This window comes from Saccostrea echinata, unplaced genomic scaffold, assembly GCF_033153115.1.
Source record: "Saccostrea echinata isolate AGI-Se365-2 ecotype Australia unplaced genomic scaffold, CSIRO_AGI_Sech_v1 ptg000072l, whole genome shotgun sequence".
NCBI classification, from domain to species: Eukaryota; Metazoa; Mollusca; class Bivalvia; order Ostreida; family Ostreidae; genus Saccostrea; species Saccostrea echinata.
Genome location: NW_026889821.1, coordinates 138,730 through 199,677, shown reverse-complemented (window position 1 = coordinate 199,677; position 60,948 = coordinate 138,730). Strand labels below are relative to the sequence as shown.

At 31.5% G+C, this 60,948-nt stretch overlaps 1 protein-coding gene and 1 long non-coding RNA gene across 2 annotated transcripts; both read right to left on the bottom strand.

The window, feature by feature from the left end:
- Positions 1–4,084: 4,084 nt before the first annotated feature.
- LOC133176225 (RNA-binding protein RO60-like) lies at positions 4,085–6,504 on the bottom strand. Its single transcript, XM_061311385.1, has 2 exons — positions 6,248–6,504; positions 4,085–5,615 (listed from the first exon to the last, which is right to left on the bottom strand). The coding sequence occupies exons 1-2, from the start codon at positions 6,502–6,504 to the stop codon at positions 4,085–4,087; spliced, it is 1,788 nt and encodes a 595-aa protein (XP_061167369.1).
- A 25,314-nt stretch (positions 6,505–31,818) lies between these two features.
- On the bottom strand, positions 31,819–32,550 carry LOC133176208 (uncharacterized). The gene is made up of 3 exons (XR_009719404.1): positions 32,479–32,550; positions 32,097–32,261; positions 31,819–31,962 (listed from the first exon to the last, which is right to left on the bottom strand). It is a non-coding gene; the product is annotated as an uncharacterized LOC133176208 (long non-coding RNA).
- Positions 32,551–60,948: the final 28,398 nt, after the last annotated feature.

The following is a 60,948-nucleotide window of genomic DNA, read 5'->3' as shown; positions in this document are numbered from 1 at the left end:
CATTGAATGTCCTTCCTATGTGTGTAGTTGCATACATTACTGGACCCCTTGAGTAAGCAGAAAACATGTATTAACCTGTTTGGAGCCATTACTTCTCTTTGCAATAATAGGGCGACAGCTTTCTCTCTGATACCACATTTTATTATTGATCTTCGTTTGGAATATAAAAAGTGCACCTACGTTTCGTTATTTTTTCGTATATGTCTATTACCTCTTCTTTTGATCTATATATATATTTTTTTATTTATAACAGGCTATTTGCACATTGAATACTCAATGCTTTTTTCTCTTAGGCATCTGTTTGGAAATAAGGCTCCCATTAAAGATAAAAAGTTTTAGATTCTTTTTCCGTGTTGGAAAACTCTTCAAATTGTGTGACTATGAAATGTTTAGCGTCTTAGCAATGCCTTCACTTAAATCTGGAGTTTTCAGATATCTTGTTGTTCACCACATAGGCATTTTTGGTGTCCCAACAGATGTGATCCACCAGTTAAACTGTAATTTTTAACTCTTTTTTAATTACTTTTGATATTCTTTTACCATTTGAAAACTGTATAGCCTGAAAGACTAGTCTCTCCACATATCAAAACCATATCTCTCGTATTGGTTCTTCAGCAATTATTGCATTGAAGCGCAGTTTCAATCACGCACTCATTTTCATCTTCTTGGCAGAGTAAATTTATAACAGTTTTCAGCACAGTGTAGTGACCATGGTTACCTTTAAAGAGCATTTCTTTGTAAAGATAGGAAGAAAAGTACGCATTTTTTTGGTGTTCAGGAGTTTTTAAATAGAACATAAAATGCTTCCACTTGTATTGATAAACCGTATGTTGCATTATTTATTGAAGGGCCCTCGTACATGAATCAAATCAGTTGGGAGATGAAAAAACCATATGCAGGTAATATTGAGATATATACACATAAAGAAATTTGACAATAGAAAATCTGAAGTCATCTCGTTTGTCATACAATTTTGATGTTAATATACCTTTAATTTGTCGTCTATAGTTAGTAAAACATTTAAATATGAAACAGATCTAGATCTGGTAGACTCTGTTGAGTCTTTTATTTCAACTTTTACTTCAACTTCACTGGATTATATCTAGTTGACATGAGAACGGAAGTAACTATTGTTTAATGATAATAAGATATATCTTAATATCGAGATGAGGGCCACAGCAAGTTTTTTTTCCCCTCATGTAGAAGACCTCTTCATAGGAATATAAAAAACAGGTCGGTTTATAAAGGAGCACAATTAGTGTCCAACGAAAAACCTGGTCTTCAAAGATTACATAAATGTTATCGATGAAGAATTCCAGCATCCTTTTAGTGTCAACTTTAGAGTATTAATGTGTAGAATTAGAGTGATTTTTAACAAAGTAATTTTGTAGATGATAAGAAAATTTTCGAATGCAATTTTTATTGCATTGCAATTGTCTATAAATAATATCAAAAAAGCATAGTTTTTAATTAATTGTAAGGAATATTTCTTTGAAGTGTAGAAAAAATCATACATCTTGATGAAACTGACTTCTGAAAAAAAAAATTGTAAAAGTTTTTTGGAGTTTTTGAGAATCAACGTCTGATTTACACCACTTCTAGAACATGCTTTAGCAAAATTTGTCTGAAGTTTATCTTTTATAGCAGTTAATATTTTCGTTAGGAGTAAAGAAAAGGGCTTGACAAAGCATTTCCTTGACCTGACAATGCATCTCTGTCTGTAAGGATTTTTATGAAGCTTAGGAATCCAGTATAGGTAAAGGTAGATCAAACTCACCTTGAAATGTAATAAAGTATTAAACACTGAAATGTGATTTTAAAGAATTCATCTTTAGAATGTGAAATGTGAGGAAACGTTGAATTTCCAGACGTTGAATCGAAATTAAAACCAAGTTCTTCTAAAATACAGTAATAATAAAGAACCTTACATACAATGACGATATAGTTACAAACCTTTTCGGCTGGAAACATTACATATTGTTCATGTAGTCTTTTTAATCCTTTCATCACCTCCGATTTAGTGAAAACGGAAAGATAGATAACTTGCGCATTGCCTTTTAAATTTCTTTTACGATGTTCTAATATATTTCTAAAACTCTCATTTCATTCTTACAAAATGTTCCGATCTTCTTTTTTTCATATTTAGTTAACCGTCTTGCATAATCTTCAACAAATTTATAATAGAAATAAAGGTCTGTTGCAAAGTGAAAGATTGGAGCTCCCTGTATTTAGGACCTTTTAAGATGATTGCTTCGAAATTCAGGAACCGTTCACGGTAGCTCAGTCGGTAGAGCGTTCGCTCCGAGATCGGGAGGTCGTGAGTTCGAATCTCGGCAGCGACTGACCTAAGTCGATAAAAAATGGGTAGCAACTGTTCCTTTGCCATGCGCTAGGCACTTTGAAGTGAAAGTTGCGGGTCCTTCGGATGAGACCTTAAAAACAGAGGCCCCGTGTCACGGCAGGCGTTGGCACGATAAAGAACCCTCACTGTTCAATGGCCCTAAGTGCCGAGTAAAGGTCAACATCTGTAGCCCTTCACCGGTATATGGTGACGTCTCTGTATGAGTGAAAAATTCTCGAATGAGACGTTTAACAACGTACAAGCAATCAATCAATCGAAAATCAGGTTTTCATTTTCAACTTCAGAAACATAACCAGTAATTACATATCCAGCTGGACTGTAGTTGAAAGAAGAAGGGGATTAAGAACACTTCTAACGCGGCTAGGATAAGGCGGTCCGTAAAATATCAAATGTTCTAACTGTAGTTACTTCTCTAAACTACCTAAATATGACGTCATAATAGCACATGACGTCAAGTCACTGCATACTTGAGCTGACATGACGGGGAGAGTGTCAAAACCTTTTCATTCCTTTCACATGACATGTCGAATTTTTCTTGCGTTGTTGTTTAATTCAAGTGTCTGAATTGCTTTTTTAAGCGTTGGAATTTATGAAATTTATGTTTATTTAACTGTATAATGTATATTTAACTGGCACAAGTGATTAATAAGGATAAATTGAAGATATTCTGTGTGAATATACTAGAGATGTATGCCCTTTAACTGAATTTTGGTGGGGGATTGTGAGTAATTTATCCAATTTTGTATAAATTGCGATAAATAGTGGAAAATATCCCTTTGTATTTAGCTAAGTTGAATTTATCGTAAAATATTTTCTTAATGAATAAAATTTAGACTTGCACTTTATATGTACCAAAGATCAAGATGATTTGACTTATATAACAAACAATAATTTTGTTTTGCACTTGTGATTTGTGTGCAATATTTAGGAATTCATGTGTCCGTCACGTGATCAACAAAGTCATGTAACATCACAAAAATTCTCTATTATAATACCTAATTAAACTCTCATCACAAGTTGACTACAAATGCATACATATATTACATATTGAAAGAAAATCTAGCTCAAAATAATAAAGTCTTCACATAGCTGCGAAGAGGATTTTGTTTTAGATGTTCAAAATCTAGGCACTGCAAGGTTTGCTTATGATCGATAAGTATGAGAGCAATTATAGTTTTGGAATATCTGTAGGAAATTCAAAGTGTAGAATTCAACTTGTAATAGTATATGTGAAACAGAAGCATCAGAACAATATAAAGGTCTTCCGCTGAGAACAAAAAACCCTAATTACCTTAAAAATTATCTTTAGATACTCTTTGGATAAAGACATTGGAGCCCAAGGATATAAATTCAACCACTCAATTAAAATTTGTTTTTAATCATACTATCATTGAATGAATGCTATAAAATAAGTGTATTTGTTAAATAATTCATAGTCGAAATGGGATGGGAGGGGGTAGAAAAATTTTTTAGGTTTATAGATTCCAGATTGATTGCTGATAGTGAAAATGGTACGTGCTAAATGCTTCTTTTATCTTGGTGACTGTTTTATGCATAAAAGGTTTTTAAAATTTATTTAATAATTTCAAAAAACAAAGTTTACAATTTTTCAAGAAATAAATGCATAACAGAGTGTGCCAATGTAAATTAATCGTCATTTATGTAAAATTAAATACATCCATTTCCTATTTATGTAGATATCTCTAGATATGTATCAATATTTTATCCTATAATTCCTTGGGCAAAGTCATTTATTAATTTTGGTACATTGGAATCAAATCCTGACACTGTCAATGTATAGCGATCTTCGATATCCCCAACAGAGTGTTTAGATGATCCCATTTCGCAAACAATAAGCCGTGCATCTTTCTTTCCTGAAGACTCTCTGTAGAATTGTACTGCTTGAGCTGGATGGACACTACCCAGGGATTTATCAGAGTTTGTGAAAATAACAAATACATCAGCAAGCCTTCGTCTTTCTATAGCATATTTGAAAGGAAGAGAAACATCAGATGTTGAGGATTTATAACCGCTTATTTTTTTACAAACATTTTGCTTTAGATCATGAAACGTGTCATTTGAATTGACAGATATTGGCAAATATTTATCATCTGAGAAGAGGATAGTCTCAGAAAAAGACTCGGTTCTTGTAGTCAGCACAATCATGAAAATGGCAGCATCAAGTGCCGATAGACTGTGTGTGTCAACTTCACACTTTTTGGCAGTCAAATGCATATCACTTGTTACATCAAGAGCCAATAGAAAGTGCTTTTTCGTCGGCGTAACGTTAATAAAAGAAATGTAGAATCCTTCTTCGAGAGCATCAGCAATATGAGGACAAACAGGCCAACTCAAGTTTACATTCATTGCCAATCCTTGGTTGTACTTACTAAGTGCCACAAAATAGGCATATGGATGAATTCTCGCTTTGCAAATAAGTTCTCTGTTTTTCAGTTTGTCAGTTATTATTTGCTCTTCAAATGATATTTCATTTACACTGTCCCGTTTCGTTCGAAAGAGGTTTAAGCTGGACATCTTCCCCAGGTTTCTCATCATTGCCGTCATTGGCATATGCTTAATAAGGGCTTTCCAGACTTCTTTCTCATTTAGAAAACATGTTGGAATATGTTCCCTTACTAATTTGAACCTCAAGATTAACTCTACAATAGTGTTAACGTCTTTTGATTTTTTAGCATTTTCGACTTTGTCAAAGTACTTAATTATTTCTGCCAGAAAAGAAGTGACAAAATCAGGTTTCTTTCTTTCATTCTTCATAAAATCGCTTGAGTCGGCAAAACGTTTACCTTTCACTGCAACCATTATAAGGTATTTTAAAGCGGGGTTTGTCTCGCTTACTTTGGGATGTGCTAGCCGAATAATGTCTCTATGAGTCCACCCATATCTCTTTTTGTATTTTGACAAATACTGAGCTAAAAGTATCAATTTGGATTCCTCCATTCCGAAATTGATATACCAGTTGCTGACAGCCTTGCGATGTTGTCTCCCCCATCCTTTTGAAGAGTGATTTTCTTCGCTGATTTCCTTGCAATAATCAATGAAGAGAAATAGATGAGATGGAATCCGACACACGGATTGTAATGCATTGTACCCAGCACGTTTTGTTTCAAGGTCATTAGATTTGCAGCAAACTGCTAATGCAAACAACAAAGATTCTTGTCTGTAGGCACGGCCTTCTTCCGAGAAATGTTTGATAAATTCAACAACTTTTTTACCAAAGCCATCATGGATTAATCTAGAAGAAATCAAACAAATAATTAGACTTTTTTTTTCATTTTTTACAATCCATTTTAATTGAACAGGTATTCAGCAACTATGAGTTTGTTTTTAAAACATTTGCCATCACGTTCGTTTTCATCAGCTAATTTTTCTATATACTTCTAAATTGACTATCTTCTTAGATCACCATGTATAAATATTGCTAATTATATCTCAGGTCCGGAACAGTATATAATATAGCTCAAGGTATTCTATAATAATCAAAAAACAATTATCTTCAGTATATCTATAAGATCTTCAATATAATAATAAGAAAAACTGAACCCGTTTTATACATGGAACTATAAATATAGTATATTGACGTATTGCTGAGAGAAACGAAATAAAATTAAATTTGGCAATAAAATAAAATGTTTTGAAATAAGAAAATTCTATATAATTACTTTAAGACTAACATTATGTCTCGGAATCCATAATGTGTATTTGAAACGTAGATAAATCTCATATAAACATGTGTAGGTCTGCGATACACATGTATCTACATGTACATATGAAAACTTTTGCAACAGACAAACCTTTATTAATTCATGAATAGTTTTATTTTCCTAAATCATGTTTAGCTTTTATAATTTCGTACAGTTAACTTACATTGAAATACAGGTGAAATCTTGTGAAGTAAAGTCCATACTTTCAGTTTGATAAAACAACTTTGAAGACCCTAGTAATAGAAACCTAGCCAATTGCGTCTTTAGATCCGTTTCATAAACATAACCTCCTGCTTTGTTCTTTATTTGATAAGGTGAAATACGGATATCCTGACCCTGACATTCCTTTGGATTTACTTGTAGTCCTAAAAATTCAGTCTCTATAGCGTCGATATCGCAATCTTCTTTCGCGGTCGCCATATTCATTTTACCCTGTGTACTTTCGTTTTGATTAAGTCGTGACCTTGCATGTATATATTGTATAGACTTTTAAAGATATTTATGCATTCGTATACATTTTCCTTAATTTATGAAAATGAATTTCCAAGGTATTACGAATCTTTTATCAACTGAAATCAAACTTTGTGTGTGCACTTAAACCTATGCTAGGCCGTATGAAAAATGCATGTCAAATGTAGCAAATAATACAACATTGATCTTACATCGGTCATTACTTATTTATCCTTCTATATATAAAATTGACTTTGTACTTTAAAAAATACTATACTTTATTATGCAATAAAAATAAACATGCAACTTTTGGTTAAAGCAATCATCAAATCATGTACCTTACTTTGGTATAAATTGGCAAAAGAATACATGATTTTTTGCGAGAAATGTTTAAATGTGTTTCGATAAAGCCACAAAAGCAATTTTAATTCTAAAAACCTATTTTACCAGTTCAAGAAATCGGATATTTAAAAATGCTTGAAACTGATTTCACAGATACATGTGTACGAAGCACAAGAGGATCCGGTGTTCCGGGTTGATGGTATTTTTTTGTTCATATCACGTCAAAAAACTCCCGGGGCAAAAATCAGATGACAATTTATAAAAAAAAAAAAAAAAAGAATTATAATCCTTTTGTATATGTTTAGATAAGGCTCAAATAGTTGCAAAAATTCTATGCTCTTCTAAATTTTTTTTTAATCTGGATTGTTTCTTATTTTTCTGACAAGATTGCAAAAAAAAAAAAAAAAAAAAAAAAAAAAAAAAAACACTTTTACAATCATAGAAAGAGCTGCAGAGAACCCCAACTCCTCTCCTACTCTTTCCAAGACACATGCATGTAACTTGTATATTGAACACATTATATGAATGAACGCGATTCTACATTCTATTAAATAATTTCTGCTAACAATTTTTCCCATAAATTTTCTTGGATAAAGAAGTATTTTAAAGATCATTCCGAGGATTATATTTATTCAAAAGTGCAACAAGGAAAAAGGTAAAGATGACGACCGGTTATAGATTTGTGAAAAATCGATAAACAATACAGATATGTGAAAGGGCATAAAACACAGAGTCCTGGATATTCCAGGTGGGATCATGTACCTAAGAAGAGTAAGCACTTCCTGTTGACCTGGAAAACCCGCCGTACCTTCTGTGTATAATTCAGGTAAACGGAACATTCTTTAGTCAAATTCGGTATATATAAAAGGCCAAACAATTGGTATGAAACAAGTCGGCATAAATACGACACTATGATAAGTTATATTTGATTACAAGGTCAATATAATGAATACGTAATTAATTTTAAGTATTACAAATTATGGACTAGATTTTGTATCATATCTTTTAAAGTATAATTATTTTGTTAAAACATACTAAACAAAATTTGTGCAGAATGACAAGATCTTTAGCATTATATCAAGAAAAAAGGGCTGACTCATCATATTAGGGGCCAAGAGGGGCCAAAACTATTTAATCGATAACTCCTTAACAATCAATATTTTGGTATACATTACTGAAGCAAAAATGTTCATCTTAACAATCTACAACTACATATTATAATATTAATGTCATATATTGCATAATTAGGGGCCATAAGGGGCCAGAATGCAAAATCTTTCACGCTTTATATCTCAAAAGTTGGAAATATTTTGATAAGCAATACTGAACAAAAGATGTTCAAAATAATGTTCTTAACAATATGCAACCTTTTATTTTTTGCTAAACGTCCCCTTTAAGGAGTTGAAGGGCCAGCCCCTAAATATTTCAAATGCAAATATCTCAAAAACGAAAAAGAATTTGTAAATAGTTGTTGAACGAAAAAATGTTTAAAATCATGAGAGCTTTGAAGTGGTATGAAGAAAAAGGGACTGGCCCCTTAAAATAGGGGTTGAGAGGGGCCAAAAGTCTTTAATCAATAACCCTTTAACGATTAATATTTTGTAATGCAGTACTGAAGCAAAAATGTTTATTTCAACAATTTACAACTATATATTATGATATTCACATCATATGTTACATAATTAGGGGCCATAAGGGGCCAGAATGCAAAATCTTTCACACTTTATATCTCAAAAGTGGGGAATATTTTGATAAGCAGTACTGAACAAAAGATATTCAAAATAATGTTCTGAACAATATGCAACCTTTTATTGTTTGCTAAACATCCCCATTAGGGATTTGAAGGACCAGCCCCTAAATATTTCTTATACAAATTTCTCGGAAACGAAAAAGAATTTCTGAATAGCTGTTGAACAAAAAGTGTTTAAAATCATGAGAGCTTTCAAGTTGTTTGAAGAAAAAAGGGCTGGCGCCTCAAAATAGGGGTTGAGAGGGGCCAAAAGTCATTAATCAATAACCTTTTAACGATTAATATTTTGTAATGCATTACTGAAGCAAAAATGTTTATCTCATCAATTTACAACTATATATTATGATATTTACATCATATGTTCCATTATTAGAGACCATAAGGGGTCAGAGTGCAAAATCTTTGACGCTTTATATCTCAAAAGGGGGAAATATTTTGAGAAGCAATATTGAATAAAAGATGTTCAAAATAATGTTCTGAACAATATGTGAACTTTCAATTTTTGCTAAATATCCCCATTTAGGTGTTGAAGGGCCAGCCCCTAAATGTTTCTTTTGAATATAAACGAAGAAGTCTTTTTCAATAGTTGTTGAACAAAAAGTTTTTAAAATCACGAGAGGTTCAAGCTTAAATAAAATAGGGGTAAAAAAAAAAAAAAAAAAAAAAAAAAAAAAAGAATCTCTGTCAAATTATTATCTCATCTGATCAAAAATCGGACGGAAGACCCACTCGCATCTAGTTTTAAATACATTTGTTTTCAATTACGGAAACAGAATCAAATTTTTATGTGAAGGCAATTTCACATCTTTTGAACGTTAAACTACAAAATCAGTTTGTTCGACATAGTCCCTGATCAACGATGGCGATTGTTTTATTATTCATTTTAGCAATCCTCGGAGTAAGCTGTCAAATGGGACCATGCACAGATAAATCGTATGTGTTTTTCTATCCAGATTTTAAAAATTAAAACTCTTAAAACAAAAATAACAAAAATCTAAATCAATCGGTTGAATATTTTTACATTTTTATATACGCTGATTAAATTGTTTCAATTATTTATATATCATTAACTTTGGAAATGTGCTTTGAAAGGGTTTTTAAAGATTTTTTTTTACGCCAATGCTCATTGACTCATTTACGGAAAGCGTAACCATCACTTGAATAAATGACTATCACTATTTCAAACAACTGCCAACTTAGGCAATTTCTGTTTGCTGAAATTGTTTGCATTTTAATAATAGGGGAATAAGTCTGAATTCCTTTTGAAAATCAATTGTGTGAAAATTATATTTTACATGAATGATAAAAAAAAAAAAAACTAGGAACCTTAACAATTTATTGTCTGTAATCATAATTGACATTATCTATATTTTGTTTATCTAACTTTTGTAATTAATTTTAGATATTATGAGATGAATGCTTTATTTTGATTCATACCATTGGTTTCTGACATTTAAACCCCCATGAAATGTTTCCTCTTTTTTATCTTTTCAGCAGTACTTTTAACGTGCAGAGTTTCAAACAAATTAAATGTATGCCGGAAGATTATAAATACTTTTTGCTAAGAGTTTTGATGTTTGATATATAATATGCTTATTATAATTTCCAGTTATTTGTTGTGCAATGATTTTTGCATTCAATTCATTTAGAATAACTTGAAACTTTCGTTCTCTTTTTTCTACAGGGAATATGGATGTTGCGCCGGTACAATTTGGAATGAATCCCTAGGAAGATGCGCTGGTAATAAGTCTTAAGGGAAATTGCCACAATTTTTCTTCTTTTTTTTCACATACAAATCTTAAATCATATCTGCCTGTACACAAAGGGTATCTATCTTCCAAAAATATACATGCTAGTTATTTTCAAAAGAGATTTTTTTTTCATTCTGATGTTAACCAAGTAGGTGTATTCAAATGTTTTGTCTGCCTTAGTTGTAGGAAAACTAAAAATATCTAAATGATTTCTTGTACTTTTAATGCTACAGAGTGCCAAGATGGATATGTTGGACTTTTCTGTGACATTCCCTGTAAACATCCATTTTATGGAAGACTTTGCATAGAAAAATGCTCGTGTTCTATTTCTCAATGCGATTTTAGATTTGGATGTGGCAGCGTTTCCTTTAAGAATGGTGAGATATTAATCCAATTTAATTACTGAGTCTTCATGATTTTCTTAAACATTAAAAAACAAATATGTTCATTTTTTTTTTATATAATTACAGCTAAAAGTACACATGTGACAATAAGAGAAACCACAGAAATGGGATTTTCAGGTAGGGTAAATCATTAACAAAATTTTTATACCAATCAATACTGACACTTAAAGACGCCCTATTCCATAAAAAGTTTATTCATTATCAATTTCAATTTCAGTGTCATGGTACAGGAATGCAACATTTTCATCATCCACTTATACTGTAAATTCGTATCTGTCAAAAAATGCATGGTTTCGTATTTCGGTACACGGAATGGTAATCCTAGTTATCAGCATAGTAAGTTTAATCTTGTTATCAGCATTCATTTCTTTTGCCATAACAAGAAATTATTATTCGAAAAAACAATCGGAAAATATAATCAACGATTATCAAGAAATACAGAGAATGGAAACTTCCGAGAGATCATATGAAAGAGTAGACATTCCAAATATTTTCACAGGGATTTCAAATGTTCATATAATTTATGAACGTTCCAAAAAGATGTACAAGATCAACTTGAGTCAAGATATGTCTGAAGCGGAAGACGATAATCCTCCAGCAAGCTCGGAGTACGACAATTTAGAGAATACTGGGGCATGAGAAATATCACACAGCCACGGATTAACGGATTTTTGTACATTTTGGTTTACAATGTAACGATGTTACCAAGTATCCATAATTTGTTTTCGAAATTTGTCCTATGCTTTCCTTCGTTCAATAAAAAGAGAAATAATAGATACTCTTGTGAAAAAGTATATAAGTATCATTCATTTAAAGATGGTATATGTATGAATAAAGACAATCATCGTGTATTCAATGAAGATTTGCTACATGTAGTATATATGTATGAAGAAGAAAAAAAATGTATCAATGTCAGGAAAAAAGATATCAATCCGGAATAAGTTTAAACTATTTTCTGCAATCAATCCATTCTTGAGTATCCATGCAGTTCGGATAAATTGCAGATTTTTCATTTTGTTTTCTTTTTTTGTATATATTGATTTTGGTTTCTAAGCACTGTAAGAAATGTCTGCTTGCTGAATCACTAAATATGCAGACGTACTAAGTCCTTACAATTCGACAGTTGATGAATTGTATCCTATGTTTTCAAGGAAAAAGGAAATTTATCTATTTCCCATACAAAATAAAAGGAAACAAAATATCATTGATGAATTTATGTGCTGGTATTAATTGTGTTACTGTACATGATGCAGCATAAGTCAGTATTTATCACATACATATTGACTTTTTGTATATCTAATTTTCTTTGTTCATGTACGACGAAAATTCCAAGATGTGGCATGTATGCATTTGAGCTTTACAAATATTTATTTGAATCCATGTTAGGTAATTATCATTATCATTAAATGCCAACTTATAACTCAAGTTAAAACAGAGTGTTTCATTTAAAATACTGTTTCCAGGAACTTCAAAGGATGTTGTTCGAATTACTGGTGGAATATAGAAACACAGCTATGCGAAAGTAAGTCCAAAGAATATTGTGGATAAAATCAGCTTTGTATTTTTTAAAACGATAGTACAAGAATGTCAAACTAGTACATAAGTGTACAGGATACAAGTTGTTTTTATTCAATGCTATGATGTTGGCATCAATGAAATCCGGATTTCAGAATGATGCATAATGTATCTCACATACTAAACTATTTTCGATGATTTGACGACAGATAGAACATCTCTCTGCTTATAATGAGCATATGTTTTTTTTGCATTCTCCAAGTATAATATTTTTTTGAAAATTCATAATTATTCATGATTAGCAGCCTTTGGAACAATATGAATAACATTATATAGTCTGTTTAATTTTTTGCCACCAATTACATCACTAATCGTCGTTTAAATTTACGTGTGTGGATCGCTTATTGTAAATCGCTTCTCTCCCTTGACGCGTGACGTCATAAGAGACAACGAAAAATAGAAAGTACAAACTTTATATTGCCGGTGTACCAGTGAAAACTGTCGCTAGTGCTCAGAGTCGCTCTAAAAATAGAAATCCCAAGCGGTAGCCTTGCAATTCGCCACTCGTATAATTATACCCAAAGATAGTTATAACCACGTAATATAGATGTTATTGGTGTTTAAAATGAAACATTTTGAAGCAAAAAAAGTTATAACACTCTTGAACAATTCTGTTTTATTCAATATTTACTTCAAAAATCCTGAAAATAAGTGTATGGTCATTTCTTAATTGACATCGCGATCGGCATGTGGGCTTCGTTTATCTTCATCTCTTACGTGAGAAGTTGGACAATTTGATTTGACTAATTAAATTAAATATTTAGACAGTTTATAACCTCTTATTGAAAAAAGGCAACAACAGAATCGTACGAGGAATTATATTTTGAATCGTCGAGATCGGCATCCAACTTTTATTAGGCAATAGGCAACCGCATACGAATCGGCATGTATTATGATTTGTAAAGTCGATTTATTGTAAGTAAGACAGTGTTTTAAAAGATAAAATAAGAATAATTATCTTATTTTATTAGCGATAAGTTCATTGTAAGCACGAATAAATTTAAATCTTGATCACACAAGTCTAATGCTAATTCGAAACAAAGTTGTGACGCGAATTTCCTCTATTGTGTTTATAACACTAAAAAGCACTGACTTTTTTCCATATAATTTAGGACTACTGGTGATTTTTTCTAAATAGGTGCTTAAGTGTTTATTAAATTAAAATTGTCTGCAATTAATTATGAATTTAAAGCAGTTTTTCACCATATTTTGTGGTTATAGAAGGATTCCCTTCGACTAATTTTCATTAATATATCCCAATATATCTACATGTATGATAACTGATGATGAATCATTAGATGACCACTTTGTACAAGTATAATAATAATAACTATCCATCAAAGTTATGTATGTAAGTTGATAATATGTGTTTTGACTGAATTCATTTTACATTTCTAAGTATGGTCATCATGTCTATAGATATCTGGCTTTGTTCAGTTATGATATAGGCATTGGAGACATTCATTAAACTAAATAAGTAGATACAATGTCAGTGAATTATTGTTAGGGTGGGGATGGGGAGTTTAACCTTCTTTACAGTCAATTATTAAACTTCAGTCTGAAGTTTATGAACCTCAGGGTCCACACTGAATATATAAGCTAAGGAAATATATAACCAGATAATATGTTGTAAAATCAGCTTGCACGTGCACTACAATGCTGGACAAGTCACCCCTAAGACAGCTCTCCTGTAGAACAATTCACATTGACAATCACCTTTGATTCAAAGAACTTGGCCACTGTTTGGACAATTTTCCACCTTCTCAGACAACTCGAGCGCTTTGTAGCTATTTTATGCTACACTTAAAGCAAAATAGATTACATCATTTTATTGTGATTCATGGATGACCTCCTTTTCATTCTGAAGTTATATGTCAAGACTACATACTATGGATAATGGATTTGATGAACATTTGATATCCAGACCAATATTGTTTATTTAAAACAGCTTAATTTAACAAAGCGACATTTTGATTGTAAAATTTCTGTTAGAAACATGGTGCTTAAGATGATAATTTATTACAACCAATGTCTTAAAAGTAGAAATCAAAAACAGGGAAAAAAAGTAAAAGAAAGGGCACAAAAAGAATACAGATACAATAAATAAATTTTCCCTGAAAATGTAAAATGTTAATAATTAAATGGTTCGATGCAGTCTCTTCTCTCATAAATTGTTAAATCTGATGCACTTAATCAAACTGATGATGGGAGTCATTATCCAGTAGTTTAACTGTAGTGTTATTCCTAATTTAATAATTAAATTACTTTTTTTTCACTACAACATTTGTTTGTATTCTTAGTACCTGTATTTAAGATTACAGGGGTATATTGATTAAAATGAGATTATCTTTATGAGGTAGTAACATTTTTGAAAATTCTCTCCTCATATCAATCCCTACTTTAGATGAATGCAAGAGTATTTTATATCAGATTGATATTTAAAGATAGAGAATTTTGTCCAATTAGGAATTGAACGCCTTAATTAATTAAAGCTTCTTATGTCTTATTTGTCTCAGTTCACCCAGCTGAAAATGAGTACCGGTATACTGAAAGTTGGAAGTAATAGACCTCTGATGATCTATGTCCCTTCCATAGGGAGTCTCTAACTCTATGATCTTCATCTGCGGGTTTGGAACATTATTGTTGGCGAGATGTTGCCGTGTACGCTTTTAACTGTAACAATAAATTGGGACAAGACATGAGTATATATTTATTTTCTAAGGACCAGAAATTGAGGAAAATATGGACATTAAATTTAAAAAGAGATGGTGTTGAACCCAATCAACATGCGACGCTATCTGAGCGACATTTTACATGACCAGTTTACACTTAGTTTTATTAAACATAAAACGACTCACGAATTTCGTGGTTTTATTTCAAATTTATATTGTATATTTGATTTGGTTTTTAGGATTTTCGTTACAGTTGAGAAGTAGACAAGATCACAGGCACTTGACGTATGTTTGTGTACATCCCCCCCCCCTTCCTACTGAGAATTTAACTTAGCAATTATACATGTATTCCTTGTCTGTCATTTATTCAGTAATGTTTTTGCATTAAAGATAAAACATTTTTATTATTTTGGGAGCGATATACTTCATTCTTTTATTTTATCTCATAACACAAACTTTACTTTTAGCTATAATTGCCTAGAATTTCAACTTTTATCGCTGGAAATTAACCTTCGTAACGATTTTTACCGAAATTTTAACTTGATATCGGATTAATGCCAGACTACAAGAATCATGCTTCAGCGTTCTATACTTGAACAAAATTGGTCAAATTCAGCTTTATGTAAAAAAAAATAATAAGACTTGTTCAAGCATTAATTTCCGTAACATTACCTAAAAATCAATGGTAAAATGAAATTGATGTAAAAAGTTAACTAAACCACAATTTTTTTTCTTCAATTTTACTGATATGTCCTTTAGAGAATTACGACGTTCAATTTGCTATTTGAAACAATATTTTTTTTTTCATGTTTTACACCTTGAATTGGTCCTTTTATCGTAGAATGACTGATATACCGTTAAGGAACAATCTCTACAACTTGACAAAAACGGAAAATGATATCAAATATCGAAGTATTGGTATGATAGACAAGGAGTTTATGTATATTTCCAAAGTTATGTGTCTAAAAAAAATCAGATGGGGGTATATACACTAACAATTCGTCATAAGCCTGCGCACAAGAATTCATCTGTCTTTCCCGAGGCACTGATATACCCATCCGACAAATCTGCGGGATGTATGATTCAGGAAATATCATTTGCATGTTGTTGTTTTTTTTCGTTGTGTACATAAATGTTATTCTTTCAAAGAAAAAAAAAGAAAAAAAATCCAAACTAAAAAAAAAAAACCTTAAAAGGGGTGAGGAGGGGATATGCTTTTTCTGAATAAAAAATTGGATATACTGAGGTGTGGGAAACTGACCTTACTGTAACAAAACTGGGAGGGGTTTGCTACCATCCTTTCATGAAAATTTAAAAGTAATAAATTACTTCTAGAAAAAAGTAAGGGTTTAAAGCAAGAAATTAATTCTAGGAAAAAGTCAGGGGAGCACCACCTCCAACGATACTTCCTGTCTATACGTAAAGCATTTTCCTCGGATATTATACAAAGTGATTGCTCCTCAATTTTACTGTACAAAATATTTGTTTTTCTGCAGCATTTATTTTCTCTTGCTGTCGGCATCGTAACACAGTTACCACATAATTACCACATGAAATCAGAATAGATAGCTGAATATGAATTTTTTCTTTAATCTAAAAACTAATTTAGGTTGAGGTAATTGATTTTGAAATATTTATTAATGAAAGCGTCTTATGGCGTACATGTAGCCAGAATGGAAGTGAAGTGTACGCAGAGAGCGGCAGGGGGTGGGGAGGTGAGGGTGTTAGGCTCCAGCTTTCAAAAATCTAAATTTAATTATAATACATTACCAAATTACCATGATTTAACTACACTACAACTAATGTTGGGGGGGTGGGGGTAATCACCCTTTCAAATAACATTTTCAATACTAAAAGGCAAGGTTTGGAAATGAGTGGGGGAGGTGGGGTGCCCCCCCCCCCACCTCCCCCGGTGAAGGCACAGAAGGTTCTGCCTTTTAACAGTTATTTCATTCATTTTCTGGCAAAATAAAAATTATGCCATGTAGTTTTTGTTTACAAAATAAAAAACGTAGTAATATTTATTATCTTAACGCAAAGTTAAATACTTTCATGGAAACTTATTGGACTTGTAGTATCAAAAGCACGTATATATACTAAATGTTAACTTTTAAATCGTATACTAATAGATCATATTATTCAACGATGCGCTTGAATTTTGATTTTTCGAAGATCTTTTTTAAAAAAAAAATCAATGTATTAAAGAACAATTACAAATCAATGAATGACTTGGCAATGGTTTAATAAAGGGTTTCAAATTTTATTATAGAGTCATGATAATTTAAAATTCAAATCAAAACAGTATGACACAAAATAATTCGAAACACGAATATTTGTTGGATGGGAATTATTCTTTTTTTCGGATCTCTCTCCCTCTCTCCTTACTTATTTGTTTGTTTCTTTTTTTTTTTTTGGGGGGGGGGGGGTGATGTGTGCGCACTTGCGTATTTGCATATCTTAGGCAGCTACGCACCTGCAACCTTCGGACGAAACAGAATCGGTCGAAGTAGAATAATCATTTTCATGTACTTTCCTTGATTGGCTCAAATATGTAGAGCCTATTCTTAAATGAAAGATCTAAATCTGGTATATCAACATCTCCATTCCCTAAAATTTCCTTTTTTTTAAGATAATCGAGAGCACTGTGTACATACACTACTTATACTTTATTATTATTACTACTATCAGTTTCTGATGTTGATTGTCTCTTATGACGTCACAAAAGGGGAAGTAACTCTATTGATAAACGTTATTTTTAGCGATTTTAAACAGGTAAATTAAGAAAACAACGAGGTTTAAAATTTTACGAATATTGTGATTCCCTCTTTTTAACTATTATTTACGACATATATCATTTACAAGTGTTTCTATTTCCTATGAATTTGACCTTTAAAGAAATTATTCCTTAAATTGTTTAATCTCATACTATGTATATTAACCAAGCGTTAGCAATAAGAAATCATCAGCAAAGGAAGAAAAGTTTTTTTTTTTTTTTAAAGTCATAATTTCCGTACCCTCAATCTTCCCATCAACATTTTTTTCAGTTACATGTAGTATAAATTGAAGTTTAACTCAGACTTGTAAAGGGACCACAGCGATGTAGAAATTTTAAATTGTTATTTATGTCCGTAAATTAAAAAAAAAATGTGTATTTTCATCATTAATTCACTCAATATAAATTACAGAATGTCTACCTGGATACAGTGGATATAACTGTAGTCAATCATGTCCGTATCCTTTTTATGGAGACGGGTGTCAAGGAAAATGTGATTGTGAAAACAATATGTGTGATGTTTCCACTGGTTGTAGAATTGTTACCAATGGTAAGGCTATCCAAACTGTATTCATTGTATAACACAACAGTGATTTGTAACAATCAAAACCTGACAACTTATTTTATTTTTTTTTTTTGTAACAATCAAAACCCGACACCTTATTAATCTCTTCATATGTTTCGAGCAAGGTAATTTGTTAGACACTAGTATGTAGCTAGGTATTTGACTTTTATATTATTTCATGACAGCACTGAGTTTAGGGAGAGTCTGTTAATGACACACATCTAATCAGTCCAACCAAAATTAATTATGATATATACTTAGGCTTATTGGTATTGCTCTTCAAATGTACCAGATAATAATAAGCAGGGATGTACGCGGCCAATTGAGGACATGAACAGAAATAAATGCATTATAAATCTTTTAGAAATAAATGAATAAATGTTTTAAAAAATATATACGGAATATATCATTTATAAACAATGGTCATAAAAAAAATAGCGATGGGGACTGCATATTTCCAAAACAAGACCCTTTCCATTACGTATTTTCCCATTGAATTATAAATCAATTGAAGTTCCTAATTCCTAAGTCTAGGAAGTTCCTAAGTCTAATTTGGATAGATGAATGTTTTGTTTTCTTTCAAATTTCACTCTTAAGATATAGATTCTCTTCTGATTAAGTGTTCGACTGCAAAGTTTGTTTTAAATATTTAAGAACAATGCAAATGTACGTTGAATAAAACACATGATCAACATACTGAGGACCTCAATAATTAAAATATGGATATGTTTTTGAGGCTATTGCTCTGGGTACAGTTATGATTCAAAATAAGTAGATATACCATTTAAAGTTCATGTCTACCCGTAATTCTATGATCATGATTAGAACTGACGAGGGCCCTGAAATCAAACATGGACCAAAATAAAAAAAATCAACAATTCCTTTTTGAAATAATCTCTCACTGCTGTTTCTTTAATTTCTTTTTTCATTTTCTTCGACATTTATATATTCAGTAATATAAAATAATATTTTCCTGTGACGTCTTTGGAAGACTGTATACGGAACGGAAGTGTTCTATGCAATCCCTTCCCCTTGTGACTAGTTGACTATGGTAGGAAATGCATGAAGTGTACATTTCAATTCATGTCGATAGTGTATATACTTTTCAGCGCAATGGAGATATCACACGGGTGTTCTAAAGCAGACTTTAAATTCCTATGAAAAATATTCATTTTGGTTAATAGAATTGAATTTAATATTTTAAAGGGGCTTGGACACATATTTCTAAACTTTTCAGTATTGTATCATGACTTATATGTTGTTAGAGCATTTCACGTCGAAATATAATATAAGCGTGTTGAGAAACGTCTTTTACATGGAAATTAATAAAAATACGAATTTCGGGACGCATTTGATTGGCATATATCCGTAAAGAATATCGCTGTGATTGATTTCTAAGATTATTCATTAATAAACATAGAAATAATATAAACAATGCAACTTTGTCCAGGCCCCTTTAATATATTTTCAATAAATAAATAAATAAAATGCGTTTTTAAATTTCTGTTTAGGCCCTACAGATGATTGTACATGTATGAATAATACAATAAGATTTGTAAAAATGATGTCAAAAACAACTTTTACACATGTTATTTCATACCTCATAGGGTAAATGATTATTTGCATTTTGTTAAATATTTTTTGCACATGTATACAAAGTATTCGATATTATTAGAAAAAATGCTTTATACTCATGATCAATGTACAGATAAAAAGAAGAAAATTCAAAGAAAAATTGAAAGCAGCCTCAATGCAGCAAGCTTGATAGGTTCTCGGTCAGCACGAATTGTGACTTTTGAATTTTATAAACAAATATTTTATTTTATATTAGATGTATTTGTTTCACAAATCTTATTTGACACGCATTTAAAGGAATGTTTTCATAAAAGAGCTTTGATACCTTAAGTTTTCGTTCTTTTTTGTCAGATAAAATATTTTTTAAAAATCTCGATATTGATATCTTTGTCTTGTATTTAACGATATTTTTCAAAATGAAATGTTGCATACCCAAACATAAGAAATGTGCTTGAATGAAATTCTTAAAATTCCGAACTCTACGACCTTGCTGTTTACTATGTTTAAATGCTGTCGATTGATAAAATGTTGACCTACTTGGTTTTTCAATCGGGGGATAACTGCACATATCTAATATGTAACCTGCAGGGTTGACAGAAATAGAACCCTTTAATCGAGCTGAATGAATGTGGATTGTCAAGTTAATTTGGTTAAAAAAAATACAATATATATCTTTCTTTTTTTTTTTTTACTTGATTCTTTCATACTACATTAGATTAAGAAACATTTATGTGCAATGCAGCAAATGTATGAAAAAAAAAAAATCGTAAAACATCAAGATTCACTCCTGGAATGAAACAAAATTGTGATATATATGCATGTTTTTCTTCTTGTTCACATATGATGACCTGCATTACTGGCTACAGTATTTAAAAAAAAAAAAAAACAGGAACAAAGAACAAAACCAAACCAAAAAAAAAAAAATAATAATATGATTATAAATGGGCAAACAGAAACACATTTTGCAAATTAACAAACAAACTGAACAAAACGAAAAATTAAGTAGAAACAAGACCGAACAGGAAAAGAAGGGACAAAATGTGAAGAAAATTCTTTATCCAAAGTACATGTAGTAAGCCTTCCTCTTGTATCCTTTTGTTCCTCTGATTAATGATAAATGTGACTGAATTTTGTATGCATATAATACATATTTATGTAAAGGAAAATCTGGCAACATTGAAGGCATATATGGTCGGAAAATTTTGACGACAAAAGTCTGCTATATTTGAAATTGTGAAATGGAGCTGATTAATACTACATGTCTTAGAATAAAAAGGATCAAGCATCCAGAATTTTGGACAATGTAAATGAAAAATGCTGATCGTATGGTCTTTCATTTTTTGCACTTTATAATACATAACGATTATAATGTTTCAGTTTGACTTGTAAAAAAGATTTTACATTGAAAAAAAAAAATAAAATTCACTAAAACTTTTTTTGTTTAAATTCATAAACAGATTTTTTTTAGCAGAATAAAACACTCATATACATTGAAGCTGTATCAGAATTCAAGATTTTAATTTAGTTGGACAACGTATTGTAAAAGCTATAATATTATGATTGGAAGTTTAAAACCACAGACATATCAATTATTTCTCTTAGATTGTTCAATAATTTCAACTACATACATATAGATATTTCGATACATGAACATTTCCATATCGTTTTTTTATCAACTTGGGAGTATGTTTAAAAATAAGAGTAAATTAATTCCTTCTTTAAATTTGTAAACTACATATATATATATATATATATATATATATATATATATATATATATATATATATATATATATATATATATATATATATATATATATATATATATATATATATATAAGAACTCCAGGAATTGAGAAGTACAATATATTTTTGACCTTTAAACCAACATATTTAGCTGATTTTTTCTAGTAGTCAAATGACCCAAATATGACTGTTTATCAAGATTGCTTCATTAATTTGCTGTTGTTCTCAAAAATCTAAGAATCAGTTCACATTTTATATGAATCATACAAATGTCTGAAAACTGACATGTTTTAGTCAGATTAAACCTGATAAAATAAGAGTATTTTTTTTTGTACACTTTTATGATATATTTTTATAAGCAGTAATCGCTTTTATTCATACATTTATCATCATAATCAGATACATGTATTTGTTTTCTTGAAACAAAAATGTCTGACATTACTTCCCAGTCATAGCTTTATTGGACCATGAGCGCAAATTCACTGACAAAAATTTAAATATATATGTATCTAACAGTGCTTTAAATTGCACATTTTATGTATTTTACTTTGTAATGAGAGGATATCATATGGGCGTAAAGTTTCTTTTCAAATCTACACTAGCACTGTAATGACAAAGTAACTGCACTGTATATTTGACGTAAGGCATATTCCACATTTAAAGAATTCGAACAATATGATTATGAATGAATTGACAGCCACAAATCATGGCATTTGCCATATAGATACATGTTATTAAGTTAATGAAGACAAATGAAACAATGTAAGTTTCATTGAGCACTAGTATATATTCAATCATAACTATTGCAGTTGAATAATTTGTACCAAAAGCACAGTTTTAAATTCGTCTTAGATTATTTCTAAGTCATTACAAAAGGAATCACCAATGGCGCAAGTATTAATCAACAACAATTTTACGTACCAACATCAAAATATTGTTTAGCATGTTAAAACCCACAACATTCAAGACTTGAGATATAACTTATAGAACTTGTTAACCTTTTCGAATATTTTCTAATTCGTATAATTTTTCGAAAATTTAATTCACATTGTAAGAATGATACAAGTATAACCTTTCGACCCCCCCCCCCCCGAAAAAAATAAAAACGAGCAAACAAACAAGCATAAATAATAATAATAATAATAATAATAATAATAATAATAATGATGCAAGAAAATACATGTAATTCAACATATATACCCACATATGACTTTTCATACGCTTTTTTTTCTATTGAATTATTTTTTCTTGCATCTATATGAAATATTTCAAAAATTTCTTATCACAATTGAGTTCCTTGATTTGCTTAAGATTCAAATGCATAAAAATTCATGAAAATAAAAGTAAGCACTTTCAAAACACTCACGAGGAATAAAAATTCCCATTAACAAAATTTGATATGATTTGTGGAACACAGGAATCAAATCCACACACTGTCAACGTTAAGGGATCATCTATGTCTCCGATAGAGACATCAGAGCAGGCCAAGTTACAGACCACCAATTTAGCATCAGTCTTTCCTGAGGATTGTCGATAAAACTGTAATGCCTGCGAAGGATGCGGGGTTCCAAAAGTAGCGTAGGAATCTGTGTAAATAATGAAGACATCGTAAATCTTCTTCTTTTCAATTGCATACTTAAATGGCAGAGATGCGTCAGCAGAGACTTCACTCGGTGGACTTCTTAAGTCCTTTATCTTTTCAGCTACCACTTCAATATCTTCATCAGGTCTGATAGGCAAAGCAGTTGCTCTGTTGTTCGAAAAAATTATTGCATGACAATTTTGTTCTGTCCTAATTGTCAGAGACAGCATAAAGGCAGCTACGTCCAGTGCTTGTAGAGAAGGAGATCCCACTACAGTTACACTTTCTTCTATCGATTTACTTATATCCAATGCCACCAAAAAGTGTTTATTTGTAGGCTTAATATTTTCGAAAGATAAATACAACCCTTCTTTAAGTGCAGTGCAAATCTGTGGGTAAATTGGCCATTGTAGAGATTTTGATCTGTTTTCACCTTTTTTGTATTGGTTGATTGCTAGCATGTAGGTAAAGGGATGTACCTTTTCTTTTTTGATTAGTTCCTTGTTCTTAAGTTTTTCAAGTGCTAAGTATTCTTCAAAAGATGGCTTCTCCTCTGAAGTGCTTCTTTTAAAGATTTCCAGCTTAGACATTTTCCCTAAATTTCGAATCAGGGCAGTCACTGGCATATGTCTTGCAAGAGCTAACCAAACCTCTCTTTCGTTTAAGAAGCAGGTCGGTATATGTTCCCTCACTAATCTATGCTCCAAGATAAGCCTCTTCACTTGACTGACATCCTTTGTATGTTAGGCGGTTTCTATCGAAGAGAGGAGGTCGCTTATTTTTTTCAGGGTTGACGTCTGATAAAATTCTCGTTTTCTTTGATTCTCCATAAAGGTGGTAGAATCTGCATATTGTTTTCCTTTCACTGCAAGAATCACCAGATACTTCAAGGCTGGATCTTCTTCTTCCTTGACATTGAGATGGGCTAGGCGCATTACGGTTTTATGTCGCCATCCATGTCTTTTGGAGTATTTTGTTATATGAAGTGCAAAAAGTTTTAATTTGGTTTCTGATGTTCCGTAACTATGATACCAATCACAGATTGCTTTCCGATGTGCTCTGCCCCAACCTTTAGACAAAGAATTCTTCTGACTAATTTTTTGACAAAAACTTAAAAATTTGAACAATTGTGTTGGTATTCGTCAAATTGACGGTAGTGCATTATATCCAGCTCTTTTTGTTTGCCTGTCACTCGATCTAGAGCATATAGCTAATACAAAAAGCAATGGGTCTTGTCTGCATGCGCGATACTGGAAATGAAGAAGAAGTTCAACAACCCTCTCACCAAGTCCATCTTGAATTAATCTGCAAAAGTGAATATTTTACATTCATACAATAATACAGAACAGGACTTAAGTTGAAATAGCTTTGACAATATATGGTATATAATATGTAAGAAAGAAAGGTTCATACATGATTTCTTATATTGAATTTTAATGATTTGTATTCTATTTCTGTTTATTCATCGTTTCTAATTAATTAATTGGTTGATTTATCTTCTATTCTTTAGATTATATTTAGAGAAAAACTATATGATAAAGCAAACAAGACAGTAAAAATCATCTACTTACTCAGAAACGAAGGGTATGTCCTCTAACCGTATCTCTCGACTCCTTGTCCTATAATTTCTGCTAGATGAGCCAGTACAAATGAAACTACAAAGCTGTAGTTCAAGGGTCGTCTTATATACGTAACCACCATCTGGATTTAAAATTTGATAGGGTGAAATTTTAATTTCTTGATTCTCAAAATCCGTTGGATCGGCTTCCAGTCCATGAAATTCGACTTCCATATCATCGAGATCACGAGTCGCCATTTTTTTGGCTGGAAAATCCCTAAGCGTACTTTCGATTTGATTTTTGAAAGGTTTACCTAAACTACCTTAACTATGAAACGCATGGAGAGAAAAAAAATGAAAAAATAAAATCCAATTGAAAAAAGACTAAAATTGTGTTAAAAAATCAAAATAATCATAGATGTAATTTAATAATAAAAAAGGACAAAATTATGTAAATAAAAACAAATGAAGCTAAACAAAATAAAGAAATAAAAAATGCACACAAATCAAATAAAACAAAGGAAAACAATGATTAAAAATACAGTAGCTTTATGGTGTCCATTAACCTACAATATCACGTACTCAGATTTTTTGGTTCTGCCTCGAGCTAAAATGATACTCTGTCATCGGGAATCAAACGTCAGAGATAATTTTTTGAGTAGAAAAATTTAGATGGAAACATGGCGGATAAAATAAAGATATCTCATTAGAATTTAAGGAATTTAAACAAATTAACCATCAGATATAACTTATTTTTTTAGATATGATATCTTTAGCTGTCAACTATCGTTTGGCAAACAAAAAATTCATACATTTTAGTTTTAAAACATTTTTGTATATCTTCATATGGAAATCTTCTTCTAAAGGAGATCAATAAAGTCTGAAAATGGCCACAATCACCCAGCCCTCTTAAAGAAAAAACTAAGGCCAACATTTCTTTTGTTTGTTTTGTTAAACGACAGATACATTCTGTATACGTTATTACCGGCCCAGCAATTAAATTAAGATTAGCCACCCTGTGACGATACATATTGTAGTTTTGTACATATTGTCTTCGACGACGATATGTAGCTACCCTCACTGCACATATTGTCGTTCATCGGTACATATTGTCGCCGGCGTCAATATGTACCGAGACTAGCCTTATTTTCCTCCTGCATAATGGAAGACAAAATGTACAGTCAAACACAAGCAAATAGTATCGTCGGCGACAATATGTACAGTCAAGGTCGGCATATATTGTCGTCGATATATATATTATTGTTTTGACGAATATTTACATGAGAAAAAAAAGGGACATTGACAAACACACACAGACGCACGGAGGGAGACAGACAGCATTACTTGCAATACTAGAAAACTTTTTGGTCAGAAAATTGTGTCCAGGATTGAAGTACATCAAAATGATATGTCAATATACCGTAATTTTTTAGATACCTGATAAATCAGCCTATTCTTTTTTCTTGCAATATATACTTAGGGACATTGGATACATGCATTAGTTGTTGTTTTATTTTTGTTTGTTTGTTTGTTTGTTTGTTTGTTTTTTTTTTTGTTTTTTTTTTGTTTTTTTTTTTGTTTTTTTTTTGCTCATTAGTAATCACATTTTCAGCTTTTTCTCAAGAACTACTGGGTCAATTTCAACCAAACTTACCACGAAGCATACATGGATAAAGTGGATTCAAGTTTGTTCAAATGAAGGGTTGTGTCCTATTTCAAGGGAAGTACATGTAGTAAAGAATTACTGAAAATTTATTGACATCTTTTAAAAATCTTCTCAAGAACCACTGTGTAAGAAAAGATAAAACTTATGTGAAAATTTCAGTGTAGGTTCAGTTTTATTCAGATCATGTCACTCAAGGGAAGGTGTGGCTATAAAAGGTTTTTCATAGAATATTTAGAAAAAAATCTTTCATTTTTTCCCCCAAGAAGTACTGGGTCAGTAGAGATATACTTATGTAAAAATTATCGATACAGAGGGTACGCTCAATTCTGAAGTGTTGGCACGAAAAAGATCCTTCACTGCAATGATCCTGAGTGTCAAGTATAGGTCTGAATTTGCAGCCCTCCACCGGCAAGTGGTGACGCCTACATACGAATGAAAAATTCTCGAGATGGACATTATAATAACAAACAAACAAACAAAAACAAAAGCAATTTTGTTCAAACATGAGCCCATTAGGATGGGGCCACAATGGGTGATTAAAGTTTTACATAGGAATATATACACATTATATATCTATCTATCTATATATATATATATATATATATATATATATATATATATATATATATATATATATATATATATATATATATATATATATATATATATATATATATATATATATATATATATATATATATATATATATATATATATATATATATATATATATATATATATATATATATACATGTATATATATAATATAAATTAAGTGTATATGACCATTTTTGAAATTTTTGATTTCTCTGACCACATTTATATGAAACATTGCCGTGAATTGTAATGCGACATGTTCTGATGGACGACAATATACGCAGTGAGGGAAGGTGAACATTGTTGCAGGCGACAATATGAACATGACGACAAAATATACCGTCACAATCACGCTGCATGAATAGCATACGAGACACGTCATTGTGATTCAATTACCAATAACATTTACAAAAATACCAAAAAACAACAAAGAAATCTTTGGGCAACAATATCTGCGGGGCGACAATATGTACAGTGGGGGTGGGGTACATAATGTCGCCAGCGACAATATGTACATGTGTATTGTCGCCAACGACAATATGTACAAAACGACAATTTGTACCGTCACACCCCCTTTTCAAAGATGTGTTCAGTAAACAGATGAAGAGTGACGTTGATTTACACCGATAAGAAAAACATTTAATTTCAATTCATCTTGGCAAATTCTGGCAATTTGTTAGCCGTTATTGAAACCCAAAAAATATTTATGTCTGTTACAGTATTTCTACAGAAATATTACGGGTTGTTTCAGTCCATGAAAGGCTAGGTTATACTGTGCTTAGAAATACGTGAAGCTTTCTTATCCTCTACTGTATCTACATGTAATTATCGTTTATTATCCTATTGGATTTCCAATGTCAGTCACATATTATTGGAAAATTATCAAATTGGCCATACTTCTTGCCCAATAAGACACACCAGAAATGTATGTATTTGATCTTCCTCTTTTAAATCTGATTTTCCCCGTTTTTCTTTCTTTTTTTTTTTTTAATAATATGGTATCTCTTTTTTTACACTGTAAAGAAAGATATACTTTAAAATTGAAAATTGAAGTATGGGATATAGGTATTGTTGATTTATCACAATAGAAGACTAAGATGTTTTCTAACTTTTGAAAAAAAAAAAAATGCCGTTTACATAATGTTTCAAAACTTTTACTCTTTATATTACGTCTTATTTCATTTGTTTCGTTGTAAGTCATGATTAACTAGACTGGTTCTTTTAACATTAAACGCATAGAATGATCATGTAAAAACCAAATATATTAAAACCGTTATTAAACAAGATTCCTGCTTTTTTCCGTCGAAGAATTGCAAATAAATGAATAAAGGTAGCAACAGAAATATACTTTATTCGAAAACATACAAATTTATCATAATTTACAGAAATGCACTTCACTATATTGTGTTTTGAATGTTTGCTTTATCCATCTAGTTTAAATGGTATGTAAATATAGATTTAATGAATAGATATTTTAGCTACTGGATAAAGCGAATTTGAGATCACTCAGTAATAAGTGCTTTTAAAAATCTCATTGTTTTAATTAAATAAGCATTTTAACTATTGGATAAAGCAAATATGGGATTACAAAATTATAGGTTGCTTTTTAAAATCTCATTTGTTTTTTTTTTTTTTTTTTTCCTAATCTCAAAAGTTAGGAAAGAACATATTCAATAAAAAAAAAAAAAAACACATTATTTTAGCATTTTTTAAAGAAAAATGCGTTGCCTTATTGACATGCTAAACGTAAGATAAAACTTTTTTTTTTTTTAAATAAATGACACGAGCTATGTCTTTTAAAATATATGTGACAAATAATGAGGAGATTTAAATCATACAATCAAAAAAAATTCTTGAATTCAAACATTCGGAATAAAAAAAAAAACAACTTATTTGTATCCTGCATTTTCATGCATTTTGTACACGGTAGTTCGCCTAGTTTCTGTTATATGTTTTGGCAATTATGCCCATGTGCATGTGTATTATAACATTAAATATTTAAGATATCATTTGAAGAAAAAGCATGCATTTGTTCATCCCTGCCTTATACACATGGTCGATTGGAACTTTGCTAGCAACGAAAAATGGCTACATATCATGACTTTATACGGGGAGGATATAAACAATTGAAATTGATCACGAGTAATATTTCAGTAGGGAACTTCATGTATTACTTTTTGACCATACAATTTCCCCATTTTGATTTTTTTTTTCACAAAAAGGAAGTATAACCATTTGAATATTGAGGCAAGGGATTATTTCATAACTACAATAGTGGATAAAGCAAGAAATAAAATGTTGTTGTATGCAACAGATAATGAATGAAATAATAGTTATCAAGATTTTCTAGACATGTATAATATGCTGTATGTACAAGTTGGATTTTCTATCACAGAGGCTCATTGAAATGTCACATTTTTAATTGATTAAAGAACAGCACACCTCTATTTAAGAAATAAAGAAAGAAACAAATACTTACAAAAAAAAAAAAAAAAAAAAAAAAAAAAACACTATTACATCATTCAAATCTTATCAAATGACATAAAAATACTGTATTCCTTAAAAGAAGAGGACAAATGCTTTATAAAAAAAGATATTGCTCGGGAAGTTTTATTAAATATCATATCCATGCAGCTTGCCTCTTGAAATCCAAGACTAAAAGAGATAGGGTACACAGTATAAAAGTTTGATATATACTCAAGATATCTCAACCCAGAGGCGAGATACATAATACCCAACCACAAGTGATTTTTCGATGAATTCCTAGCTTACGACTGGTTTACGTCTGTCACGTGAATAGGGTGTAATACTTATACATGGTCACTTAAAAATCAATACATGGTTAATAAGGAGTAATCAATCTTTTGAAACAGTTTCAGTTGACCTTGTTAAGTGACAATGTCTGATTACAATTAAATGCTTAGCTAACATCAGTAACGAGCACACATTATGAAACTCTTCTTTTTTTTCCTTTACTTAACTTCTTCAAAGTCTGTACGTTAAATTACTGTACGGAACACTCACAAAGCAATATTACAAAGCACGTATTGTCATAATAGGCACCTTACACTGGCGATGAAACAATACTAGGGAGAAACAATTTTACAAACCATGGAGATCGGACTATATTGTTAAGGATAGGGTAAATTTCTTACATAGTTTTGTATACGTAGTGACCAGGTACGGGATTATATCTAGTTAATAAATTGTATACATGCACCTGGCGAGGCGTACATGTAACTATTAATTCCTCACTGTACTTCAGTCCTACCCTTATATGACATGGCTTGTACACACCTGAAGCTGCACTTTTTCAGGCCTAAAGCATATTTATATAACTTAATATTGACTTGCAGGTCTTGGAAATTCTAAGAATCTTCGCTTTAAATGACAATGTTAAAATGGGATCCACTAATTTTGCTATACCATTCGCGTTCATGGCGGAACTTGCAGTTTATGCTAAAGCATTTCCCATGATGTTCTTGGGAAGAACGTTTGAAGAAACATATAAAACATGCATATTCTATCATTGCCCCATACCCAAGTCCTCCTTCTTTAATCTTTACCCATGACTTAATAAAAAATTGCCTCTATGGATAATTTAATTCACAGTCGTTCTTGAGAAGAGGGTTTAAAAATCAATAGAGTTTGGTACCTCATTGGCGTCCTTACTACCAATTGCAAAATGATTTGGACAAAATTGAATGTGCACTATCTGAAAATATTTGCATATCTTCAAGACTTTTCATGTCTTAGTTCTCATTGAAAGGATTCTTCATGATGTTTTTTTTTTTTTTTTTTTTTTTTTTTTTTTTTTTTTTTTTTTTTTTGTATTACCATGTTAAACTTTAATCCCTTATTTTCACCTAACACATGGAACAAAATTTGTTTTTGTTAAAAAAAAATGAATCTATGTCATCTTGGAAGGCTTATATTTTAAAATGAAAGCAGTAATTATTTTCATATTTTAATACAATGTTTCAATCGATATCTTCCTTTGTTGAACGTCAATCCTCTGATTTGGAATGGTCTTATCAATTGGTGCCACAGTTGAATAGACATACGTCTACATCTTAAATGGAAACCCTTTAGATAACTTTCATCTTGTTTGGCAAGGTGGTTCATAGGATGATTATCATGTTTAATTTCAGAGACAATCCTATTTTAATATCAACTTTCATCAGAGCATATTTCTTTAATTAAACAAACATTAATCCCCTTAAATGAAGCAGGTCTTTGGTAACTATGGTAGAATTTGTTCTAAAATGAAAATTAAAAATTTGAAAAGGAGCAGATAAAGACAGAAGACAGTTGAGAGTGATCAAGAAAGTTTACCTGAATTCTTTGTTCATTTTGTGAAAGCAAGGTTGGAAATTATTTGAATTTTAACAGGATAATATTTACCTAATGCGTTTAATATTTCAGAGATTTTTATATGTTGAATATCTATAAGTTTACAAAATTAAGTGACAATGTTGTGTCCTGCACATATGTAAAGTAACTTCAAGAGTTTACACTGTCGCTTGTTTGTTTGTGTTCATTATCAAAAATTGATTTCAAGATTGAGAATAGAAAGTAGCTTAAATTAAAAAGTAAGATTATGACAATATTTGAAATGAACTCCATATTAAAAAAGCAGTGGGTTCCATTTAAATTTCCCCCACTATAAGTCCTTTAAGCAGACAATATTCCTTGTTAACTGATTATGTCTCTGTAATTAGATTGAGGTTTGCCTGCTTTCTTGAATTTTCTATGTCTCTTGCAAAGGAACACTTGCTATTTAGGCGTAGATGTTCAAAAATGGCATCATCTCCCAACTTCCAGCCATCCTTCTTACAACCACAATGAAAACACGCCGTTGAGGATTCATAACCTAAGAAGAGAAGCAGAGAAGCAAAATAGATGACTTATCTTAAATTTCCAATGCAAAAAATACATTCTATGAATACAGTCTAATATGTTTGATAGTATGTGTTGATGTCATAATGTTTACAAAGCAAACATTACCTGCATAGAAAAAGCCGGCACTAGCCAAGTTGTCAACTATTTCCTGTGGTGAGAACCCAGAAAAGGAGAATTGTCTGATACTTTTGCTTGTATAATCAATGAATACAGGCCTTTCTTCTTCAGGAGTAAAAATCTTATCGTGGGTACTTGGAACGTATGGAGTATCTAATTTAAAATGAGAAGAAAACGTTGAACTTCGATAATATGGAAGATTTTTTTTACCCTCTGTAAAGCAGTATATTAAAAATAATCAAAAAGACATTAATGAGCAAACCTTCTATAAAGAATATCAGTTAGGTAATTAAATTATTATTACGGTTTTTAACTTGAGGACAATTTCTATGCAAGATCCATATAATTTCAATGGTGAAATTATACTTACCTTTTTGTCCTGTTTTTGAAAAAAAGCCTCTGTGTAGTGGGTCATGGGGAGTAATTTTTTCTTGACTTAAACCTGAAATTATCATTTCAGAATTTTTATTTTCAGGAAATAACTTTTTTTTTTCTTTTAAAATACTGCAATATGTTAGTATGTGTGTGGTTTTTTTTTTTTTTTTTTTTTTTTTTTTTTTTGTTTCAAGGAAATTATTCTTGAATTATATCATCTTCATGTCATCATGATTGATATTGTATTTTTTTATCTGCAGCAATGATTATGTGATAATGCATTGATTATCTGCAAATTTGTTTATGACCGTATCAATCAACTGCTTAAAGTATACGAGATAGATGATAAATGTTGGAAAATGGCTGAAAGTACTTTTAAATGTATCTCCCTTTTCAAGTAGGATATCTTCCACTTCAGAATCATTACTCTTGTAGCCTAAAAGCAAAATAATTTTAGGAATATTAGCGAAAATATTCTTTGAAAGCAAATAATGTTGCAAATTATGATCACAAAAGTGGACATTTTTAGAAATCTCTAAAATGCAATTTTTTGGGGTGGGGGGTGGGTGGGGGGGGGGGGGGTTCTGGGCAGATATTCTTATCTTAATAACCTATACAAAATTATCTATGAATTAAAAAACATGTCATTTGGTATAATAAAATGGGAGGACAATTAACAATTGGAAATCATGCTCAAAAGTCCAATTGTGAGCAGGACAAACATGGAAATCTGAAAACAAGTAAACTCAGGTGCCATGGAAGAATGAATATCACATAAGTGGACAAACCTGTCATGTGCTGTTTGTCAGGATCTGGTAGACAAAAACACTTTAACTTAGACGAAAGAGAAAGTTATTTAAAAATGGGGAAAAAAGATAAAAGAAAATCCTGTTGTTATTTTTAAGCTCAATACTCTTTGGTCACATTGATCAAAAGAGACAACAGTCTCTTCCAAATCCGTTTCACAATTCTGAAACTCGTCCGCGTGGCGCAGTGATTAGAGAATCTGCTCTAGAGTCGCGAAGTAAGGAGTTGATCCTTACGTCGCCGGTTCGAATCCAACTGTGGGACACGGAGATTAGTCCTTCGGATGAGACCGTATAAACCGAGGTCCCGTGTCGCAGTAGGTGCTGGCACGAAAAAGATCCCTCACTGCTCGATGGCCGTAAGAGCCGAGTATAGGACAAAATTTGAAGCTCTCCATCGGCAAGTGGTGGCGTCTCCATATGAGTGAAAAATTCTCGAGAGGGACGTTAAACAACATACAAACAAACAAACAAACAAACAAACAATTCTGAAATCTCCTAGATCTGAGAAGAAAATCTTACAACAGTTTCGACGAATTTTGCATGTTAATAAAAAAAAAATAATTGCATTGATATTTTCCTCTGCTTCAAATCTGATTAATTCAGAATTTGTAAGGAAAGGTCAAAGAAAAACCAAAAAGTACAGATATAAATAGTGATTTCATTTACTTAGAAGATGAATCACATCATTTACAAAATATATATAATCTACATTGTATTCAAATAGAAGTGAAAACGGAAAAAAGTTCCTTTACATTAATTCCAACATTAAGACCAAAGATGAAAGAGGTAGGGATTTGCTTGTGCATTTCATCATTTTGAAAGATCAACTTTACCAAGCATAGTAGACATTTGTGAATTTCAAACGATTTGTCACTGGTTTGCAAAGTACCTTTGAAATCGGCCTCTTTGTGTAGATGTTTTTCCTGGTTACTATTAATATCTTTACCGCTTCGTTTCTTATAAATAACGAACCCTGAAACTGCTGCAATAAGTAGTACAGCAGCTGCTGTAACTCCCACTGTAAAACCTAAAGTAACTTCAAGACATCTAAATCCTGTGCAATCCAAAGAGCTGAAACAAGTTTTATAGATACATACAAACTACGCTTACCTAGTGGAACAAAAAATATTTTTTAATTGTAATGTCGATATCTAATAGTGAATTGGCTATTAGCAAGTATAAGCTCTCGAAGAACATCATACCTTGCGAGAGTTGTTGAGCTAGGTTCTTTTGAAGAGGTTGTGGTGTACTTAATTTGAAGGGAACTGTCCTTCTCAAATTCGAAACATTCTCGATCTGAAATTAAAATTTAAACTAAAGTTTTTGGTTTTTCTCGTTCGCTCTTTTGTAAAACGGACCCCTTTTTTCCAAAGGTATACCAGTTTCATGATTTTTTGTTTGTTTGTTTGAGAAAATACAATAAATAAGGAAATAGCTTTATAATTCCAGAAGCAATTTGCACAGCATATATATATATATATATATATATATATATATATATATATATATATATATATATATATATATATATATATATATATATATATATATATATATATATAACAACAATAAAAGTGTATCATACTTTCAATTAGACTTTTTTTTTCTTATTTGAACTTTACTTAGTTTACTTTTAATGCCGAAAACTAAGTGTACGACAACAAACGTACACTTAAATAGGTATTCATTTTTCACAACGGTAACATATTTCTGTAATAAATGGATAATTTGTGTAATAAAACTACAGTGGTTATTCCATATCTTTGAACGTTAGCAGTATAAAAGTTCCATGCCATCACTTGACTGACATTTAAGATGCTTTATCATGTTTGTTTTTTTTTTTTTAGTCTTATTAAACAAAATGATGTAGTCTAACCTTTTTGATAGGGGTGTTTTTTTTTTCTTGGGGGGGGGGGGTTCTTTTTTTTTTTTTTTTTTTTTTGACACAGCTTCACCTATGTCACTGTTCACAATTTGAATATTAATCAATTGAGCTCTACAGAGATAAGAAAACATCAAATATTTTAACAATTATCCATATTAACGTACTCCTCTATACAATAACTAGTACATGTATCTATACCTATGATTAGCACGTCGTTCAAAATGTTCAATTCATACATGCAAACAAGGAGCTCCCATCTCCATTACATTTTCATAAACATGCATATAAATCTCAAATCTTAACATCCAGCTATATATTTATATCTGAGTGTTTGTTGGTAAAATGTATTACTATTCGATGTGAATTTTATAACCAAAACCTCTACTTTAACTTCTCAGTTGTCATTTGCTTGTTATGTATTTATTTTATCTATAATTTAATGCCTTAGTAGATTTTCATTTTTTTCTCTCCATTTCAGCAATGCTGCCGAAGATTGTGTATGAAATGAAATACGATTTTTTTCTTTTAGATCATTTTTTTTTTTTTTATAATTTGTCAACTTTTTTTTCTCCTCCAATTCAACTTAAGAAAGAAGTTCAAATAACGTTTACCGGTTGGATCAAGTAGTTTAGAGCAGAACAGCCATTATCATAGCCAATTTTTTATGCTTATATATCAGTTTGGAATTTCAAAATTTTTGGAGATGAAGAGAAATTATTATACTGTTTCTTTTGTAATATTTTATTTATACTTTCCTGCTAAAATTTCAATCAAAATTAAAACTGAAATATTTGAAAAAAAAATTAAGTTTTGTAAATAAAGCACAATTTATCAATGTAGTCCTTACAACAGACATACATTTGAAAGCATCAGTGGAGTTGTATTGAAATGGACATAACCGACAATTTCCTTTGTTGTGCTCCTGTACCATTTTTCCTCCAAAGTTGAATTCAGGGCATTTCCATCCTACATTTGTAAAATAAAAATAAAAATTCAGATTATTTTGTCTTTTTACTTTCATTTGTTTTAAGTGCAACTTGCAAAAATAGGGTACAAAGAATGACATCTGTAATAAGAGCAGTAACTCTAATGAATATTTCAGGCAAGTGCTTCCAATGAAAGGAATTTTATTATTCTTACTGGCATTGAAATTAATTGACAAAGATATGTGTCAAGACCTTGATATAGAACACTTGAATTAAAATATGATATGTTATAAAGATTTCCATATTTTGAAAAATATTTTTTTTTTGCTCTCTATATATGGTTTGTAAAAGCTAAGGACATATGATAAGATATGCTATTATAATATAATTTCAGTTATTATTCATATATTAAGCAGGGGCATATTTTTTGTACTATTTTTTTTTTTTTTTTTTTTTTTTTTTTTTTTTTTTTTTTTTTTTTTTTTATAATTGACAGTTTCATTTGTAAAGTGGAGCTGGAATGGGGAATATGATTGGTATTCACACAAGGAATATACTTTTTTAATCTCCATTTTTTTTTTACCTATAATTGTGGTCCTGATGGCACACACTTCGATGGATTCATTTTGCCAAGCATTTGGTATGCAATGATACACGAATAACTCAGGATTCGTACAGTTCTGTTTGTGTGAGGAACAATTGAACATCCTTTCTCTTCGAAACCAAGCATCCTGATTAGTTGGACAATGGTTTGCTATGCAAGTTGTGTCCAATGACGTGGGGCAACTTCTCTGTTGTGCAGAAAAAAAGTTTCTTACAGGTAAAAAGAATCGAATATTTGGATTTTCGAAAAATCAAATTTAATTTTAATTTCTCCACCAAAAAAAAAAAAAAAAAAAAAAAAAAAAAAAAAAAAAAAAAAAAAAAAAGAAGAAGAGGAAGAAGAAGAAGAACAGTGTAATTAAAAAAAGAGAAGAAAAAGTGCTCTATGCCTACTTTAAGGGTAGCATTTCTTTGCATATAATTCTTTTCTTTTTTTTTCTATAAAAAGTTACCTGTCCTGATACAGAGATGTACAAGGTAGATACATGGAAGAGAAGTGAGAGGATCTTTGCTCTTGAAATTGTGAAGTAATCCATGATAGTTGTAGTTGCAACTCTGTTTGAAAACGCAATTGTATCAATAAACATTAGAAACTAGTCGTTCATCTTTAGTACCAGTTTAAATCATGATCATATAAAATTATGTTTATCAATAGTACATATACATTTTCATTATTTTCATTTATGAAATGTAATTGTTTTGAATTAAATTGAATTTCTTTCGTATTTAGCTTCATTACATTTTTATCCGCTTGACTGTTTTTTTCTTTCTTTGATAATTCATTGCTATCATTTTTTTTTTCGAAGATATCTATTTTAATTGCAAATATACATCAAGTCTCTTACTGCGTCATGTGTGAGATCTTGAACTGTATTTTACTTTGAAAAGAAATTCTTAAAAATAACATTAACTTGATCATATTAAAAAGTTATTTTATTTCACATGGATTTTCTGAAAGTAAATTTAAATCTCGCAAATATTAATTTTTCTTTAGCAAGCATTTGTAGAGAAAGGAAAGAGATAACGGCGACTGAAACCATCAAACTCTTCAGGCATTACTTCAGTGAAACAACCATGATAATCACATATAACTTTAGGTTAGACTTCAGGAGTATGCTTAACTGGGTGGGGTTTTTATTTTTTTACTACGAAAACTTTTGTCTCTTGGTGAGTTAGGCTATATATTCGTTGTATTTTTAATGGTGACTTTATTGACAAAAAGAATACCTAGCATTCTTGACAAAAGTCAGAAGAAATTAGCCACTCAAGAGATATTAACGTTTTCAAGTAGAAAAAAAATGTTTCCTTAAATCCAAGAGCATGGAATACCTACTTGTTTCATCCGACTTCTTTGGATGACAGGTTTACTAATTCCCCTGCATATCCCAAACCTGCATATGCCCAAACACAAACACTACTTTCGGTTCAGATGTACGGAAGCCCAACAGTGCAAACCAAAAATAAATAAGAATTAAAAAAAAAAGAAATTATTAAATAAAAAACGAAATTATTACATAAAGAAAATAAAGAAATTTCGTTGTCATTACATAATAATTTCGATTTCTAAATTTAATAATTTCGTTTTCTTTATTTACTAATTTCGTTTTTTTTTTTTTTAATTTAATGATTTCGTTTTCTTTATCTAGTAATTTCGTTGTTGTTTTTTTTTCTTCTCTCTCTCTCTCTCTCTCTCTCTCTCTCTCTCACTCTCTCTCTCTCTCTCTCTCTCTCTCTCTCTCTCTCTCTCTCTCTCTCTCTCTCTCTCTCTCTCTCTCTATATATATATATTTATATTTATATATTTTTTTATTTTATTTTATTTTATTTATTTATTTATTTATTTATTTATTTATTTATTTATTTAATTAATTTATTTATTTATTTATTTATTTATTGGTTTGGTTTGCACTATTGGGCTTTCGTATAGATAAAACTGGAAAAACCAAATACTGAAAACTTAAGCGGAAGTTGCAATGCACATGCGCAACTCTGGGGTAGGTGTAATTAAAACTAAACGCACTGTTTAATGTATATTATTTGAATCCGAACCCGATTCAATGATTGGGAACACTCATATAATCAGATATATTTTAATATTAAAAAAATCATGGATATAACGCTTTGAAAAATATGAACTCGAAAAAAATACAATACTAATGGACTCTCTAGTTTGAGAACTTTAAAATAATTATTTTATGATTATTGAAGATTCCTTATTTACGTAAGTGATAACATTTGATAACATACACTTCACGTACTTGGCATTGTAATATCGTCTTTGTTATCTAACTCATTGTGGCATATTTGAAGGCAAAGTCGAGAGACTGGGTATAGTCCTCTATTTTTAATAGTCGACAATGATAAAGTTTTCTCACATAATTTTGTCCCGAATTTCCGTTGAATGATGAGGCACCCCTTAAGTAAAAGTTGGTTACCTTCCATATTGATGATTAAAATATCGAGGTGGCATGTCGAATTCGTTTTCGAACAAAAATGCACATGTTAGCATATACCCTTAATTAAGGAAAAGTGAAGAATTCCGAATTTCAATGCACATAGCAACCTACTCAATACTTTTCTCTTCAAAGTAATATCAAGACTGAAATTGGTTTTCAAAGCACATTTTTTTTTTCTTTTATATATTAAACATCTTTAGGTAAGGTGACCTACTTATTTTATGTACCGCTTGCAAGTTCGGGAATTCTTTTGTTGAAGTGGCAACTTTTTTCGGCTTCCAATTCTAAAAATAGTTAGAGGTTTGTACCGAGCTCTACATTTCACGAGATTTCCGAGACATACTGTTCCTAAGCTAAACTTAATGAGAATCAAATGAATGGAACAATCAGGAAAAGAAATCAATTTTACTTTGGGACTGGTTTTTCTAAAGAAATTATGCGACATTAAATATACGGGTAGATTCAATACATATTGAGGAACCTGCAGTCCCTAACAAAAAAAAAATACTATAGTTAACTATAGTAAAAACTTTGACATTATGAAAACTTTGATTTACTAGTGATAACTTAGACACTTCGATTTACTATAGTGATAACTTTGACACTTTGATTTACTAAAGTGATAACTATTAAGATTTTGATTTACTATAGTGATAACTTTGATTTACTATAGTGATAACTATGACACTATAGTGATTACTTTGAAAAATTTGATTTACTATAGTGACCACTTTGATACTTTCATTTACTACAGTTAATTATGGTAAACTATAGTATTTTTAGGGGTACAACAAAGTATTCCATCCGTTTTATTACACGTATAGTTTAGTTTTGGACGCGATCTTTTATTTTCATTAACCAAGTTATATGTTATGTGACGTTGCCAAAAGAACCATAACTGTTTAAGTAAAAGACACAGCCATATACGAAAGATCAGAAGGCTCAGTTGAGATTCGACTTTCAACCATTCGACCAATTAAAAGATGGCTAAAGATTCCAATTACCCCATTTTGCTAAGTTTTGACAATCAATAAACCGTTGAATAAGTTGTTAATGAATAGGCTATTTGATCAATAAACAACGCAAGAAAGAGTGACAGAATTAATAAAAAAAAAATGTTGGCTTTTTAAGCAAAACATGCTTACATTTTCATTGTAACTTCTTAAATATAATGAGAGATTTATATGAAGAATATGTCAGAATGGCCAAATATTTGTTAGGTTGTTTACAGTTGGGGCAGGATGTCTTATCAACTTAATCTTTTGGAATCGGTTCCTTGAAAGAGACAAATCGGGCTGGTATTTTAGTTCATGTTCTGTGCCAAATGTGAAATATAAGCGTGCAATTTATTAAGTGACTAGCGAATTATAGTGATTAGGGTTACAAAGTGACTAGTGTTTGTAACAAGGTATTACAAAGTGGCCACGTTCTTGAAACCAAGAGACGGCCCCTCAAGTACGGGTGCACGTGGTTAAAACATACATGTACATGCTTATTAAAAATAATCCAATTATTTCATACTATTTCCCAGGCACCACACAGCATAACGCAGTCACAATAGAGTATAACCCCGTACTATTATCACATTACCCAATCACCACTCAAGATAATAACATCCATGTAAAAACTGACACATTAATTTTGCGACATCACCAAGTCTCCATATAACATGGCCCAATCACTATGCAGTATATCTTGATTATTGTACAGCATAAGCCGAAAATAAAGGTGTTGCAGAATCTCGGGATTATTCCATAAATCGAGAAAGACATTGAAACACCCATGACGCATGAAGAGTTATCTCTAAATAAAGACAAAGCTTCGTACGTAGATTACTTTATTTATACGGCGGGTATGTCCAGCTTGTTATAACAAAACATTTCACGTTAATGGTAACCTAACAACAAAGCTTTATGATTAACGTGATGACATCAACTTTTGAATCGTCAACTTCCCTTACTTATGTAGCAATATACCCTTATTACCTGCATTTGGGGTTTATGTCTCTCAGTTGATTCGATACGTAAGAGCATACTCTACGTATGAAGAGTTTCTAAAACGAGGCCAGTTATTGACATGCAAGTTGACGAAACAAGGATATCTACAGTCTTGTTTGAAGTCATCTTTTAGCAAGTTTTTCGATCGATACAATGACCCTGTCAGCACATACAGCCTATCATTGACTCAAATACTGACTGACGTTTTTCATACTAATTGTTTGGCCATTATTTATACACTGAACTGTCTACGGATTTTCTGGTTTTAGTTTCCCGATCATGACAAGGAGCACACGGCGGCGGGTGTGACCCGTCGGCAGGAGATGCTCACTCATCCATGGCACCTGATCCCACCTCTATATTTTGAGGTTCGCGTTTGCTCTGCTCCAAATTTGTATCCTTTCATTGGACTTCCGAGATTGAATACAGTTCGTTATCTTCATATTACATTTTAGGTTTATTTCATGCATAATTTTTCCTAACATAAAAACCGACTGACGATCTTTTGATAAACTTTGATAAACTTTGATGAACTTTTATTATTTTTTTCAATTTATTTATAGATGTATTTATTTTTTTTTTCATTTTCACATGTGTATGTGTCACTGTTGCCATATTGCACGGGAAAAATAAGAACGATAAAAAGCACAATGATCAGTGCACCTCGCAATACACCGTCGTAAACCACGCCAAAATGCATAATCTTCTCCAATTCTAGCCGTTTATTAGGAGAAAGCCATGAGCGGACTCAACATGGCTTGAGACGATGCTAACACAGCATTTTGAAATATATATATATATATATATATATATATATATATATATATATATATATATATATATATATATATATATATATATATATATATATATATATATATATATATATATATATATATATATATATATATATATATACCAGCCATTCCAGGATATGAACCCATTCTTAGGGAAATGAATATTCGTATAAAGTCCACCCGCTTTACCACTAGACCAGTTCTGACACTAGATTCTCATCTGTTATTTTATGCTCATGATTTGCATTTCTTATGGATAATACTTTTTATTCGATTTTTGTGATTTTCAAAAATATGCCTCTTTGAAACAAAAATTGGAAATGGCATTTTTGAAGAAAATTCCTGTCTCTTGATGCGTATATAAAATTTGTTCTGTTTCAAGGAGGCGATTTTTCAGAACAATAGGGATTCCTTATCTGAAAACCAGAAAATTTGAATTAATTTGCTATGTAACTAATTTACACTTCATTTAATGGGAAATTGGAAGTCGATAAGCAGTTTCCAAATATTTCGCTACACTTTGCTGTATATACCGTTGTATCTGAAACAAATTAACTTCATTTTCTGTTAATAAACATTTTTCTTTTAAACTGCTACAACTTTAGGGAAAATAATCAAACAAAAGAACTCAAACCCTTCTTTATAAATAAACCTGTCAATGTATTAAATAACAGAACCCCTGTAAAGCAAAGTATATTTGCAATATTACAGTCACTATATTGCATCATCTTATTGCCCATGACATAATACCTTCGCCTCAAACATATAACTGATACACAAACTACGTATTACATATATACTCGTTTTGCATCTATATTTAAGAACTAGGCTGACTATATCGTCTGCTGTACGACTATTATGTCTACGATATTATGTATTCATAGGCAATTTCCACCTGAACATGAAGTTCTTGTCTCCCAAATACGCAAGAGCATGTTCTACGTACAAACAATTTGTAAACAAGGGCAATACAAAGCGGAGTATCCCCTTGCAAAGAGCATATCTATTGATCAAGGAAGTATTCGACATCGATCCCGATGCAAATTACGTCACATCCATTTGGCAAAGGACATAATCCACACACGATTTCGTAATTATATTTCCTCCTATTCCGTTAAAAAAGGGCAGACTAATGCCAGTTTAGTTGGAGATGCAAGATTATATACAATCCCGTTTAAAGTCAACTTCTTGTATGCAAATTTTACGGTAAATAAAATTTTTGCAGATACAATTCGTCGTTAATTCGAGTGTTGTCTGACTTGAACATTGAAATTGCTAAACCATAATTTTCACACTGACTATTCACGGATTTCTGTTTACCCGATTATGACAATTACCGGCAGTCAAGAGACGCATAATCCTCTATGGCACCTTTAATGATTATAAACATAAAAATTTCAAAGATAAATTAATATCAGATCTATAATTTTCATAAATTGATTTCCATTTAAAGTTCATGGTTGTCATCTTGTAGGTAGTATGATTGTAATTTTACAAAGCTTGCTATGTGCCCCTTTTAATTATTTTTTTTTTTATATAATTTGATATGGTCTTTTAAATTTCTTTTCAAGAACTACTACATGTAGGCCAGAAAAATTGAAACTTAGTGTCAACTGTTTGACATTAACGTTGATTAAAGTTTGTTTAAAAAATGCAGAAAGCGTCTAGGATAGGGCCACTTATAGGGCGAGCACAAAATGAATACACTGTACAAAGATCGGAAATTGACAGTTTTCCTAACTTCCTGTGATTTCTTTATTTTAAAACACACAGAATCAATGCCCATTTTAAAACAGGGTTTATGGTTGTAAAAATTTGCATCCCCTAAAAGAGATCCTTAAAACAGAAGTCAAAAAGGTGTGTGTGTGTTTTTTTTAATCTTGTCCTCCCATACCATTTTCTGTTTCACATGTTTTATTTCGAATGGACTTCAATTCTAGTGTAATAAAACTTCCTGCTGAAATAATTTTGAGCACACTTTGATATTTCCCTATTTTATGCTTCATTCTACGTTTTATTTTTACAAATAAAAAAAAACAACAGAATGACCTATGCAATACTAATTTGGCTGACATTGTTTTGGATCTTCAGAGTCAATAGCCAGATAGGACCATGTACAGATGATTTGTGAGTATTAATCTCTAATCACTTGGGAATGAAACTGATCTCCTGTAGATTCAAGCATTGATTTGGAAATATATTTTGCTTTTTTTATTTACACTCAAAGCATTTTAGTGATACATAGGTGAACCGTTTTATTACTCAATGTCTTTAAGTATTTTGATAAAACTTGTCAAGGTGCAATTTGTGATACATGCTGAACAGATAAATAATTTAAACGTGTATTTATACATGATTATGTGTGTTAAAGCAATAATTTATACATGATTATATGTGTTAAAGCAATAATTGATCTATGAATAATAACTTATTATCTCCGGTTGTTTTTGTTTCAATTTTCTAGTCAATTATTTCAAATTTATTTTAAATCTAAAGATAAGAAAGTCTAGACCCCCTAACTGCATGAAAACCGACAGATATAACAAATGATAACTAAAACTGCATAGACCATTTTGAATAGAAAGAGTGTGAAGTGGATTATGAATTTATCAACACTCAAGATTCTGTTTTTGGCATTTATTTTCTAATGAAAAAATGCATACATGTGGAAATATTTCCTGCAGAACATACCTGTTTGCTCTTTCTATTTCCGCATATTGTTGCTAATTCATTGAGCATAAATTAAGGAAGGGGAAGTGATGTAAAAGTGACACCACGGAGCATCTCATCAAGCAGACTTAATAGGATTTGGAAAATTTTAAGTATTCATAAATATATATTTACATTTCCAAATATTTTTTTCTTAAGATTCTTTGCAAATTGGAATGCTGTTCATTTTCTCATGAACTACCATGGATGAGCATGAATATCTCCATTGTTACGTCATAATACCGTACTTGACGTCAAAACTATAGTGCAAACTGTTTTGCTTTAAAAATGACAGTTGAATGGCGTAATTTGTGGCAACTCATCAGAAAAATAATGTAAATATAAGAAATGAATTTAATTTTTGAAGATTCATGAGGAACATGAACTACAACGCTTCACGCCGGCATATTTATCATGAAGCGCTTCAATCTTCAAAAATTAAATTCATTTCTTAAATAAACCTACATTTCAGAAAACTACAAGTTTCATTACAATAAAAAATGATTATTTCATTAGAATTCATAATTATGTCGGCACATAAATAAATACATCGCAACGTATTAGGGGTTCCACATCCCATGCTTTTCACGCATGCGTTTACGTTGTTCTTATAAACGAAACAGCGTGGTAAGTGAGGAATAGCCCGGTAGGCCTGCTATGTTACAACCACTATTGTTTCAACAGTGAACGTTATTCAATAGTGGTTGCAAACCGTGTTTGGTTTTGAAATGCACTTTCAACCATTTTTGAAATGATTATTTCAATAGTGAACTTTATTTCAACAGCGTTGGAAACCTGTGTTTCTTTTTGAAATGCACTCCCAACTACTATTGAAATATTATTTCAAAAGTGGTCATTTTTTCAATAGTGGTTGCAACAGTGCTACCTTTAAAAATTCTACCAAGAGAGAGAAACTGAAAATAGAGCTTGAAGAAGCAAATATTCTGACCAAAGTTTAGTTGGAGAATCAATATAATCATTTGACGAGGAAGAAACGGAAGTTCGGCGACACTCACGCAAGACTCGCTAAGATTCTCCCCTACAGCTAGATTTACAAATTTGTTAATGCATATCTTTTCTCATTTCTCCATCGCTTTCAGAGAAAAAAAAATATCAGTGTTAACGCAACATAAAAATACACCTATGATATATGAATATTTTTGCCATATAAAGTTAAAATTTTAGTCACTGTGGAAATGTCCAGAAAATATGTCGTTTGATGTTTTGCCGCAATAACGTATTAGTTGGTGGTTCTTCTTTTTCGGACCCCAATACACAAAGCGTCAATATTTATACTAGTAATTCTATAAAATTCGCATGAAGCAGACAAAAATGTTTAGGATTAATAATTTATCGGAAAAGTTATGATATTTTGCTCTCGAGAATTGCTTTTACCTCATTGCGTGGACCCTGAGGTCCACTCAGAAAATATATAAGCGGGGTTAAACCGGATGCCATGGGCTTACGTCAGGCTACGCATGCGCGAGAATGCTAGAAAGTTTGCCTCTATGACAACTTGCCCTTAGAACAATTCGCCCTTTTCGAATTATATTATGCCTATTATTGGCTAATCTCGCTCTAAAATCTGCACATCGTGTTTATGTATTCTTCTGCGTAACCAAAATCCGAATTTCTCTTTTACATATATATCCTTATATAGAGATTGTTCTATCTGACGTATCCGTATAAGTATCCGTATCCGTATACGTATCGAGGTGAGAGAGGCATCTCGATCCCGATGTCTAAACTATTTACTATAATTTTCATCGTTATTTGTTTGGTTTTAAAGCAGCCCCATTCATTTAAGAATAGCATATGGTATTTTTTCTAATGAAAAATGTATTAAGTTGCTGTAAAAGTTTGTTATTTCGCTGGAAAATTTCAAAAAAAAAAAAAAAAAATAGATAATGAAATTCAATAAATTTGTGTTTGTTTTCATTATATTGTTTAAAATTTTAATTGCAATTTTGTTTAAAAAAACATTTATCGGGATCCCCCTCTCTCCTTCTTAACATCAGGACATTTTATTCATTGATTCTGTAATTTAAATTAGATGACATAAAAGTTAACCCCCTCACTCACACACTAAATGCAAAAGACGTTGATATCCATACAATCAATAAAACCGTGAAGCAGTTTTCTAAAGAGAACTTGCTTCCAGACCCTTCCCTGTATATGCTTAAAAATGCCAGCCCCCCCCCCCCCCCCCCCCCCGGGAACACACACAAACTTTCATAGCGTCTGTTGACTTTCTTCATTTTTTTTTTCAATGAACTATTAGACAAATACATGTATGTCTCCCCTTCCCCTCCCCAGTTGAAATTGCTTGCTACTTTCGGGCCTATTCTCATACAGCTTGATTTTGTTTTATATTTTGTCCTTTCAGCAATAATAACTTGAAAAGACTTCATGGCAACAAAAATAGGTAATTAAATGAAATTTCATTTGTTAAATTTGATTTTTCTTTTTAGTTCTCTTGTCGTACATGTGTATTATAATTCATGGTTTGATATAGAACTGTTTCAAAATAGGGTATTCATTATCTTAACTCTCTTTTTATAAGAAAGAAAAGATCATTAGACTAAAAAATGCCAAAACAATAGATTTATCTATTTTTTCTATGCTACCTTTTCCATCCAGCTGATTTTCATTTATTTATATTTTTATTTTTATTTATTTATTTATTTATGCATTTTGGCCCAGACTGGGACAAGTGTGAGTCAATTCAACACGCAGTTCATAGAATTGAATAGAAGAGGCTGCTTCAACGTAGCAGAGAAATAAAAAAAAAAAAAAAATAAACGATAAAATTTATACAAAACATTTAATTGATAAAATATCAGCATTTTTTCAGAGTTTTGATCCCGCTTGTACACAAAGAATTACAATCATCTTAATTTCAATAAACAAATCATTTAAGTAAACTTTAGTCAACATGTATATAAAGTAATGTATAAGACATAAAAAAAAAATCTCCGTTTATCTCCTTTTATCGACAATTGTTAATTTATCCCCGACAAAAACTGCGTGTAATTGCATCACTTTCGGATATCGTAGTCCTTTCTCAAGCTCTCTGGAATTTCGGATACGGCTATCAACTAACAATTTAGGGAATTTAGAGTCTTCAAACCACCCCAGAATTGCCAGTTTTCCAAATCTTTTCTGGAGAACTATATCCATCAAATATAATCAAATGATATACAGAATGTTGATAATGATAAAAAAGAAAATGAGGATGGAAATTTTCAGCCTGCCCTCCCCCCCCCCCCCCCCTCACACACACAGAGTATGCAGTATGGTCACCTTTTTATTGTCAGAGTTTTGATAAGGTGACTTGTCATTTTTTATTTTCTCCCTACCTCGGCCCAGCTTCCCCCTTCTCCACTTTGTTAAACAATTTTAAGTGTCTGCTTGATATAGACAAACTTATACTCATCTAGAATGTTTGATCTCTGACACCTCGTACAGTTAAACTTTGTTAACTCAAACTCTTGTATATATCGAAGTTTTAATTGGTCCAATCAAGTTTGAGATAGCGAGCGTTAACTGTATGCATTATGGGGAATATGTCTTGTACTGGTAGAGGTTACTTCTAGAATGAAACATTAATATATCCTGATATTGTGTGAGAGAGAGAGAAAGAGAGAGAAAGAGAGAGAGAGAGAGATCTCCCTTGTTGAACCTTTCTTTTATTTTTTAACAATTTAATAAAAATATACGTTTTTTTTTTACTACGCGGGTATGTTAAGGCTACACCCAGAGATATCCTACTTGCCTTCACAATATGACGTCATAGTAAGCTGTATGACGTGAACTATAGAAATAATGATTTCTTAATATCTATCTTTAAAGTTTAATTTCAGGTCTAAGAAAAGAATGGAATCATTCAAAACATAACATAAACTAAATCTTGTCGTTTTTGGGTGGTATAAATAGCTAATTATTTAGCACGGGGGTTAAATACCAAACCCATGACGTCATAACTATTGATCAAATATTTGCCGAGTGAAATGAGAATTCATGTAAACAAATATATGAAATGGGAGTTTTAAGGCATATACCATGAATGTTATGTTTGATTCATAAGGAATTAAAGATTATGAATCAGGTACGCTGATATATTCTTATCATGTTTTCTTATAATGAACATAGTCAATGCTTTGAAATCCCGATCAGCCGTTCCTCTGTCGTTCTATAACAACAAAGATGCAAAAGTTCAACACTACGCCGCATACTTTGAAATATAATTTTTGTTTGTATCGAAAGCTTGTACTATAGTACTTGGAAAGTGCTGCTAGAATCGTGTGGTTAACATGAATTGATAAAAATTCCTTGATCGTATGTATAAAATGTAAAAATTTTGGTAAGGCTTCATGCGAAACTTTGGAATATTTTTTTCTGTGTCAGGAGAGTAGGATTCTTGCAGCACTTTTCATGGCCCAGTGATGTTTTTACATAATTATTTTCACTAAAAGAAATGAATTATCTCCGGGGTAGTGTTGAACTTTTCACATTTTCATTAAGGCAATTTTTCTATTTATAGACGTCACGTGATGACGTCGTAGTGGAGTGCTTCTTTTAGCCTAAGACTCAATGACGTCTATACAATGGATAATAATAGTAAATGTTTTATCTATGGTTTTCCCGATTTATCAATGTTACATTTTACGAAAAATATCTAAATTCGCCGAAATATGATCTGGGTTCTGCCTTAACATACCTGCGTAATTTTATTTTTTTTAAATCCCTCCATAAAATGATAGGTGTGAACAGCAACTTGATACGTTTCATTAGAAATATTACTATATATCTTATTTTCCAATGAATGGGATTAAAATCAAACAAGAAACGATGGAAATTTACCCAACGGTTACAATGTAAATCGTCGGGATCGAGATGCCTCTCATACTTCGATACATATACGGATACGTATACGGATCCGTCAGATAGAACAATCTCTTATACAAACTAAATTCTACGGTACAAGCATTTTAAATAAGTAGGAAGAATAAACAAACTACATTCTATGGTACAAACATTTTAAATAAGTAGGAAGAACTTAAATAGATAGCTTAACAGCTTGAACATGTTGAATTAAAAAAACTTAAAAACTAAGATTTAAAACACAGTCTTTACCCTGTTTACCGCCGGCATTAATTTTGTGCATCAAATTCGGCAACATAATTTGATAGACAGCGCTCCAAATATAGCTTGATACAGGCCTGCAGCAACGTTTTTTCATGTGGGGGAGAGAGAGAAACATAAAAAAAAATTCTGCGTTCTACATATACATGATATCTCTGCTACACGTATTCCATCTATTTTTCCAATATACACGTCTACCATCTATTTTTTCAATCTACACGTGTACCATCTATTTTTCCTATCTACACGTGTACCATCTATTTTTATCGATCTACACGAGTACCAACTATCTTTCCAATCTAAACGTGTGCCAACTATCTTTCCAATCTACACGTGTACCATCTATCTTCCCAATCTACACGTGTACCATCTATCTTTCCAATCTACACGTGTAACATCTATTTTTCCAATCTACACGTGTACCATCTATTTTTTCATTATACACATGTACCATATATTTTTTTCAATCTACTCGAGTACCATCTATCTTTCCAATCTACACGTGTACCATCTATCATTCCAATCTTCACGTGTACAATCTATCTTTTCAATCTACACGTGTACCATCTATCTTTCCAACGATAGAATATTTTCTGTAAAATCTAGTACAGATGTCAAGTCCCAGCCGTTAGTGGATACATGCATCGAAATAGCCCGATTTTTTTAATGATAAAACTATAGGCCAATCGGGGATAAAATTTAACAATTTTGCTATGAAAGTACTATCACTCAAAGTATGCTGATCATTGTAGAGTTGACGAAAGGTTAACCTGTGCCACCTTTCAGAGTAACCAATGAACTCGTCCATGGATGCATTGACGGTCGTTTAACAAGAATAGATATGGGCTACCCCATATCCAAGATATTCGACTTTTAATTTACTCGAATTTTCACTAGATAAACCTACACATGTTATGAAACTGGTTGTATAATTCTTCATGTCCGTAGCAAATACAGTCACCAGTCTAAGCGCGTCACTAGCAAACAGTACACACACCCGTGGTTGCAAGACCAAATAGCCTAGTCTACACACGTGCAATGAGATTGTCAATCGCGTCTTCTCAGACCTTTCTGGTGAGCTCGGAAAAACACGTTGTTTTGCCGAGAAGTTACGATTGCAGGTGTTGTATATAAACCATTCCGTTATTTAAAAAAAGACAGAGCAAACAGAAAACACACGCACAAAATTAATCTTTTTTGTGTTTTTAAATTGATCGATTTAATCGATAACCTAGCATCGCTTTAGATAACTCGAGACCCTCTAATGCCTGTTCTAATGCTAGTACAGGGTCGGATCCAGCCGTTTTTTTAAAGCGAGTGGGGGTTCTAGGTCACACCGCAGGCACTTAAATTCAAGCCAGTAGCAACGGTTTTCAAAGAGGGCAACCTCAAAAAAGAGTTGACAAGCAAAATAAATGAATAAATAAATACAATAAAAATAACAACCTGTGCACCACTTTGTAAAATTCTATTTCGGGAGTGTGTGTGTGTGTGTTTGTGGTGGGGAGGGGGGGCTTCGTCTAATTTTTCGGTACATTTTGATTTCTTTTCAATGTGTGATTCTCCATATTTTGAACCTACCCGCAACAAAGAGAGCGGAAAGCTTCCAATGCACTTCCAAATTTATATATTAAAATTGTTACAAAAGATTATTATTTTTTTTTTTAGGAAAAGTGACCCCCCCCCCTCCCCCATGCTGCGGAAATATTTTGAACCTTTCTCTTCATTAATTAAAATATCTACATAATATAAGGAGAGAAATATTCTCTTATGCATACTCCCTCTCATGACTTTTTATGCATACTTCTTAAAAAGTTAGTTACTTCAGAAGATGGTCCAAAAATGGTACAGCCGTACGTTTGCCGGAATCTTCCGATGATATCAAAGTGAAATCTTTCATGTTACGTGTGGGTGATCGAGGCTCGGGGCCGAGGTTGTGAAGGTACACGAAAGAAAGCAATAAGCAAAACTCTATCTAGGGAACAGAAAGGGCAGAGATTGAAGTACTTATTTTATTGAAAATACTAGACATAAGCATATCTAATCACAGAGAAAAAAAAATCTCTCTCTTCCATTTTCTGCAAAAATAAAGGGGTTCCAAGGTCCGCATACACTTCCCTCCCTGGATTCGCCAATAGAGTTAAAATTCAACCATTACGATACCTACACGTTTAAAGCCTCTTTTAAATCTTTTAATTTTAAAGGCTACATTACAATTATGATAAATACCTAGATCAAAATTTTATATTCATATCATTTCAAGGTCATGATTTTTTTTTATCATTACCGCTTAAATAACGATGAAAATTACAAGATGCAAGTAAAAAAAAAAAAATTAATTACACTTTTGTGTAATCACTAATCTAGAAATTTTCTTTGAATTTTATTCAGAAACACGTGCATATGGTCCACGTATTGCAGTCCTTTTTTAAAGGACATCAACTTGTATTCTTTTCTAATTGTTTACTCTAGTGTGTAGGTACGTGCCATTTGGAATTTAAACACGTTTTGTAGCCGTACTGCCGCTTTAATTAGGCAATCACATACTCTATTGATCATACATGTACCAAAATATCAGACCTATTATAATCATTATTTTAAGTTTCGAATGATTTTTGCTATTATTCAGCTGTTGCACAATCACTATTCAATTGTATAAAAGCCGAATTAAAAAAAAAAATATATGTGTCTTTGATTTTGCATTTATGCATGCAAAGCCCTGTGTTTATCGTTTGTCTGGTTGTGATCAAGCCGGTTCACATTCCAGATAAAATTTGAAGGAAACAATTTATTAGAGGATTTTTTTTTGTTAGTTTTGTGTAAGTTATTGTTGTGTAAATCACAGACTTGTCATTTAAGTGTATTTCATGAAGAGATAACGAACCTCACGAAAAAATATAATTGCGTGCACGTTTGTGTCATTTTCACACCAATTATTCACATGAAACTAAACAAATCCTGATATTTACGTTTTTACAATTCAAAAACAGCAAAAATTTAATGAATATTTTCAATTCTCGTTACATTTTTATTAATATCTCTGTAGCCTCATTGTGGCTACTTTAGCGTGATTTGTACGCGTCATAGTACACGAAAATGCCATTTAAATCAGTGTCACAATCAGTCTACCAAAGAAAATAAAAACACAGAAACTTTTAATATATTTACTTAAGTGTGTTTCAGAAATCAGTACGCTTCACCGAATAGTCCGTATAATTTTTTATGGACCACACAGGCTCGACTGTATAATATATTCAAGCACAGTTTTAGTGTTGAAATAAAGAATTATTTCTAACCCTTTTATTATTTAAATAGCATAAATTATGTGCAGCATCTCTACGGTCCCTTGTCCATCTGAACTGTAATTTTCTTTCTTTTTTTTTTTATGTTAGGGAGTATGGCTGCTGTGCTGGCACTGCTTGGAATTCTTCATTGAAGAAATGTGTTGGTAAAATCTTAAATTGTGTCAAAACACATTTTATTGAATGAATAAAATAAAATTTGAATAATACGACAATGATTTTGAGGCACTTTTAATAAAAGGTAGATCAAAATATTATTTATTCATCATTAAATACACATGTATTTACATAAATTAAATCCCTCTTGTATATAACCCTTTAGATTTATCTATTTATTAATCAATTCATTTGTATTTTTATGCCTTCGTAATCTGTTCTTGACCCTGGCATATGACTTGCATTTGAAAGACTTTAACCTTGGAAATAAGCTGTCATACGAAGGCATCGTTGTTTCACATTCAAATATATAGATTACGTACAGTAATCAAGCTCAAAGGTCGTAGAAAAAAAAACGAACCATAAGCAAAGCAAACACGGACTTCTATAAACACCAGAGATGGGATCAATTGCCATAGAGGAGTAAGCCTCCCCTGCCGACCGGTCACACCCGCCGTGTGCTCTATGTCACATCTTATTGGTTTTTAACTAGAGCATTTGATGAAAAAGAATAAAACATAGTTGCATGCCCCTAAACTATATTTGAATTTAGCTGCATGCGGTAGGGAACATTTTCGGTCTGAGAGGGGAAGAAATACAACCAAATATTTTCAAATTGGGGATATTCAAAACAAAGACAAGTAAAACAAGAAATAGAAAAAAAAGTCATCATTTTTATTGAAGGGCATATGCTATACTCTATAGTTTACAGTATATTGGCAAAATTATTGGGGCACCCCCCTCCCCCGCACATCCTATGGCCTTAAGCTCATTGGTTGCTCTTCTTTTTGCATAAATATTGATAATCGAATTTCTTATTTCCACAAGTAGTGCAGGACATCTAGCATTTTTTATGCATCAGTATATCAAAATCAGTTTAGAATATGCAATTTTTGAGATATTTTTTATCATAATTATAGAATGTCAACCAGGATTTGTTGGATTGCAGTGTACACTTGCCTGCCCCTATCCTTATTACGGTCAAAGATGTTTAAATGTCTGCGACTGTTCTGAACATGAATGCAACCTTTCCACCGGTTGTTCAGATGTGACGAGTGAAAACATTTCTTGTGAGTATCTATTATCCAATGTTTTTTTTTTTTTTTTTTTTTTTTTTTTTTTTTTTTTTCATGATTGATTTATTGCATACAGCTGTGATATGTTGGTTATAGCATATCTACTTCGTAATATTTCTTAAGCCTGCCTACTTTACAGAAATCGACTCGAAATAGATGCTCAATTATTTATGTAGCTTTTTAAAAAAAACCCAAAGACATCTCATCTAAAAAAAATACTGAAAGGACAGAGAAAATATGCATGTACTTGTATGTACGAGGGGTGATCAAAAAGTTCGCGAACTAATTGAATTACTTCCCTTAAAAAAATATAATTAGGTTTTAGTGTTCATTATTTTTTAAAGTAGTCCTCTCCGATTCTAATGCACATCTGCCACCGCTCTGCCCATGCGCGAATTACGTGATCCAGTCGGTCACGTGACATGCTCCGCAGCGTTCTGTTAACAGAAGCTAAAAGATTATTCCAAGTCTTATATTTCTTACCATTAAGTTATTTTTTTGTAACAAGAACAATCCTTTTGTCAGAAATGGCCAAATCTCGGCAATGGAATGGGTGGATAAGGATATCCTTTTCCAGAATGAGCATGGCGACCATCATAACTCGAGTTCTTTGTCTTGGGAGCGTCTTTATCCAGTGTGGAAAAATATGGACACCTTCTTTTTATCATATCTGATATGTTTAAAGTCTGAAGTTGACTATTTTTCTAGGAAATTAATAATTATATTATTGTTAAGATATTCTCTATTTTTCTAACTGTAAGTAGACGATCTTTCATAGCAAATTGCGCAACTAATGACACAAGTCTTCCCCAGCTTGCTTTCACTGAACAACAGAGCAAACACCATTTTTAACCATCTCCCTTCCTTCACTAAAATAATCAATGCAATTCATGACTAGAGTTTTGGCAAGCCGTTTTTCTTCATAAACCTTGTACAAATAATCATATGTTACTGCAAAGGAATTTCCAAGATACACGATAAACTTTACAGCCGTTCGTTACTCGAGTACGACTGAGTCTACTTTTTTTTTTGTCACAAGTCATGTACATATTGACATCATTTTTACATTGTGACGTCACAAACATGCAACAAAGCATTACATAACAACTGCTATTTATAGACCATGTGTATGACTATATTAGTGCCAAATTTCATTCTGATCTAAATTATAGTTTTGTAAATATAAAGAAAGTTTGCGAACTTTTTGAACACCCGTCGTATGACGTGTTGCCTAGTGTTAGAATCTTATTGCAAAACGATCGCTTTTACCTCTACACTGCTCTGATTCGGTACTTAATGAAAAAAAAAAAAAAAAAAAAAGGTACCAAAGCTTAAAAAGAACATAATACTCTTGTTCAATTTCACAGCTTTCTTTCTTCTCAGTTCTTATAATGAATACATTTGTCAGTGCGAAAATACCAATTTGATGATTAGAGAGGGGAAAAAATATCATGGTCATGAAATAAAATCAAGTTCCAAATTGCATTTCTTCCAAATATCTGATGATGAATTTTACAACGCAACGCTATCTGTACTTAAAAATGCTTTAACAGATGCAACATCGGTAAATAATACGGAGGTTATAAAAGCTGAGACACTGAGTTGAGACACTGTCGGACATACATGTACATCAGTTACATCGATGTCAGCTCTATCATGTATCATAATGAAATCTATGCTTCACCCTCTAGTGGGTATGCAATATATTCTATACATGATTTTATATGTTTTACTGCATGTAAATCTTCTCGAACATATTAAGTAACATAATAAATAATCACCTTCACTAAAACAATGCACAACATATATGGTAGCCCGCGTATTGCAGTGGTTAGAGCGTTTGCTTTAGAATCACGGAGTAAGGAGTTAATTCTTTCGCCACTTGTTCGAACCCCACTGCGGGACATGGAGACCTGTCCTTCGGATAAGATCGTTAACAGAATCCCGTGAAGCAGTGGTACTGACACGAAAAAAATGCCTCACTGCTCAAAGGTCCTTAGTTCCGAGTACAAGTCTAAATTTGCAGCCCTGTACCGGCAAGTGGTGGTGTCTCTATATGAGTGAAAATTTTTGAAGTGACGTTAGACAAACTCTTGAATTAAACAAATAAATTCAATATTTTGAAGAGATAGATGAATTCGTAGAAAGGAGACTCAGAAATGCTGAGCAACTGCAATTATATTTCTCATACCATATAATTATATTAAGTCAATCAGTTACATTAATCCAGTAGAAGTATTGGTTCACCACAAAATGTTAATACGACGCAAAATGTAATAAACTGAGAGTATCATTACATTTTGTGTTATTACGTTTTACTTTGAGGACAACGCAGAATGTAATAACAAAGCTTTTGGGGGATTTTTACATTTCACTACTGGCCTAAATAATTACTGATAGTGTCACTTTTTACTGATAATTTCTGATATTTACTGATATTATACTGTTGGTACTGAGAATTTCTTATATTCGCTGATATTTTAACTGTTGTTACTGATAATTGCTGTTGGTTCTGATAATTACTGATATTTACTGTCGTTTTTGCTGTGGGTTCTGATAATTACTGATATTTGTTGAGAGTTACTGTTGGTACTGAGAATTGCTGATAATTACTGTGAGCAAAAAAAAAAAAAAAAAAAAAAAAAAAAAAAAAATGGGGTGGATGGAATAAATAAATCAAAAATCTGATAATTACTGATATTTGCTGAGAGTTACTGTTGGTACTGAGAATTGCTGATAATTACTGTGATTATTTTCTAAGTTCATGAGCAAAAAAAAAAAAAAAAAAAAAAAAAAAAAATGGGGTGGATGGAATAAATAAATCAAATAAATTTATTTAATTTAATAACTTATTTTTTATAACTTATTTTAAGCTTTATTTAGAATTTAATTTCTCCTTCCGTAAGAAGATTGTACCTGCCCCCCCCCCCCCCCACATTTCATCCTGTATCTTAGTTCTTGAGGACTTACTTGTATTATTTCAATCGATGAAGTAGGCCTAAAAAGGACGTAAAAAATCAGTTTCAATAAAACCAATTTTGAAAAAAAACTGGATTCATATTTAATATATACATATAGTTCGGTGATGTTGGACGTGGAGATCATCTAAGGTTCGGATGGGAATGTATAAACCGCGGTTTTCTGTCACAGTAAGTGCTAGCACGAAAAGATTCCTCAGTGATCAAATAGTGCAGAGTCACGAGAAAGATCTCTCTCTCTCTCTCTCTCTCTCTGCTCATTGTCCCTTATAAGTGCAGAGTACAGATCGGAATTTGCATGAGAAAGATTTCTCATTATATATGTAGGTAAAAAATGCCGCCGAGTACATGTCAAAAGTTGAACACGGAAGATCCTGCCACCGATTTATGGACATATAAATGTACATGTAAGTGCAGCGTACAGGTCGAAATTCGCATCCTTTAACAGGCAAATAATGGCGTCACAATATGAGTGAAAAGTTATCTAAAGAACACATGTAAAAAAAAAAAAGGTCATTTTCAATGCGATACAATGTACTATAGTTACTTGTTTCAGAAAATTCTTGATCCGCCGCACCTAAGTATTATGAGATTGGATCAAAGTAAGTCAAGATCGATTCACCACCAGTCCGTACACACAATGACATTGTAATGGTTTGAACGTTTTCTACAGCATTACAGATTTTCATCGGAAACATGTACACGTACAGTGTAGTTCAAAACTTTGACTTGTTAATGCACATACAGTATAATAATGTTTCTCGAATACATTGATCGAGATTCCATTTGTGTCGTCAAAAATATTTTCAAAAAATAGAGATTTTCCATATACAGTTAGTAAAAACAACCAATGGGAAAAATAAATGTTCGATACACATAAAAACTCAGCGCAATTATTTCATATAATTAGAGAAATAAACATAATTCATGTACAATTTTGACTGAACATGTCCAGAGACATATAAAATTAATTTGAATGCTAATATTTTATATGTTTTAATTGCTGGATATCTTAAAACGGGCTAATTACACGAAGAAACTTAACCAGAAGTTTGTAGCAAATAAGTTTTGAAAGGGAGGGGGGGGGGGGCACGCGCGATCTATAATCAGTAAGTGTCTTATTTAGGGCTGAGTCTCTTCAGTGGAAAAAAACATTTCTATGATTTTTACAGAAGGGTAGACATTTACATGTGTAAATGAGGACATACTGTACAAGAAAAATGCACACGGAAGTATAGTTGATTTGTAAACTTTATATCACACCCCCGCTTTAGATGCGTGTGCTTGTCGCAAAGCCACTGGGGTGGACTATTGTTAAGAAGATAAAAACCGCCTTACGATTTGCAGACCTTTATTTCTCGTTGGGTCGGACAGTATCAAGGACAGCGTCCTGATTCCAACTCTCCGAATGTTAACAAAAATTTGTATTTAAAGACATGACTGATAATTGACAAACTTGAGTAACATATGACATGAGTTATTTGATTTCAAAGTAGAGTTTAAGATCATATTTTTAAATAAACAATAATTAAGTAATTCAAAGCACAGTCCATCTGGTCATATCACTCATTGCTAATTAACATAATTAAATATTTTATCATTGTAGATAGATTTGACAGATTGAAGCGATTATAAATACAATTCATTAATAAACAGAAATGTAGAATTTGATTGTGAAAATATCCAAAGTAATTTTCAAAATGTCCAATGGTAAATGCTCATCTGTGACACTTTAGAAAAACAACAGATCTGAAATATTTTTATACAAAGTTTAGCGTGTTGTTGGAGTTAATTGAAACAGGTCAAGGTCATTTAACAAAGAATCAGCATGTTTGATATCAGTATGGACTATTTCTAACTTAATTGACAAACTATCCCTCATTAACAGTTACTGTGACTTATTTTCCTGTTGCACTTAGCTCATTAAATTCATCAGAATATTAAAAATAACATGAAAGAGTTCAAAATCTTGTTCGTTTTACCACAAAAACATTTTATTCATCCCAAATGGTATAAGTATATTTTGTCTGATTACTGTTAAACACAGTGACGGGGTCCTAGGACTTTCAAGGGTATTGTACACAAACGGAAGCGCTGTGATGTACACTGTACGGTAGCGAGATAATAACACAATAGGTGTCCCTGCTGTATATATATATATATATATATATATATATATATATATATATATATATATATATATATATATATATATATATATATATATATATATATATATATATATATATATATATATATATATATATATGTGTGTGTGTGTGTGTGTGTGTGTAAGACACGGCGAGTGACAGAAAGGGGCACTCGGCGGCCGGGACTCGCCGGATATCACAAACAGCCAGTTACGCAGTATTGAAGTGACAGGTGGATTAAAAGATTCGTTCATTTGCGTAAAAAGAACAGAAGGAAAAAAATTACATGAAAAATAAAGAATTCAAATGTATCCAAATATGATGCTATCAATACGATGCTTGTGAACTGGAACGTTTAAACTAAAATTCTAGAGGGAAAAAATAGTAAAACTCCTACATGTAATTAAGAATGCCTCTTTTCAGAAGAAATAAATTTAATACATATAAACAGATAGATAAATGAATGAAAAAAAAAAGTTTATCCTTGTAAAAGTCTATTTCGGGGTATAGGTGAAATAATTTATTTTTATCTAAACAAGGGTTCGTGATGTATTTAAAAAAATGCAGTGTCAAGCTTCATATTTCTGTGGTTCTAATCCTTTTATTTTCCTCGAGGTTGGGTACATGTTATTGTGCATTCCATATTTTAAGGTAGAAAAGGGGGAATATGATAAGCAGATTCTTAAAATGAATATTTATTATCACGGGGTGACGGGAATACAATTTTTTTTTGTTTGGTTTTAAAATACTTATTAATATAATTTAACATTACATCTAAGAAATGTTTTATTATTAAGACATTTACCTAATATCAAGGTATAGACTCAATATAGACGCACATGTAGCTTAAGAATAATGCCAGGACCAGCACACATCTGTTGCATGTAATGGACTAATTGGAAGGAAATTTATAATTCTATTTTAAAAACAATTTACATCAGGCACCGTTGTGATTAATGAAAATAAATACCTATCATTTGATTTATTACTTTTCCAAGACTTGTAAGTAGTCCTGAATATCTTCAAAAAGAAAAAAAAAATAGATCGGAATATTGTCTTTTTCTCTCCGTTTATTTCTGAAAGCATATTTCTTTCAGATATAAATAATATCCTCTTTCCTTGTTTGAATTTGAATTAAAAAATTGCTTAACACGCCCGTGGGAAGCGAGAAAGAGGGAACGACGTCCAAATGATTTTACTGCAATTCTTCCATCAACGATCATTTACAGTAATGCGTATGTCTTCTAAAAACGCCCTGTTCTTTTCCATGTTTTATCTTTCTTTTTGTATTTAATGGTTTTATTTTTTATTACTTAGTAATGCATTTATTTATTTAAATTTCTTTTGGCTTGTCAAGAAATTCTGAAACTGCTTTCAACCGAACTTTTTTAAAGTGTAACAACTACTGTATTGAAAAATAATGAGGACAAGCTTAAAGGATTATTTCTAAATAATTACTATTATTGAAACAGCTAG

Coding starts and splice junctions, on each gene's coding strand:
- LOC133176225 (XM_061311385.1), bottom strand. CDS start 6,504: ATGGCGACCGCGAAAGAAGATTGCGATATCGACGCTATAGAGACTGAA. Junction 5,616..6,247: donor GATTTCACCTGTATTTCAAT/GTAAGTTAACTG, acceptor GATTTCTTCTAG/ATTAATCCATGATGGCTTTG.